This window comes from Melanerpes formicivorus, unplaced genomic scaffold (genome assembly GCF_026170545.1).
Source record: "Melanerpes formicivorus ecotype bairdi unplaced genomic scaffold, bMelFor1.0.p_v2 SCAF_30, whole genome shotgun sequence".
NCBI classification, from domain to species: domain Eukaryota; kingdom Metazoa; phylum Chordata; class Aves; order Piciformes; family Picidae; genus Melanerpes; species Melanerpes formicivorus.
In genome coordinates this window covers 6,626,616-6,681,324 of record NW_027142382.1, presented here as the reverse complement: position 1 = coordinate 6,681,324, position 54,709 = coordinate 6,626,616, and the positions used below count along the sequence as shown (strand labels likewise).

At 44.5% G+C, this 54,709-nt stretch overlaps 1 protein-coding gene across 3 annotated transcripts; it reads right to left on the bottom strand.

The window, feature by feature from the left end:
- Positions 1-10,843: 10,843 nt before the first annotated feature.
- Positions 10,844-28,077, bottom strand: ICOSLG (inducible T cell costimulator ligand). Of its 3 annotated transcripts, none has more exons than XM_068155149.1 (7): positions 27,679-28,077; positions 24,341-24,381; positions 21,081-21,437; positions 19,603-19,884; positions 17,058-17,234; positions 14,409-16,560; positions 10,844-13,958 (listed from the first exon to the last, which is right to left on the bottom strand). In XM_068155149.1, the coding sequence occupies exons 1-6, from the start codon at positions 27,690-27,692 to the stop codon at positions 16,487-16,489; spliced, it is 945 nt and encodes a 314-aa protein (XP_068011250.1). In that variant the 5' UTR covers positions 27,693-28,077; the 3' UTR covers positions 10,844-13,958; positions 14,409-16,486. The 3 variants fall into 3 exon arrangements, with proteins under 3 accessions (XP_068011250.1, XP_068011249.1, XP_068011251.1); XM_068155148.1 differs by lacking the exon at positions 27,679-28,077 and adding an exon at positions 27,581-27,669; XM_068155150.1 differs by lacking the exons at positions 14,409-16,560; positions 27,679-28,077 and adding an exon at positions 27,581-27,668.
- Between the last annotated feature and the right edge of the window lie 26,632 nt (positions 28,078-54,709).

The window sequence follows — 54,709 nt, the reverse complement described above, 5'->3', positions numbered from 1 at the left end:
AGATTGTAGAGAGTGGGCTCTCAGAGACATCTATCACCACCCTTAGCACTCACGGGTGCATTCTGTCAGTGGCCATGGATTTATTTGTCCAACTTTCATAAGGTACTGACTGACCTGATCTTCCTTGACCAAAGGTATATCTTTCCTTTTCTGCTTTCCCTCTGATCTCTGTGGTTCTTGGAGGCTGGTCTTGCAAGTGACGAGTGAGGCATTCAGTACCTCATCTTCTTCTGTTGTGTGTAACAGGTTCCCCATCTCCAGCAGTGGGTCTACAATTTCCCTAGTCTTCCATTCGTCCTCTATGTATGTACAGAAGCCTTTCTTGTTGCCTTTGACATCCTTGACTAGATGCAGTTTTAGGTGGCCTTTAGCTTTCTTAACTGTATTGCTTCATGCCTGGACAGTGTTTTGTTTTCCTTCCAGGTTGCCCAACCTTGTTTTCACTGCCTGTGCTTCCTTTTTGTAATTGAGCTTTGACATCTATGTGTGAATTTTGGCATTTTTCCTGACTTCCTACTTGCTGGGACCAAACACAGAACACATATACATTGAGACAAGCTACCAAGATGATATAAAATCTTAAGCTGTGCTAAAGGCCATTACCTAATGCCTTGCTGATTTTCAGTTTCTGAGGCTGCTTGCTTCAGTGTGTGGCGATGTTTGAATGATCACTTGGTGGGTTGAAGTTGTCCCCCAACATAAAATTGCCAGACCAGATCAGTTGAAAGCAAATGAAGCTGTGTTTCCAAGCAGAACTACAACCTAGAAATACGGAATGCAATGAATATGTACAAAATACACAACATTTACAAATAGTTACAGTTTATAAACAACACAAGAACCCCTCTGGACAAAACCAATGGCTTCCCCCTCCTTGCTCCCTTCCCTCCCCCTATACACAGTAAAAGAAAAAAGCAGAGAGTAGCTGTTGGTACTTAGCCACAACAAAGAAACCCAGCCAAGGTCAGCAAGCCAGCAGAAGCACCAGCTAGAATCTGCTAGAGCAAAGGAACTGAAAAGAGCAGCATTTAGTTTACACAACTAACTTTATATTGGTTTTCAGACCAATGGCATTATTTACACCTTATCATTATTTTCCCTTTTACATCCAGTGGTAATTTATTTACGTTCTACCACTTTTATTCAGGATCTGTGGAAAATTTCCCTAGGCATAGCCTAAAACTACTACAGATCAGTGAATTTTTCATGCTGCTTTTCTTGCTCTCACTTTTTTTCCTTTTCTTTTCCTCCTCTGTTTGCTGTATCCTTTGTATTTGCTAAAAAGCTTCCAACAGAAGCAAAATACAGTCTACTTTTCCACAGAATACAGCAGTCCATTTTAGATAACTTCCTATTTTTGTCACACAACAGCTGCCTACACATCTGCTAATTCACATACTGTTAACTGAATGCTTTCCTAAGCTAGAGCTAGACTATTTTTTGCCACATATAGGTGACCAGATAGAGGAAGTTTACTTTCCAGTGTCTGCAACTAGATGATCTTTAAGGTCCCTTCCAACCTAAACTGTTCTATGAATCTGGAATATAAACTTGGATTCAGCTAAATACTGTTGCAGACAAGACAAGGGTCCTGAGTAATCTTCACTGCTATGTTATCATAGTATCAGTCAGGGTTGGAAGGGGCCACAAGGATCATCTAGTTCCAACCCCCCTGCCATGGGCAGGGACACCTCACACTAGAGAAGGCTGGCCAGAGCCTCATCCAGCCTGGGCTTAAACACCCCCAGGGACGGCACCCCAACCACCTCCCTGGACAACCCATTCCAGGGCTTCACCACTCTCATGGGGAAGAACCTCCTCCTCACCTCCAGCCTGAATCTCCCCACCTCCAGCTTCATTCCATTCCCCCTAGTCCTATCACTACCTGAGATCCTGAGAAGTCCCTCCCCAGCCTTCCTGTAGGCCCCCTTCAGATACTGGAAGGCCACAATGAGGTCACCTCGGAGCCTTCTCTTCTCCAGACTGAACAGCCCCAACTCCTTCAGTCTGTCCTCACAGGAGAGGTGCTCCAGCCCTCTGGTCATCCTCCTGGCCCTTCTCTGGACACCCTCCAGTACCTCCATATCCCTCTTGTAATAGGGGCTCCAGGTGGGGTCTCACCAGAGCTGAATAGCAGATGTTAGCAGATTGTAACCTTGTGATGTTCCTCTTTTAGGTGCATTTTCCCTCCTTTTGTGTTCATATCCAGAATGGCTTTTGACCCTGCTGGCTGGAGACTCCAAAAACCTGAGTCACTTTGTTTTCCTTTTTTGGTTTGTTACTGTTGTGCCTCACTGGCATTGCTGACCTTACCTGGCATTATCAACACAGTCGAAGTTTTTCACTTCCTGCAACTCCTCTTCTGTTATCAGGTGAACCAGATAACGCAGCCTTAATCAGGATCAGTTTTGAAGGAAAATGCAAACTCCATTAGTCATTATGAGCAGAAGATAAAAAGGTCTTTTTTGGGTAAGGCAGTACAGACCAGCTGTAGCTTATCTTCGTTATCGACTTGATTTTGCAAAATCTTATTTCTTTTTCAGTCCATGTGGAAACTAAAAAGCTATTTATATCAGGCTGGTGAACACTTGAGATCCCTGCACTTTAATTGGCATTCTGGGGTTGGCTGTAGACTGAAGCTTTCCAGTCTGAGAGAAGCATTCCCAGTTGTGACTGTTTCACTTGCTTCTGCTCATTTGAAGTTATCTCTCTCCATTCATGTTATATGGCTAGGACTCTTAGCCCAGAATGAGGGCAGATGCAGAGATACAAAGAAATGATGAGTGTTCATTCTGGCTTTTGAACTATTTGAGCAACAGTTGAGCTCCTCTCATGGCACAACTAGAGTAGTGAAAATTGAAGAAGCATGTTCATTTGCAAATGAAGAGGCGACATCCGTCAGCGCTGCCCTCCAAGATGAGAAATGTTCTTTCAGATTCTGGCAATAGGACATACTTGGCAAGAAATGTGCATACATGGCTGAGGCCTAATGACCTGAATGTACAAGCAGAAATGGGAACAAACAATTCAGCTGAACTGTGAGAAAGGAATGAGAGTGGAGCTGATGTTTTGCTAGTTTTGTCAGCCTGATCCCTTAAGTGACAAAGCATCCTGGCTGACTGATTAGGTCCTTGCTCCTCTCTGAAGTCACTTAAGTCACCTTTTTTTCTTTCCTTGTTTTTTTTAACCATATGCCCTGGAATGGGTGGCTGCCCATGTGCTCAGGATTTCAGATGCTCAGGAGAGAGAAGGATTTATGATTTTTCTGCAAAGGTTTTCACATTTGCCACAAGGCTTCCGAGCTTTCCCAGGGAATAGCAACAAGCTAAGGGAGGCTCTGAAGGCATAAATTGCTCCATATGTCTGTTTTCCTCCAAGCATAGAGTAGAATATTTTGCTTGGAAGGGACCTACAATGATCATCTAGTTCAACTCCCTGACCACTTCAGGACTGATCAAAAGTCTCAAAGCATGTTAATGGCATTGTCCAAGTGGCTCTTAAACACTGACAGGCTTAGGGCATCAACCACCTCTTCTAGGAAGCTTGTTCCAGTGTTTGACCACCCACTTGGTAAGGAAATATTCATCTGAACCTCTCCTAGGATCATAGAATACTTTGAGTGGAAAGGACTGAGTCCAGTTCTTCACAGGACTACCTAAAACTAAACTATAAGATTAAGAGTGCTACCCACGTCCTTCTTGAACTCTGACAGGCATAGTGCCATGACCACTTCCCTGGAGAGCCTGTTCTCTGGTACAGTTTTGAACCATTCCCACATGTCCTGTCACACAATGCCAGGGAGATCAGCACCTCCCCCTCCACTTCCCATTCTAACAAAGATGTAGGGAGCAAGGAGGTCATGCCTCAGCCTCCTTTTCTCCAAACCAGACAAAATGATGTGGGCTGGCCTGCCTGGTTAGCTGAGCAGGGCAGGGGCTTGTGTAGGCTGGGCAAGGATACCTGTCTTTAGTTACAGCAAGGGAAGCCTGATTTGTGCTTGGCAGATCCTTGTGGTGAGCAAACTGCCATCACAGGCTTGACTCACCCCTCTCTCCACCACTCCAGAGTTGTATATTGACCTTCCCAGCTTTCATGGTGCTGCCCCATCTCTCCAGCCCTCTGGGTGATTCACTGAAAAGGCATTTTGTTGTCTTTCAATCTTTCTGCATTGGACTCTGGCAAATCTCAAAGGGTATAAATGTCTGTTATCTATCTCTCACAGACACTTTATTTTTTGCATTCCCACATTACAGCCATTGTTACACTGTCCTACCCTGTGCTGGCCAAAACAGGGCTAATGAGACTGCCCAAGGTGGAAAGCTGAATGATGGTGTGGAGTCTGGTCTTGTTCATGGGGCTGACTCAGTAATGGCAGGGAGAGGTCTCTCACCTGTCTAGGTATGCACAGGTGAGCACACCATCTTCTGATAGGTATTTCACATTCCAAACAGCTATCCATCTGTACTTTGGAGGTTCAGCATAGTCACAGCAATGCTGTTTGCAGTCCTTCAGAGATGCAACTGCTCAGACTTTTGCTGTTTATAGGAGTGATCCAGTGATCCTTTCATTCATTCAGGCATGACAAGGAAACCATGAAATCTAAAACCAAAAAGCCTGGCAACTTGATTTATGCAACACTATATATGCTGTGTTGTATCTTGTGCAAGTTTTGCCAAACCTAATACACCTATTTCTAAGTGTGAATAATGAAATGCTTTCACCCAAGAGCACAACTCTCCATGGGTGAGAGAGATCCTCTAGATCCCATTTTTGAGTTTCTAAAGTGCCATTCTCTACCATGGAAGAGGAGTTGCCTAGGGCATTCCTATGGTTCAGGTATTAGGCTGCTTTCCAGGAAAGCTTTCAGCTCTGCTTTCTTCTGAACCCGTTTTCTTGCTTGCCTGATGATCTGTCTGAATGCCAACCTTAAGACATCTGTGTCTAAAGCAAATGCTGCCAGCCACAGCATCTTGAGTATTCTTGAGCCTTGCTTCCTTAGTGCAGGGCATGGCTATATAAATCATCATGCTTTTCTTAAGGCATGCAAGTATTTTTTCCTTTGACACCTGTGACACCTTGACTCACATCCTCTCTGAAGGAGAGATGCCTTCCAGGGTTGACTGAAGCATGTGTTAAGACAAAATGTCTTGCTTTATCTCTTTACACATGTGCAACTCCTGCTCTTGCAGTGGTCATGGCCATGCTGAAAGCATTTTCCTCCTCTGCAGGATGCTCCAGTTCTGGGGGCAAAGGAACTCATGTTTTCCATCTCAATGAAATCTGAATATGCTGAATATGGTGCTACAGCTCCAGCCACTGCTGATGTGTTTGGTTTTTTACACAGAGGCTTCTTGTTTGTGGAAGGCTGTGCTCTGTGAATGCTAGTAGCAATGAAGTGCTATTTTTCCAGGTGCTCTCTGCAGTTCTTTATACCTGAACTATCAGAAATTGATCTAATGGTTGAACAATTCATTTTGGCAACTGCTGCTGTGCTGTGAGTGTCCAAAGGCCCTTATAGCCCAACACACTCTATGTCTGTGGCTCACACAGAGGCCAAAGAGGCAAAGACCTTGTGACTGGGGAAGCATTTGGCAGTACCTCTCCAGATCTCTCCATAGCTTTCACCTAGAAACACACTATTGATGTTTAGCTGAGTTTTATGAGAAGCAGCACACTTTTTTCAAGTGTGAAAGTTCAGATAGATTTTAACAACTGCCAGTATAATGAAGTTGTGCCAGCATGCAGAATGCAGCATCTCAAGAAAGTGAATTGTTGCTATAGAAGTGAACAGTGACACTAGCTTTGGTATACTGGAGTTGGAGGGGAGATAGGATTCCAGTCTTTCCTCCCTGAAGAGTAAATAGTCTTAATGAAAGCATTGAGGTTGGGATTGTTTGCATTCAGATTGGGGCAGTCTTGCTACTCAGATAAGGATGGGTGTGTTTGTGGCTAGAGCCACATGGTTTCTCATTCATCTCCTTGTAAAACCTGACCTGCCTTTGGTGTGCTGCTCCACTGCACTTTGTCTGCTCAAATACGCTTTGGTGCACTCCTCTGTGCAGTTACGCTGCTTGCATGGAGCTTCAAGTCAGCAGAGGTATGTTGCACAGTTGCTTGTATACAGACTGAGTGTTCTAACCCAGCACCCAAGTGTGCAATGATTAAAATTGTAATATGCTTTGTAAAATGTGTAGTGAATGATGTATGAGAATGCTGGGTTGTAAAGCCAGACTTCCACAGGAGGGGATTAGGATCCACTTTCAGCTTCAAAGCATACTTTTAAATCTGGCTTTTGATTAGGTCCATAAATTATGTGGTTTTCTCTTAGCTTCTCTAGAACAGCATTGCCTAGAGGCTAAAACAAAACATAACTCCTTTCCTCATCTTTCTTCAAACCCCACCCCAAAGGCTTCTGAAAATTATGCAGGCGAGGGACACACCCCTATGCCTGGAATGCCACAGGTGTGTGGGGTGCTCAAGCCTGAGTACCTGTGACCTGGGGACAGTTTTAATGGAACAAATGGTTCATGCCACCATATTTAATGTAGAATTCCTATTACCCTTTCCAAGACTTGAAGGCCCAGCAATGCAATAAATGCACCTACAGATATTGATGGATTACTTTGACCAAGTTTTCTGAGGAACCAATTTATCTGACCTTGTTTGTTTAGAAATAATTTTGCATCCACATATGCTGTGATGCAACAGGAATTGCTAAAACGCATTGCAGGAAGCCTGTCAGCAGTCGCTGCATTGCCAAAAGCACTAAGGAAAGGCACTGGCTCACTGTGTACAGCTTGGTAGGTTTTGTGGTTTGGTAATTCTAGCCAGAGCATATGCTTCTTAAGAGGAGCTCATATGAGGAGCCAGGGTGGGTTTTTATTATTATTATTAAAAAAAAAAAGAAATTACCATTTCCCACACAGAGCTTCATCTCCAGAGGGATGGTGAAGTGTCACTGGGCTGGAGCAGATTAAAAGCCCTTTTTTCCCTCCCATCTCTGTTCTTTCTTCTTCCTTCTCTCATCTGGATAAGATTGTTCCATGAGAAATATCTTGAAAGGCAGCCATCTGCCTCGTGGGAATGTAAAATTCAACTTTAAGCAAAATCTGAAGTTAAACAGATGCGGTACACTTTGTGTTTTGTTTAATTCTTTTGCTTTTTGCCACTTGAAGGCACTTCTCAGATCTGAACTATGCCCTGGCACACCAGGACTTCTGACAGAGAGTCTCCTGAGCAAAGACCTGGCATAGTGGCTCACCTGGCTGAGAATCCCTGAAGACCCATCTGTTGCAGCCTGTCTGCTTAGCCTGGAGAAGAGGAGACTCAGGGGTGACCTTATTGCTCTCTACAACTACCTGAAGGGAGGTTGTAGGCAGGCAGAGGTTGGTCTTTTCTCCCAGGCAGCCAGTACCGAACAAGAGGACACAGTCTCAAGCTGTGCCAGGGGAGGTTTAGGCTGGAGGTCAGGAAGAAGTTCTATACAGAGAGAGTGATTGTCCATTGGAATGGGCTGCCCGGGGAGGTGGTGGAGTCACCATCATTGGAGGTGTTCAGGAGGAGACTTGACAGGGTGCTTGGTGCCATGGTTTAGTTGATTAGGTGGGTTGGATTGGTTGATGGGTTGGACACGATGATCTTGAAGGTCTCTTCCAACCTGGTTTGTTCTGGTCTCCACAATCACATTTTCTTCTTCTCCAGCCCTTCAGTTTCTGGGCATGGCTCTTGTGTGAGCTGGTGCTAGAGGCCTAGGTGACCTTCTTAGGATGTGGACTCCCTGCCTTGCCCTGTACAGAAACAGGCAATAAATTTTCCTGCAAAGGACTGTCATTATCTGGCCAGCCCTGCTGCCTGGTTCAGTAGGTCAGGAACCAACACAGGGCTGGACTTTTCTCGTGATTCTGATACAAGAATTCAATAATGTGTCTCAGTTGAGGCACCTCTATGGTGCAGGCAGTGCTAGATAGATATGGAAATAGGTGTGTGCATGTGGAAAAAGAAAGTGGAGGATTTAAAAGCCCAGTTTTATGATAGGAATTTGTGGTACTGTGCTGATTACAGAGTTTAATGTCATTGGCAGTTTATCAAAGTGATTGGAGCTGGTTAATGTTTCCAGTAAGGTGCTGGAGATACCTTGAGTTTGTCTTTTGGTAAAAAAAATAAAAAGGGCAGTTACATTGGTTTGGCAATAGTTCAAACATTTTATACCTTTATCCCTTGACCTCATTTTAGTTACCTCAATAGTGATGGATTTCATAAGTAAGGTAAAATACTAATGGTAAACCTGACTGCAAAAAAGAGGTGAATCAAGGAACAGAATTACCACTAGCCCAGCATGGTGTTATGGAAAAGTTTTTGGAAGCAAACTTGGTTTTGTTTTTAAACTACAAACTCAGCCTCATAAAATATGTGACAGCAGAGATTTCCTGGTGGAAGAAACGAAGAAGGAAATGTTGGCACTCACCTTCTGTCCAGCTGATGGTTCTATTAATGTTGCTTTTTATGGACACATTTCCCAGTCTGAGCTGAATGGCATTTTGTCAGCTTTTTCCTCTTTCACTTTTTTGAAGGGCAGACTTCTTTTTGTTATGCAACACCTATGAAAGTGTAATCTGACAGCTTGGATGCAATCCTATTCAAAAATAGCAAACAGCTTCCATTGGCTTATGACGTCTACTGGAGCCGGTGTTGCAAAGTAGACTTTCCAGTCCAGCAAGTGAAGGGAGAGTAGGTCTCTGCGTGCGGGAGGTGTGAGTTCAAGCACCAAATCAGTTATGGCCTTGTGTAATGGTGAGCATGAGACTTGGGTGTCCGAGTTTCCCTAAGCAGCCCTCCTTGGAATCGCAGGAAAACAAACAGGAGTTTCATTACTAAACTCTTTGGGACCTATTTGGAGCCCGTTGGAAGGGCAGCCTAAGTCTCTGTTGATATGAGAGCATCTGTCTCTACACAACAGTTTTCTGTAACAGACTAAAATGGGAGACAGGCTTTTTCCTAATAAAATACTTGAGTTTGTGATTAATAGTGAGGTCATGAGAAGTTCCTCCAGGTCTTGGGTTTTGCAGCATGGGGCATTGGTTTGGATAAACTACTCATGCTTATTAGTGGTGCTGAAAACTATAGACGACGGAGATTGGAGTCAATACAGCTGACCAATATGATCAAGTATTGTTCCTTTATTATTCCAGTATTGTAGGTCTATAGTGTGAGTATAGCACAGTAAAGTAAAGCAAAGAAGAAGAAGGGAAAGGAAAGGCAGAAGTGCGTAGCAAGGGAACTTCTACAACTTATATGAACTTGGAGAGCCTCGTTGGTATAGCTTCATTGGTTGCCTATGAGTGACCACACAGCACTACTATAGATTATTGGTCCAACTGCTAATGACACGCGAGGTTGTTGATGCAGGTGCATGTCCTGTTGTCCCAAGATAACTCTCTGTGTTTATAGCTACCAGTGTCCTGCTTTAGTTCCATGCTGCAGGCACAGCACTGTTTTGCTCCACTGCTAGCTGGCTCTGCACTTATGCTGAGCATGGCCTACCACCATGTCAGGCTCCAGGCCTGCACTGCCAGATTGCTCACACTGCTCGTTGCTGGCATTGCCACAGATAACAGGAAGTGAAGTGTTGGAAGCATTTTTGTTGTTGTTGTTTTGGAAAGTAGTTGCACAAATTAACATGTCATGTAAATGTCTTGAATGATGAATGAGAGAGGCTACTGGTCTGTGGCATGTAATAACCTGGGCTGAGGAGATCACCTCAAGGAATTTGTGGAGTACCTTTTATAACCCTCAGATGGGGAGCAGTTTACAATTATTTCATCTTGTACCCTCCAATGAATATGGTGGAGGGCCTAATTCCACATCACACATTGAGAGGAAAAGTCCAAAGAGCCTAACCAACTTCTGTAGGGAGGGAATGGGCTCTCTACAGAGCTGGGCTGAACTTCATCATTCTTTAGAGCAGTTTTTCTTGCTCTGGAAAAGAGAGAGGTTAGAGAGATTACCCTCATGGGGTAATGTCAACTTTTGTGCATATTTGCTACAATTAAGAGAAGAATTCAGTTTGCAGTTTGGAAAAGCAGCTAATAACATTCCTGTGACATAGCACAAGGTGCTATTGAGAAAAGTGTTTGGAGTCAGGGCTGTCAAAGTGGAAAAAGGGAAATGCATTTTTGAGCAAATGAGGTGTTTCAGAGCCCACAGGTGAAAGGATTTAAATAATGAATTTGACTATAGGACGGAGCGATTCAGACCACTAAGTAGCAATACATGTGTTCTCTCGGGGCTTTCCATCTGTGGTTTACCAGCCGTGCCACAATGAAGCCTTTCACTTTTCTGTGAAAGTGAGTCTGTTTCTGAGTCTTCCCACAAAGCTGCATCAAGTGGTGCTTTCCTCTGCATATGTTCAAGTTGCCTGGGACATGCAGTTCATCTGAATTCATCTCTGATGAAGGAAGATGAAGTGATGCTGGTGCTTAAATCCAACGGTGACCTAGGACCATGCAATGAGCCAGTGTCTGTTCTGGAAGCAGAAGGGTGTGTTGTACCTTTGCTCTGTTAGAGGTTGTTAAGTTGGGGGAGAAAAGGATATATTAGCCTAGGTTAAGTGCTCCTCCAGTCTGCTATGTGGCTTTCGTTGACTTTGCTCAAGGTATTTTGTTTTGTGAGCCAAAATGGTGCAAAGATTGTCAAGTCCCTGAGCTGTGTCAGTTTCTCTTCATCGGAGAGCTTTGGGAAAAAGCTCTTATGCCCTGAGTGATGTGGCTGAAAGTAAAACTGCTGCTTTGGGGTTAACAGTTTGGAGTGGTTTGTTTTTATGTGATGATAGAGATTCAATCAGAAGTCCAGAGGAGCAAATGGATTTTATTTAAAAATATAACCAGGGTACATGATAAGCTGCTACTACAAATTCTCTAGTAGCTTGAATGGCAACAAACAACTGTCAGCTAGTATTTATTTGCCTCCAAAAGTAGCTGGAAACCTAAACCAGTTGCAAGTATGGATTTTGCAAGAGCAGGCTGTTGCATTTTGATCTATTCACCACCTACCATGAAGTAGCCCAGGAGTAAGAAGTTCCAACCAGTCTAAACTAGTTCAACAACATATTGCAAAGCAACTGCTAGGCCACTTCTTGCATCTCTAGATGATTACAGCTTCTTGCAGTTGCAGAGTTTAAAGGTGGAAAAGCACCTTTAGAAAAGACTTCTGTCAGCTGCAGCAGCACCAAAGACACTGCACTAAACAGCTTTATATGGCAGGTAGTGAGGAAATGTCGGCAGGACTTCTTACTGAAGCACTAGGAAATGGTTACCCTCCACATCTGCACAGATGTTCACACTTTTGAGACATCTGCAAGCTTGCAATTAAGACTAGACATGGACTCAGAAAATGGACATGAGAGAAGACAAGGAAGGGCTGACAGTTAAAGTAATTTAGAGGACCTCAGCAATTTGAACTGACAAGTCCCTATCTGATAGGGTATGTTACAGTTGTAAATTAGAAGGGAAGAGAGGACAAAGTTGAAATTAATAAATAAACCAGTATTTTTTCACAGATGTTGAAAATTATAGCAAATATGCAATGTACTTTTTGTGATGGATAATGTCTCTAGAAAACTACAATTGTATGCAGTTGCTTCCAACCTAAACAGGAGACAGGAGTTTAATTATTTAGTTGTGGCATGGTTTTTGTTTGTTTTTAAACAACTTCCCTATCCTGGTAAAATAGGTGCCTGATCCTAGATAAAAGCATCAAGTGAGAGCTAAACTGCTCCTTCTCTTAAATGCTATGGAGCCTGAGTCTGTGCAGCCCTCCCACAAGATACTGATGCAGCAGTGGTGCACAGCTACCCAACTTGGAGCCTTCTTGGGGTACTACTACCTGTACCATGGCCAAATGGTTCTGGATTCCACGTGATGGAAGAACAAGACAACAAAATTTATTTTCACTTGGCTGGGATTTGAAATGATCTCGGAGTGAAGAATTGCATGTCCTATCTCACAGTTGGCACTGGAGTGCCTTCCCACACAAAAGCTAAGACAAAGCTGTGCTTATTCATGAGAATGGTAGAATTTATTCTAGCAGTCGGTGCAGGAGAAGACAGGTGTTTCCAGGGCTCAGTTTAAAATCATCATCTTCATCCCCACCGTGACAAGATGGGGAAACTGCTGCACCTAGGCAAGAGAGAGTACAGATTCCTTCTCTTTCAAAACCTCACACCAGCAGTAAAGTTCAGAGCTCTGCTGTTTTCAACCAGTTTCTCTTGGGTGTCTTCATCCTGAAACGGCAAGGCACACACACTGACACAAGGAAAGAGCAGTTTTTGGCTTTCTGGACATTTGTGGCAGTTTAAGCTGGGTGCCTCCTCTTACTGCCATATAAATTACACCTTCAGTGTCCTGAGTGTCCAACCCAGTAAGCTGGACACAGGAAAGAGAGTATTTGATACTCACAATATCCTGTGCCCTATAAAACCATCTGCAAAGTCTTTCTCTTCCTCTTTCTTCCCTCTCTGCTCCCAGGGGAGATGTTCCCTGTTGGGTAACAGTGGGGGACTATCTCAAGGCTTCTTAGGCCTAATCCCAAAAGGAGAAGGGTGGGGGGGAGAGAGCAATCTCAGACCTGGCCAGCCTGAAACTAGCCTAGTGGGTGGGGAAAGAGCGAGCCCTGGGGGTGTTGGGTATACCCTCAGGTGGGGAGAAGGGAAGTGTTGGGGGGCTTCTGGGTGTGCTGTAACTAACTCTGTATGCTTTGAGGTATCTTTTTCACTATGCTTTGTAACTTCTGTAAAACACCAATTGCTTTTCCATTTCAAATTTCCATTGCTTCACAATCCATTTTGTCCCTTTCAGGGGCAATAAGAGGATCTGTCCAGCCTCAAACCAGGACAACATTCAAGGATAAAACAGTGATACAGTCGCCCCCCACCACCCCCATCCCCCCACCCCCACTTTTTTTTTTTTCTTTTCTTGAATGGGCTGAGGTGAAGGGAAAGGTTCACTTAAAAAAATATCAGTTTAAAATCCCTCCCAAGATGCTACAGGGGAGTGCTTATATAAAGACTAGCTTTGAGCAGAGGTGGTCCTCCACAGTTTTTGTTCCATCCTGAAAAGGTAAGTCCAAGTAACATAGCAGAAACCACTACTTTTGAATGGGAAGATTTCCACAGCCTGTTCCTATTCACACAGTATATGCTGGCTTCTGTCAAAAGTGGAAGTTGCCTCTTTAGTGGAATATTCAGCCAAATCAATGTCAATCTCAAGCACATTTATAGAACGCACATTCCTTTCTGTTAACATGTCCAGTGCTTAACCCCATCAGAACAACTCCTATTTTTGGAGGACTAGGTCAAAATGTTCTACCTTGTACTGTACACAATAACACACAGCTGGCAAAATCAGACAATGAAAGGATGTGCTGTAGAGAGGGGAAGGTGGAAAAGGTCACAAATCTCCCTCTGCAGTGAGTCCTTCAGTTTTCTTTCTTCCTTTTTTTTTTTTTTTAGCTGCCTTTCTTCACATTCAGTAGTCATTGTCAGGGTAAGGAGCTAGAACCTCCCATGCTTCTGAAATGCAGTTGCTTCTGCTGCTGGGAAAGTCCCAGGAGGCACTCGCTAGCTTTCACTGGTCTGGCACAGAGTAGCTAAGTCCCAGGCTCACTGCTTTCCTCAGTGCAGCAGCTCAAAACACTGACAGACTGTTACAGAGGCCTGTCCAAAGTGGTTAGCTGGTGTGGCAACACGACTTGTGTGGATACTGCCAGTGCCTGGAACAGAAATCCAGCAGATTTTGCTGTCTCTTGTATTGGAGAAGCTTTTTCTTGCCACTGCTCTTGGTACGCTCTGTGGAAATTTGTCGCTTGTATTGCAAGCAATGCTGCCGCTGAGACAGGGAGTGATGCTTCTCTTGACACAGCTCCTGCTGCCCAAATTGTTGGCAGACTTTCCATTTAGATAGATGCTGTAAAAACAAACAAACTTTTCAGAAAATAAACAGACAAAACAGAAAAAATCCCCCAGAAGTAATCATGTCCTAGAGCTGGTTTTCCTATACAACCAGTGGAGCAACCTGCAAATCTACAGAGAAAAAATGATGCTGAGAGAAAATCAGGTGGAGTGAAGCCCTGTCTCTGCCTGGATACCTGGGGCACTGGTAGCCCTCTGCCCTCCTGCCACACATCAGAAGTGCCTTCCTTTGCGCAAAAGCTACCAGCGCTCTCCTGCTAACGTCCCCTGCCTGGTGAAGGGATGTGAGCATCACCTTTGGTACATTTGAAACTATTTCAGGGAATGAGATGCATAAAGTCTATCTGTAGTCAAGGGAAATCAGCTCCCTGAGGCTTCTCTACATGCAGTGAAGATCCTTCCACAAAGCAATTCAGAATTGCTCCAGCTCTGAATTTCTCCTCACCAGAGTATCCTGCCCCAGTGATTGTAATGGATGTCTGGAGAGACTAACCCCTGCAGGATGAAGTTTCTCTTCTTTGCAGCCTGTCTTCCTCAATTTCCAACGCTTTTTTTATTTTTAACACCAATGTTAGTCTCAGGAGGTTCTTTTTCTTTTGCAGTATTTAGGATTCCCATCCCTTGTGAAACAGTATGACTTTCTTCATAAATAGAATAGAGAATAGAATAGAATAAAACAGATTGGAAGAGACCTTCAAGATCGTGTCCAACCTATCATCCAACACCATCCAACCAACTAAACCATGCAACCAAGCACCCCATCAAGTCTCCTCCTGAACACCTCCAATGATGGTGACTCCACCACCTCCTCAGGCAGCCCATTCCAATGGGCAATCACTCTCTCTGTGTAAAACTTCCTCCTGACCTCCAGCCTAAACCTCCCCTGGTGCAGCCTGAGACGGTGTCCTCTTGTTCTGGTACTGGTTGCCTGGGAGAAGAGACCAACCTCTGCCTGTCTACAGCCCCCTTCAGGTAGTTGTAGAGAGCAATAAGGTCACGACTAGAAACAGCAATGTAATTACTGTATTGAAAAGCAAAATGCTGTGGCAGTGTCCCCATGGGTGAACCTCTGCAGTGAATTACTCCCCATCTACCACACACAACTGGCTTGAAAATATCAAACAATGTTTGAACTAGGCTAGAATTCCTCCAAGTGCCCATCTCTTGCCCCAAAGTAGTACCAGCTATTAAAAAAAATAAATGTTAAAACGTGTGACAGATACTGGTTTCCTCTTTCATCAAGAAATAAACCAGAACAACAACAGACCAGGACTTAGGGAGACTTGACAGTCCACACAAACTCGGGTGCAGTGCTCAACTGCCATTACCCTTAGGCATTATTTTCTATCCTCTATCTAGCTTAAATATGGTTTGTTTAAGCCTGCTGTGCTGTTAAGTGCTGTGTCAGCTGGGTCAGGACAATAATTAACTTGTCCGATCTTCTTTAAGGGCTTTCTGAAGAGGGTTGTTGTTGTGACCTTAGTCAGCCTTGCCTTCTCCAGCCTAAACAAACATAACCAGTCTTTCATCAGAGACCATGTTCCCTGGATCGTTCTCATTTCTGTGGTATTGGTCTAAGTGGCTCTCAAATTGGGATGCCCAAAACACACTGCCTTAAGTGGCTCTGTTGGCAGAAAACAGCGGTGGTGTCCCACCCTCACAGGTAGGATGGTTTCTGACAGCAGTGAACCACCAAAGCTGCTCCTCTTCCACAAATGGTGTGGAGACAAGCCAAGGAAAAGATAGTGTCTGGAAGGCAAGTATCTTTGTTTGTTGTTAATGAACAAATTGTGCTACAGCAACCTTCAGTATAAGATAAATATTTATTCCTATTTATGTCACAGAGATTTTTCTACTTATAAACTAAGTCCAGGGATCTCATCAAGTAGAGCCCAGTGTAAGTCCATCCATCTGGAGAAGACAATGATGACATTAGATGAACTGCTTGTGTCATGTTAATGCAGCATGCAGGCATGGAAAGAGTAAATGTCTTCTCATTTTAAGGAGAAAGCCCATCCTCCTTTCTATATTATGCTCTACAGGAAATGGTGTAATGTCTGTTGATGTTTAGGAAATGCAGAAGTGGTGGATGAAGCTGGGGTTGCGTGATGGGTCTGGAAAACAACTGACCCTTAACCCAGTTATTAATTGGGTACATTTGCAGCATCTGCTATGACAAACTGGGCTTTAACTATTACAGTTTGGGTGAAACCACAATATATTCTGCCTGTTCTGCAGAGGCACATATGCAAGTCATTTGCTTCAGCAGAACCTACCAAACATGACATAAAATAGGCAGATACTTTGCCATCTCTGTACTCTTGCAAGTTCCTGTGCTGAGCTTGTTTTTTCAAATTTTGCATTAGATTTTTATTTTGGCCCTGTTTTTACCCCCCCCCCCCCAGCTATACATGATAAATGAGTTTGTAAACCACCCAGCCTGTAATACAGCATTCTTGCTTATAAAAAATATGACCATCTTGAAGGTCTGAACTGCAGAAGCATCAGCAGGCTCAGTCTGGTTCACAATACATCTTTTAGAGCTACATTTTCTTCTGTCATGTTGAGCATTGAAGAGTCCCACACATGGGCAAATGCTGCAATACAAAGATACACATGTATAACATAGACTGACAGTGAGACATGGTTTATTTCTAACTTGTAGAAAGCTGCTTGATTCCAGTGTGATCTTGAACTCCTAATTATCCAGCTAGGGACTCTTAAGAACCAATCACTCTCTGATTTCTGCTCTAGACTGTGCTAAGCTACTGCCCTCAGCCCTGTTCCACGGAGGACCATCCCCTTCATCTGTCCAGAAACAGACTGCAGGGATCACAGCTGAGAAACTGTGGCCTGAATGGATATGAAGTGAGGGTCAAGGTGCAATAGCAGAAAACCATAAAGCATGCAGTGTCCTGGGGTACTACCTGTCCTCCCTGAGGCACTCCAGGTTTTTGATAACAGCAGGGTTTCCTGCTGTTGTGTGGAGGCAGCTCACTCATACCTTTTAGCTATGTGCTGGATGACATGGAATATTTTGGAAAATGGAGAAGAGTTGTTGAGCTTTGGTCATGCAAATGCTGTGTCTCATTACCTGTGTAGGACACTAGTTTAGAGGACCTCCGTCTCCGCAGCCAGCAGGTTAAAGCAACCAGAACGCCCATCAGAATGACAATGGAAATGATGCCAACCGCTTGCGCACCTCGTCCTTTTTTCCCCAGGCTTTCAGGACCTTCTGTGCTAGAATCACTGCTTTGCTTCTGCTGTGTGTCTAGAATAAAATAGAAAAAGGGTGTAGTAAAATGTAAATTTTCACATTTCATACATACAAGTTTCAAGTGAAATTTTCACATTTCATTTGCCAGGTGGGCAGCTATTTGACCACGTTTGTACACACACAGACAAAAGTTCTGAACACTAAATATTTGTGCTATTCATATCACTGTGATTCTGGGGGTGTTCTTTCTGAGCAAGGCCTATCTGCAGCTTGCACTGTCTAACAATACAATGACAGTTTATTCCTTCCTGTCATCATACGGTGTGCAATCCTCTGTTCCTTTTTGTTCTTCTTTCCCACCAGCTTTGGGAGACTGTCTGTTTGAGCTCACAGCTAGGCTCTATTGAAAAAAAACCTGTTGAAAATAAACCAGTTCTGGGCTCCCCAGTTCAAGAGGAACAGGGAACTACTGAGTGTTCAATGGAGAGTTATGAGGATGATAAGGCACTGGAGTGTCTCTCTTAGGAGGTAAGACTCAGAGATCTAGGGCTGTTTAGTCTGGAGAGGAAGAGGCTGAAAGGGGACTTTATCAATGTCTACAAATATCTGAAGGAGGATGGAGCAAGTCTTTTTTCAGTGATATCCAGTGACACGACAAGAGTCAATGGACATGAAGTCAATCACATGATTTTGCATCTCAACATGAGAAAAAACTTTTTTACTTGTGAGGGTGATGGAGCACTAGCACAGGCTGCCCAGAAAGGTTGCGGGGTCTCCTTGCCTAGCAATGTTCAAAACCCTACTGGATGCATTCCTGTGTAACCTGCCTTAAGTGATCCTGCTTTGCATGAGGGTTGGACTTCATGATCTCTGGAGGTCTCTTCCAACCCCTAGCATCCTATGATTCTACATGGAATCTATAATGCAGATCTGATGCTATTCAGAAAAGTGGGTGAAAACCTTTTACCCTGAAGTCAGTGGTGAATTTCCACCAATTCCTGCACAATGAAGGTTTCAAACCACATCTTTTACTATCTCAAGCATGGTAGTGCTTTTAGAAACCAACAAAAATTAGTAAGGTGGAGGCCTTTCTCTCTAGAATACAACATGACAGAATACTGTTGGGAAACTAATAACAAGTTTGGCTAGTTTTCATTTAATGTGGGTATGCTAACATATATATAAACACTCTACTGTGTAACTTTTGTTCATACACAGTTTTTGTTCCCGGAAATAGTTAATATCATTTGGCTGTGTTTGTGGGATCAGTGTCCTTAGCTCAGAGTGTGTGACTTCTTGGTGTGTTCAGGTAAACTAACTGTGGGTATCCAGCTACAGTTATGCAAACAATCAAACCTCCTTGCACTAAAGTGAAGAAACCTGTGCAAAAAAAGGTGTGGTGTGAGGCAGGAACATCAATGAGACTGAACAGCCACCTCCAATAAGCTCTCCCACTCCAGATGGTGTCTCTCCAGAGCTGTTTGGAAACCATAAGATGCACTGCTGGTACCACAGCTAGAACTTATTTTAAAAGATTTTTAAAATAGTTTTCTGGTTTTGTGAAGAGTTGAGTGTCTAAGTTCTTGTTTATACAATTGATCACTCATATCAGCAATAAATAGCTTATTATACTTGTGGGTGAATACGACTTTGTTTGCCATAGATCTACTTTACAGTCATAGAATCACAGAATGGTAGGGGTTGATAGGGACCTCTGGAGATCATTGAGTGCAACCTCTCTGCACAGCAGTGTTTTGTATTCAACTGAGTTTTGGAGGCTAAAATCAAAACCTTGAAACTAGGCAAAGTAAAGAGCAAACTTGAGTGCTACAAAGCAGTCAGGTAGAGGTTCAGGAATTTGGATCTGCTGTCTGATGCCCTTTGACAAATAACAAAACTCCCCAAGTTTTCATGTTAGAATAGAATAGACCAGACCAGGTTGGAAGAGACCTTTGAGATCATCATGTCCAACCCATCATCCAATACTATCTAATCAACTAAACCATGGCACCGAGCATCCCATCAAGTCTCCTCCTAAACACCTCCAGTGATGGTGACTCCACCACCTCCTTGGGCAGCCCATTCCAATGGGCAATCACGCTCTCTATGAAGAATTTCTTCCTAACATCCACTCTAAACCTCCCCTGGCTCCTGAGGAATCAAAAGGTAAAGCCCAATGACTGTCTTGGATGCAAGAGCTTCTCAGTTACATTGTCATAACATGCTAGACTTGAGTATTCACCCAGTGTGAAAGAAGTAAACGAAATCTATAGCTAAGCATAACTAGCTTGAAACAAAACTTGAGCTCTTCTCAGCATTTCTTGGAACTACTGAATTAGTGTGTACCCATCATTAGTGTCTGAGACACACTGGTTGATGTTCCTGCTACCTAGAAAACATGATGTAGTATAAAGGGACTTACAGTTGGCTGATAGATTTTCCTGCAGAATTTTATTTTCTATGGAGCACTCTATTTGCATGTTAGGAGAGGCTTTAACCTTCAGTGTGCTAAAAACACTGTAAGTGCCATCATCATGGAGGGTGATCTCTGGTTCCGATGAAGGCAGACGGCTGTTGTCGGTTTTATTTATCCAATAAACATTTGGTTTTGGGTATCCATTGCCTGACCTGCAGCTGAAAGTCACCTCTTCAGTGCTGTTAGTGTTTCTTATTGGTCCTCTGAGTATTGGTTGGCTATAACTAGCTGGAGAGCAAAAGAGAAAGAAATAGTCATTGACAGGTTGAAAAGTATTGAGAAAACAAAATTGTGACAATGGGTTCTGAGGCAAAAGTTCTGGGCTCTACAAGACCCTCACAACTTTAAAGGGAAACAGCTGCAGGTTTGGTATGTAAGCCAGAAAGCTGAAAGAATTACTAGAAGGGTAGAAAGCTGAAGCTAAACCCAAAGGAAAAAGCAACTTCTTAAGGGCAACAGACCTCATGTTAATAAAACCCAAGATGAGAATAGAATAGAATAGAATAGAATAGACCAGACCAGGTTGGAAGAGACCTTCAAGATCATCATGTCCAACCTATCATCCAACACCACCTAATCAACTAAACCATGCAACCAAGCACCCTATCAAGTCTCACCCTGAACACCTCCAGTGATAGCGACGCCACCCCCTCCTCAGGCAGCCCATTCCAATGGGCAATCACTCTCTCTGTGTAAAACTTCCTCCTAACATCCAGCCTAAACCTCCCCTGATGCAGCCTGAGACTGTGTCCTCTTGTTCTGGTGCTGGTTGCCTGGGAGAAGAGACCAACCTCTGCCTGTCTACAACCTCCCTTCAGGTAGTTGTAGAGAGCAATAAGGTCACCCCTGAGTCTCCTCTTCTCCAGGCTAAGCAACCCCAGCTCCCTCAGCCTCTCCTCATAGGGCTTGTGTTCCAAACCCCTCACCAACTTCGTTGCCCTTCTCTGGACTCGTTTGAGCAAGTCAACCTCCTTCCTAAACTGAGGGGCCCAGAACTGGACACAGTACTCAAGGTGTGGCCTTACCAGTGCAGTGTACAGGGGCAGAATGACCTCCCTGCTCCTGCTGGCCACACTGTTCCTGATGCAGGCCAGGATGCAGTTGGCCCTCCTGGCCACCTGGGCACACTGCAGGCTCATGTTCATCTTACCATCAACCAACACCCCCAGGTCCCTCTCTGTTTGGGAGCTCTCCAGCCACTCTGACCCCAGCCTGTAGCACTGCACTGAATAAACAGCGGTTACAGGTATTTCTCTGCTTTTAGATTCCTTGCCTGTAACATTTAAATTAAGGAGACTTCCTTTCAGCAAAGGGCTGAAGTATGTTTCAAAGTTAAGGGCATGCTTAAATATCACATTGAAATAGCACAGATTTGAAAAGCTATAATGAGAATCTGGGTAAGTGCAAGTGATACGAGATCGTACCTGCTAAACTGAGAACCACCTTTGCCTGGTGAATGACTTCAGTATATTCCTTTTTCTGCATCACTACACATTTGTAGGTATGCTCATCACTGTGGCTGACGTTTAGCAGTAGCAGTGAAAAATTGCCTTCTCCCAATCTATCCCAGAATAAGTGAGTCCTGTTTTTGAAGTGAGCACACTGTGTACTCTCGTCGTTTTTACCGTCGATCAGCGCATGTACAACGGAGCACGCTTCCTGATTAGCTATTTGCCAGTACACACGGAGGCTTTCCAACTGCAGTTCTCTTCCTCGATAGATGCAGCTCAGCATAGCCTTGTCTCCAGGTTTACTGACGATCTTCTCCTCTAGTGCAGTATCTATAAGATAAAAGGAGAGAGAGAGAATAAAAGGGAGGCTAAGTTGTGAAAATGTCATTCTTTTCAAGTGTATTATCACAGTATCACAAAGGTTGGAAGAGACCTCGAGGATCATCGAGTCCAACCTGTCACCACAGACCCCATGACTAGACCATGGCACCAAGTGCCACGTCCAGTCTCCTCTTGAACACCTCCAGGGATGGGGACTCCACCACCTCCCTGGGCAGCACATTCCAATGATGAATGACTCGCTCGATGACGAACTTCCTCCTCACCTCGAGTCTAAACCTCCCCTGGCGCAGCTTGAGACTGTGTCCCCTTGTTCTGGTGCTGGTTGCCTGGGAGAAGAGACCAACCCCTTCCTGGCTACAACCATCTTTCAGGTAGTTGTAGAGGGCAATGAGGTCACCCCTGAGCCTCCTCTTCTCCAGGCTAAACAATCCCAGTTCCCTCAGCCTCTCCTCACAGGGCTGTGCTCAAGGCCTCTCCCCAGCCTTGTTGCCCTTCTCTGGACACGTTCAAGTGTCTTGATGTCCATCTGAAACTGAGAGGCCCTGAACTGGACACAGTACTCAAGGTGTGGCCTAACCAATGCAGAGTACAGGGGCACAATGACTTCCCTGCTCCTGCTGGCCACACTATTCCTAATGCACCTGGCACACGTGTGCCCACCCGGGCACACTGCTGGCTCATGTTTAGGCAGCTGTCAATTATTATACCACATGTGGACTTCAGTATACTATTTATAAGAAGCAGCTCAGGGTGCTCACTTCATAGCCATTCCTAACTCTTGACTTGCTAGTGGCTAATTCTCTCTGTGTCTATTTGTTTCATGTTTTCCAAAGGGATCTTTCACAATCTAAAGCCTTCTGCTTATTTCTTACTCCAAGGACTGAGAGTCTGAGAGTTCTTAGCCCCACAAGTACCTGCATGTTTCACTTTGCCTACAGACTTGGACTGGCTGTATTGCTGTCTACAACTACCTGAAGGGAGGTTGTAGCCAGGTGGGGGTTGGACTCTTCTCCCGGGCAACCAGCAAAAGAACAGGAGGACACAGTCTCAAGCTGTGCAGGGGGAAGTTTAGGCTTTACCTTAGAAAGAGGTTCTTCATGGAAAGAGTGATTGCCCATTGGAATGGGCTGCCCAGGGAGGTGGTGGGATCCCTGGAGGTGTTTAAGAAAAGCCTGGATGAGGCACTTAGTCTAGTTGATTAGTTAGGGTTGAGTGATCAGTTGGACTTGATGATCTTGGAGGTTTCTTCCAACCTGGTTGATTCTGTGATTCTTTTGCTGTAGACACACATTCAGGTACTAAAGCTTTAATGTTTTAAAATTATTAAAGAATAATTCCAAACAACACCAGGTAAATCACAGTAAGTGGAAACAATTAAAAAGAGAGCTACTACTATTTTGAGACCTAAAAAGAAAAAATAAGCAGGAGAAAACCCAGTGTTTCTCAAAGTAGACATGTTATAGCAATCCCATCTTGTCACTACCATTGGTGTCATCCTCCCAATAAACAGACTCAGCTGGCAAACCAGCATGTCCAGTTACCTCCACTGACACATCCATTGGATGTTTACAACCTCTCATGGTCACTTGAGGTAGGCTAGCACAGCATCTGGCTTTCAGGGCACTTTTCCTGGCCTCTCCTCCTTCTGACTAATGAGGAGGCATGAGCTGGCTGACAAGTCATGCAGAAAGCACAGGTCAGCAATCTTGAAAGGGTCAGGGTGGTGCTGACCACAGCCTCCCTTCTCAGGGGTACACATTACCTCTCCTCCCCACCAGCAGCTTTAACCAATTCTGTTTTGAGACCAAAGCATTGTGCAAGTTCTAAATGTTGGACTAGGGGGTGAGGGAGTCAGGTATGCGGTTGGATGGCAGAGATTACAACTGGGGGAAGGGATTATATGGGTGGGTGAATTAGGGGGGAAAAAAAAGATGACAGGAGGGAGGGATCTGACATGTGAAAAGAGTGCATAGTGGAGTGGGGGGGAGACAGCAGTGTTAAAAGGGGACATATCTTTGTGTTGGTGCACTGGACTCAGAAATAGTTCATCTACATGTCCGAGTTGGGCACCCTGCCTTAATACCACTGAAGGAAATCTAGTACTCATAGGGAGGAAGGCAGTAACTTAGTATGTTCTCCAGGCCCTTACACACCGCTAGGCGATACAAGAACAGGCTTGAGCTGTAACAAGGGTACTGCAGCTCTGGCGCTGGGAAACTTCTCGTAATGGAAAACTGAAACTCTGGGAAGCATTGCAGGGAAGAGGGAGGCACTTCCATCACTGGTGTTCTTCAGGAACATGCCAGCTGATATCTCTTGAGGTTGTACCTGGCACAATTTGTCCAGATTGTGAGGTCAAGGAGTTTCCTTGACTATGTTGAGGTCCTTGGTGATTAAGCAGGAAAAAAGGAGACACAAGCCTATATCTCAAACCATTTAAACATCACCAGGTGATGCTATTTAACCATGCCTTCATTTTGAAAGGGTTTTTTTGAACTTTAGTAAAAGACTTATTAATATTGGGTATTTGCTACCCTGATTATAATTCTAGTATTTACTTTATCTATACATGTTAGAGCTGCTTGGCAACAGCCCTAATTACCCCACTGCCTTTTTTTTTTCCCTCTTTGGCAGAGATAAATGTGCAGAGCTATTTGAACAGAGGCATACATAAGGCCCCTTGTTATTCTGTGTACACAAACTGACAGAAATCAGTTTTTAATTCTTTCCCTAATGCATGTCAGAGAATATTTCACTCTGAGGAATCCTTAAGCATCTTGCTGAAAATATGCAGATGTTTACATTGTACATATTACAACTGCTTTGTTTATCTGGCCAAACATCTTAAAGGGAGGGCAGCTTAATTTTAAACTGAAATGTGCTGAACTTACCAGCTCTCATGGTATGCAGGAGCAGCAACAGAAAGCTGTACCTAAACCAGAAAGCAAACGAGTGTTACATGATTGATTTTCAGCATCTCTGTTGTTTAAATAGGCAATAAACTTAGTATTGATTGTTTTAGTATAGGAGAGGAAGTAAGTAAAATAGTGCTGGTATGTAATGTCCCATTAAGTATTTGCATTTTTGACAGCTGCAAAGCTTCTGTCCTAACTCTGTGGGTGGGTGGCCATGGCTACAAATAGCAGTAAAATGCACTAATAATGTAATCAGAGCAGAAGGCATGAAGCTACTGTTGTGCCTGTCTTTCTCATGGAAAAATGAACAATATTGGCTTACTGGACAAATAGGGTCTGGAGGCTATGCTGGATGGCTGCACAGGCCCAAATCCACATCCAAGCACTGCTGAAACTCAATGAGTTTTAACTTTATCAGGTTAAAGGACAACACACAGCTGACTATGCTGCCCACCAATTTGTGCACTCAGAAAAAATGTGTAAACAGGAAACATGCTGATACTATAGAGAGCTGTGCAAAGGTTTTGCTGGAAAGAATTCAGAGTGTTTGATTACTCTGCAGAGGCAAATCTATTCAGGAGTTTCCTAAGAGAATTACCTATGCTGAATGCTGTAGAAAAACCCAGTTCAGCCTGTCTGTAAAGTCAAGGTGATTTAACTCTCATCCTTCAGGGGCTTTAAAAAGGTAAATGTACAGCCCTTTTCTAAGAGTTATTTTAAAACAGCTTCTCACCACCATGCTAGCTATACATTTTGCACTCTTTCCTCCAGACCACTGTGGGAAAGAAGAGGAAAGGCACATGCTGGAAAGGTTTTGGAATGAGAGTTGAGTGGCTGCAGTCATCCACCTTGGCACTGCCATGGGTGCGGTAAGTTTGCAAAGCTGAGCTGATGAGGCAGAAGGGTACAACTATCTGCTTGTTTTGTTTCCCCAGTTCACTTTCACAAGCAAGCAGGACTGTGAGGCCACTCTACCTGGATGCAACTGCTTCCCTTCCTTTGAGGCTCTAAACCCTCAGCCAGGTCCAGCAATTGAGTCATGCAATGGGAAACAGGGAGGGCTACTACCAGCAGCCGTCTCCAGCCTATGTCAAGAGTGAACTCCAGTGTCTCCTGTCCTGGCTGTTTACCACCTTCCCTCCAAACCAACACTGCCCTGCCTGATGCTCCTTTCTCCAAGCCCTAACATAAGTTCAATCTCCCAGCAGCCATTTCTCACCTCACTTCCCCTCACCCCCATCAGCTGTGCTTTACAGCATTCCCTCTCTCTTTCAGGATTCATGCCCTTTCCCCACAGCTCCTGACTCTTTGTTCAGTCAAGTGGCTTTGTCCATCACATCTCAGACACAGCATTGCTTCTGCCCATCTTTAGTCCTACCAGCTGTGTGGGCACAGGTTAGGCCTCCTCTGTTCTGGTGGAAGGTCTCTAATTCCCACATGTTCCCAAGAAAATTACAACTTTCCCAAAAACATATGTCTTCTCATGGAGAAAGCAGAGGACATTGCTGACACAAAATCTACTGCCACTTGAAGTCTCTGTCTCCAGAGAATGAAATGGAGAAAGCTTAGGGAATAACCAGTCCAAGTTGTATTACTTTTATATGAAGAAAACATTTTCTTTTCCTTTTCTCCATCCTTCAAAATGGTTGCATAGATAAGGTTTCAGAGCTTTATGTGGATGCTCAGCATGAAATATTTCTGCTCTAGGGCTAATTACAGACTTAGTTAAATAAGTATTAAAGTCTCCTAAATATGTGTTCCTAAACACTCCAGGGCAACCATTCTGCTCTGTTCTATCTCTGGCAGTGACTTCTGCTGGCTTTTGCATGGGGTCTTGTATTATATTTCTGTGGAGTTTTTATACTGTGCAGGAGCCACTGCTTTTGTGTCAGGCTTGTAGAGGTCTGCCTTGACAAGATCACCTTAATGTACTTCTTCATCCTATGACTATGCTTGTTTTACTCTTCCCTGCCCAAGTTAGAAACTATGAATATAGAAAGTAATTGAATTAAATGACAAACAATAATTGACTAATCTTTATGGGGCTCTTCAGGGGATTTCCCATGGTAGGCATTTGCTGATGCCAACAAACATTTAGATTGGCAGGCAGAGCTGATTCTCTAATGCGTGTATACAAAGCAGGGTTTGTTTTCTTAGTTTAATAAAGAATGCCATAGCCAAGGCTGGATGGATCTAGAGATATTTATCCTCTTGGAGGAGGTGGCAGCTGTGGTAGTGTGGGGTGCAGTGTCATACCACCATGGTCCCCCAGAAAAGCTTTAATGCCAAGGTCCTCTTAGTAAAATGGAGAAATACCTCCCCTTTTGCCCCACATGTGCACAGCCTCTGTGTCCATCACACAGGCAGTGAGCTCCACTAAGTTCAGGTGTAGCTGCATTAGTTTCTTAGGTTCTCTCTCTTGCCTTCATTATCTTTATTTATTGATTTTTTAAAAGTATTTTAATTTTTAAAAGCTATTGGTTTGTTCTTGTTCAGTTCTTTCACAGACCTTCCCCGTCTGTACGGCTCTAACAATGTCATGTGAAACGGGAGAAAGTTTCACTTCCTCTTTCAATACATTCTTGTTCTTCCCACCAGCACCTCACCTCTTTCATGCCCAGTTTTAGAGTCACGGCGTGTTGCTGTTCTTCCACAAACCATCAGGACAAAACAAATCCTGATGCTTGCAATAACACCTACGGCGCTTTTGCTCCACTGCCAAGATTTGCTTCACTACCCTAATTTTATAGCGGCATCACTCCTGCTCGTCTCCTTCCATCGTTCCCATTCGGGCCAAAAGGCTTCTTAAAATGCCAAGTAATGGCTTGCAGCCCTCCATAGCGGAGCACAGACAGACCTCCGAGGGGGCTGCCCCGCTGGGCCGGGTCCCTCCCCCTCCCCGGCCGCGAGGGGTACCTTGCACACCCGGCTCCGGGCTCTCAGAGCCGCTCGCCCCGGCCGGCAGAGGGAAGCAGCGGCCAGGCACCTTTAACGCCGCCAAACCTCTGTCCTGGGGCCGGGGGCCGGGGGCCGGGGAGGGGACTAACCCTAACCCTAACCCTAACCCTAACCCTAACCCTAACCCTAACCCTAACCCTAACCCTAACCCTAACCCTAACCCTAACCCGACACCATTTCAGAAGCCTTCACCCTCCAGAACTTTTCCTGCCCGCTGCACTGCAACGAAACCCAGGTTTTAGTAAGAGGGGTGTGTACCTTTCTGCCACCGAACAAGAAGCCAGCTTGTCCCCGTCGTGCCCCATAGACACACGGGAGGGGCGGTAGCTTCCTCCTCCCGAGGTGTCGATACTCACCTTTGCGGCTCCATCGCGGCGGCGCTGGAGGAGGGCTACTGTCTGAGCCCAGCCGTGCTCTGCCTGCCTCGGTTTAGGCCATTCCCCTTTTTTCCTCTCCTGCGCCTCCTCCCGGCGGGGATTTCCACCTTCATTGAGCGGCCGATCACGCTGCCGTGCGACCCGCCCCGGTCCCGCAAGCCGCTGTCCGAGGGCGCGGGGAGTCTTATATTGCTCTTTCGTTCGTGCTGACTCCTTGCCAAAGCCTGGCGGGGAAACTCTCACCGCGGGCTCTTGGCGCTGCTGAGCACGTCCCGGGGTGTCGGGGCTGGGTACCGGCTTTAGTCATAGCAGGGAGACAGCAGCATCTTGTTGGCCCTTCGAGGCGACAGAGACCAGTCCCACTGCCCGGCTCGACTCGTGCAGGGGTAGTGACCAGGGTACTGCAATCCAGCTGTGGGCAGGGCTCTTTGGGGAGCCTGCCAGGGACCCGGGGTTCTGCTGATAAGCTGTGTTTCAAAATAGGCTTCAAAAGATAGTGGGTTTGCAATTGTGTAATTAGTAAATAACCCTAAACGTGATGTGCCACTGCGTGTGACTGCACCTGGAGACGTGAAGGGTAAAAGTTCTGACAGCCGTGTTGATAAGAGGTGCTGGAACAGGACCCAGCTACATAAAAGCTGCAGTTTGCATTCACCGGCTGTTCTCTTCTGCCTCCAAGTTGGTGGCTTTGTATGGCTTGCTCGCTGCCAGGCATCCCAGCTCAGCTGGGGCTCCTTCACCAACCTGAAAGTTTGTGTCACACACCACAAAGCTGTCCCTGCCATGATGCAAACAAATGCCACAGCAACAGTCATTAAACAAGAAGTTTGCCACATTAGTGTTTTATTTAATCTCCCTTGTGAGTCACCCTGGGATTACCAACTGATTTGTCCATGATGAGTGAGAAACTCCAGGGTTGTGCAAGACTTGCAGGTCTCGATGCCATTTCTGCTGCCAGCCAACAGTTTTGAGTCTAAAACAGTTACTCCAGCCTCTCTGTGTGTCACTGAGAACACTGAAAATTAGTGATCAGTTTGGGAGGATAGACTTGAATTTACATGACATTTAAAGGGTGGCAAACGGAATTAAAGTCGAGCCAGAACGTATTGGTAGCAGCCAATTCACTTCTCTCACTGAAATATTTCCTGATAGAATATCCTAGTTTGGGAACCACTCTTTTGATATTTTGGGTGCTGTTTTAATAACAGACAGTGAAGAGGGATGCACATGGAATCAGTTCTTTGTAGCTAAAAGCTTTCTGGCTTCAAATGCTTGTGGCATAACTGTACAGATGAATTTTCACAGTTCTGGGCATAAATTTGTTCTTCCTCCAATACATAGCTTGAACGCACTCCTCTGACATTCCTTGCCACAGATTCTGTCGTTTTCTTTTCATACATGATGAGCAAGAACTGTGTATAACTATACATGTGTACTGGTTTGGGTGGACAGGAATTTCAAAATAAGTAAGAAGCTGTACATGTCTCCATAGCCAGGAGACTCTGGGGCTTGGAAAGGTCAGGTGTAGACCTCTGCCTGCAGCAGGCTTTTGGCTCTGCACTCTTGGAAATCCCTGGTGATTTTTTAATTTATAAGATAACTTCTTCTTTTATTTCTTTTCCAAATGGTGTTTCATTAAGACCCAGCCTTAGGCAGGTTCTGAGTTGCCCCTACCTGCAGGATTCCCCAGAGGACTTGAAATACAAAGCATATTCTCCTACTAGTGATTCCATTCTTATCGTGCAAACACTGAACATCCTTGTGGTTAATCAAAACAGACTCTTGCTGCCAAATCATGTGCCTTGGGGAGTTCTTATAGAATCATCGAATGCATTGGGTTGGAAGGGACCCTCAAAGGTCTTCTCATCCAAGGTTGTCTTGCAGTAAGCAGGAACATATTTAACTAGATCAGGTTGCTCAGGGCCCCATGAAGTTTGACTTTGAGTGTCTCCAGGGATGGGACCTCACCTACATGTCCAGGGAACCTGTCCAGTATTTCACTACCCTCATTGTGAAGAACATCCTCCTGATGGCCAACCTAAATCCACCTTGCTCTAGTTTAAAACCATTGCCCCTTGTCCTATTGCTAGATGCCCTTGTGAACAGGTCCCTTCTCAGCCTTTCTGAAAGTCCCCTTCAGATACTGAAATGCCACTGTAAGGTATCCCTGGAGCCTTCTCTTCTCCAGTCTGAACAACCCCACCTCTCTCAGACTATCTTCATAGGAGCGGTGCTCCAGCTCTCTCATCACCTTCATGGCCCTCCCCTGGACCCAGTCCAGCAGATCCGTGTCCTTCCAGCATTGAGGATTCCAGAGCTGGGCGCAGCACTCCAGGTGAGATCTCATGAGAGCAGAGTAGAGTGGCAGAATCATCTCCCTGTTTCTGCTGGTGACAATTCTTTCGATGCAGCCCAGGACATAGGACTTGATGATCTTTGAGGTCTCTTCCAACCTTGGTGATTCTGTGATTCCAGGATTCTTCCCTATTTTTTTCCATGCAGCCCAAAAAAGGAGAAGCAGCTGCAGTGGTGGATCATTGCAGCTGACGTCATTCTTTCTATTTACACTGAATAGCAGTATAATTTTATATTTTTAGATATAGATTTGTTAATGTGTCACTTAAAAGCAATAAACCAGGGCATTTGGCTTCAGGTCAAAATGCAGACCTGTTATGTGATCTTTCCCCTACAATTAACACATCAGAGGCAAGATGAATGATAAAAGGAGAGAATGTTTGAAAAGCCAATGTGAAAAATTTTCATCAAAGATGTGGCTCCTTATCTCCACTACTATATGCCTATAGAAAATTTCAGTCAGGAAAACACTCCTAGTTACCTGATGCAACCTTAACCTCAAAGAAGATCCATCTTCAGAGTTATTTAGCAAAACTGCTACTAATGTGTGGTTGAAAGTTACTATTGATGCTCCTGCATGACTCTGAAAGCTATGACAAAACTTCCCTTTTACCAGAGAATACTGTGAATTTTTCTCAGCAGTTGTCTTCATATCCAAAGCTCTGGCTTTAGTAATGCAGAAATGTGTACTCCTTGTTGCTTTGATTTGTTAAAAAAGCTACAATACAGGATAGTCATACAGCAAATCACACGTAAAGGTCTCTGATCAGGCCTCTAAAATGACAATGCTTATGACAGGGAAGATGAATCTTGCCTTCAGAAAATCAAAATGTTTGAGGTTTTTAAAGTGCAAAACTCATTCCAGTTGTAGTACATATTATCATAGTATAGTATCAGTCAGGGTTGGAAGGGACCACAAGGATTATCTAGTTCCAACCCCCCTGCCATGGGCAGGGACACCCCACCCTAGATCAGGCTGGCCAGAGCCTCATCCAGCCTGCTCTTAAACACCTCCAGGGACGGGGCCTCAAACACCTCCCTGGACAACCCATTCCAGGGCTTCACCACTCTCATGGGGAAGAACTTCCTCCTCACCTCCAGCCTGAATCTCCCCACCTCCAGCTTCATTCCATTCCCCCTAGTCCTAGCACTACCTGAGATCCTGAGAAGTCCTTCCCCAGCCTTCCTGTAGACCCCCTTCAGATACTGGAAGGCCACAATGAGGTCACCTCAGAGCCTTCTCTTCTGCAGACGGAACAGCCCCAACTCCTTCAGTCTGTCCTCACAGGAGAGGTGCTCCAGCCCTCTGATCATCCTCGTGGCCCTTCTCTGGACCCGTTCTAGCACCTCCATATCCCTCTTGTAATAGGGGCTCCAGAACTGGACGCAGTACTCCAGGTGGAGTCTCACCAGGGCTGAGTAGAGGGGGAGGATCACCTCCCTTGACCTGCTGGCCACACTTCTCCTGATGCAGCCCAGGATCTGATTGGCTTTGCGGGCTGCAAGTGCACATTGAGAGCTCCTGTTGAGCTTTTTGTCCACCAGCACCCCCAAGTCTCTCTCCTCAGGGCTGCTTTCCAGCCAGTCACTGCCCAGCCTTTATTTGTGCCTGGGATTGCCTCATTGCACATAGGTGCATTATTAGGAAGCTGCAGCATTCTGAGGCATACAAGTGGCTCAAAAATGATGCATTTGGTTATTCTTCTTGTATGTGGATGTGTCTCAGCATAAGAGGAAGACATCTGAGCTCCTGAAGTAGACTATTTGTGGAAAAGCCTAATTGTTGCCAGTTAATGTGTCCTTTGTAATGTGTCTGCACCACTTGGTGCAAATCAATTAAGGTGTTTAAGGCTGTCAGAAGAAGAAACTAACTCTTGTGGCTGTGTGGCAAATGGACTTTGAAACATTGTGAACTGGGCGGGGGGGCGGAAACCAGCATTCTCTCTGAAAAATGGGCGACGTGGCTGTATGTGATGTGGACAGCTTGGACTGGTTTTAGAGTAGGACAGCTGTGAAACAAATGTGCATAAAATTGGTAGCAGAAGATAACTGAATGCTGGAATGTTTTTAGGGTGGCTAAAAGATGTCACTTGTTTGAAATGCAGATGCCTGTGTCATTAGTGGTAGGCACGAGGACATGGTGATGAAACCAAAAGAGAGGTGTGAACACCAGCTGGTCGCCTGCACTCAACCTCTCCCCATTGTGCACAAACACGCCAAGACAAAACAGAAAGCAATAAGATTACGTCCAGACTTAAGAGACAAATATGTGATAAAGGCATAGCAAGTTTTCAGTCGACAGTGGAGAAACAGTTAAAGGAAGCACATTTAAAAGGAGTACCTAGAGTAAGGACTATTTCATTTGCCATGTTCAAAATTGGTACGTTGTCTAGATGAGCAAAGCCATCCAGCTCACTGACTGCATGCATCTGGTGAATAACTTTAACTAGAAAAAACTTGACATAATATTATGTACACACAGAAAAAATAAGATCTGTATTTATTTTCACAGGACTGGATAACCAACAAGACCTTGAGCCTAATTGCTCTTTATCTTCAGTCAGAAACAATAAGTACTATCGTGCTATTAACACTTGTGGCCTTACTAGCATTAGTTAGACAGTGTTCATTCCCTATAAGGAATAATTAGTGATAAATTCAGGTACAATAAAAATGTCAGAGTTTGCAGAACTATGGAATATATGTTTTCATCAAATATTTTTTAGATAGAAACCTCTAAAATAATCCTGATAAAAGTTAGAGTGATGGAAGCAAAATCATACTCAAAATGAAATACACCAAATCCTTATGGAATGGTCTCCACAAATCTCTGGCTTTTGCATTGTGGAGGTTTCAGCACATGACATCAAGGTTGTAAAATAGGAGTTGCAACTGAGACAAAAAAAGTCAAGAAGGAAATCACAGTATCTCTGTCTGATTGTGCAACTTTTGTATAGGTAAAGGGCAAAAGGGGATATGAGCCATAAATTATTTTACAGCAGTTTTCCAACACACTTTCTCTGTCAACAGAGAAGTAGCAAGTGGAAGACAGATACTACACCTTAAAAATAAAGGATGATGGGAGGACAACTTGTACAAAAGCAAATAGTATCCCTGACATATGGAGACATCTGGAGTAAACCAGCAAAGCCAGCTGCTGAGAACAGACTAGTGATGAAGCGAGGGAAATGATGGATTCCAAATAAAATCTTGCAGGATTCTGAGAAGAGCCTTTGGGACAGTGAGTTTGGCCTGGTGCTATGGGAAAGAACTGCCAAAAAATAAACTTGATAGAAGTGAACAGGCTAGGAGAAAACAAGTCTGTCTGTTTGCTCTCTATGCTCTGTCTCACATTTTGTTGTCATACTAGGCACCCAGGCCCAAAATGATCACTTTCAACAACCACATTTCAAGACTGTCCTATGCAAAAGAGGACCCTCATAGCACTGTAAAATGCCAGTTTTGAGCAAGACATGCTCAGTGTGCATGGCAGCAATGGCTACCCATTTATTTAAACCCAGAAAATGAAAGAACTATGAACTACTGAATTACTTTGTTAGAAAGGAGTGCTGGAACACAGGGTTCTTTATTTGTGCATAATGAGATTGCTGATTTCCTGCTGGTTTAGGAAAAGCAAAGGAATAACTTGGCAGTACTTTTCACCTGCTTGCTCTTCATGTGGGAGTGTTGAGAACAGTCTTTAATTGCCAAAGATGTCTCTTGAGCCTCTCCTAATTAGCATACACTGTCCTTTGTGGATCTTTTGTGCTGTGAGTGAGTGATCCCCAGAAAAGGAGTGCTCTTGCTGTCTGAATTACCTTCTGCTTCTTTACTCATCTTCATTTCTCCCAGATGTCACAGAATGACAGAATGGTAGGGGTTGGAAGGGATCTCTGGAGATCCTCCAGTCCAGCAGGTTCACGTAGAATCAGGCTTCACAGGAACGTGTTGAGGCAGGTTTTGAAAGTCTCCAGAGAAGTAGAATCTACAACTTCTCTGGGCAGCATTTCCAATGCTGTCACCCTCAAAGTAGAGAAGTTTTCCTTATTTTTAGGTGGCACCTACTGTGTTCTAGTTTGTGCCCATTGCTCCTTATGCTGTCACTGGGCATTGACACAGAGAATCTGGCCCTATCCTCTTGACAGGCACCCTTTAGATATGGATAAGCACGGAGAAGATCTCCTCTCAGTCTTCTCTTTCCCAGACTGAGGTACCCCAGGTGTATCCTCCTCTGTTAGTAAGAAAGATGCTCCAGTCCTCTTATCAATCTTTGTAGCCCTCCATTGGACTCTCTACAGTAGTTTCCTGTTTCTCATGAACTGGGGATCCCAGAACTGGACACAGTACTCCAGATGTGGTCTCACTAGTGCAGAATAGAGGAGGAGGAAAACCTCCTTCAACCTGCTGGTCACATTCTTCTTAATTCACCCCAGGATACTATTTGCCTTCTTGGCCACAAGTGCACATTGCTGGTTCATATTTAACTTCTTGTCCAACAGGAGTCCAGGTCCTTCTCCACAGAACTGCTTTCCATCAGTCCCTGACATGTACTGGTGCATGGGGCTATTCCTTCCTAAGAGCAGGACTCTGCAGTTGTTCCTGGTGAACTTCATTAGGTTCTCCTCCAACCAACTCACCAGCCTGTTTGGGTCTCACTGAATGGGAGCACCACTCCTCCCAGTTTTGTATCATTAGCAAACTTGCTTAAAGTACTCTCCATCCCTTCCTCCAGGTCATTTATAAAGTTGTCAAACAATCCTGGACCCACTATTGACCCCTGGGGAATGCTGCTTGCTACAGGCCTCCAACTAGACACTGCACTGCTGATTACAACCCTCTGAGCTCTGTGTTTTAGCCAGTTCTCAATCCACCTCACTTTGCTCTGCTTACAAGTGGCAAGAGGTCATTTGCTAGATAAGATAGATAGGGTGCTAGGTAAGACATGAAAGAAACAGATGTAGAAATAAAGTTCCCAGTTTTGGAGTGTGAAATATCATCTGGATAAAGATTTGTTTTCTTTTGCCTAGATTTAACACATCAACCATAAGAATGACAGGAGAGTAGGCAAAAGTGAAGAACAAGCTCAGATGCAGGTGCTTTTAGCTAAGGAAGAGAAGGATCACATTTGTCTGAGACCATCCATCTGAAGTTTTCCTTCTCCAGAAGACAGATGCTTCTTTCCAGGACAACTTCTTCAGTATGCCATTTCTTAGCCCACATAGCACACAGCGCACTGCAAATCCTCCAAATGCTTGAAAAAGATTCATCACTGTTAAGCCTAGATCTCAATCACTGCTAAACTGTCTACAGGAGCATGAAAAGGGAATTCATGATGCAGAGTGACAAATATCTTGTTAGAACTAAAACATTGAAGTATATGGGACCTGCAAAAGCTAATTTTCAACCTTAGCGTTCCCAAACTACAGTAAGATTGGAGTCATACAATGTCATACAGTGAAGATCTCTCTGCTTCTGATCACTGTGTTCTTCTGGGAAGAGAGCTAATGAAATGTCCAGAGAAAATACTTAAGAGCCATCTTGGCAAAGGCAGAACAAGTGAAGTGTTTTCAAATGCAAATATGTAAAAACTTAGGACTGAAATGTTCTCTGAGGACATCAATATAAAATGCAGCACAGGTATTTGTTATACCCATTAAGAATTTGGGGGTTATGTTTCACTGGACATCAGGAATTTTAAGAAGAAGCTTAAAAGAAAATAATATTGTTAGTAATTTTAATAGATCTAGTTGTAACTTGCCTAAGTTTTTGATTGTGCCAATATTACATTGTTAAAATGAATGGGCTCCAATGTGAGATCCCCCCCGCCAGGGATCAGTGCTGGGCCCCATCCTCTTTAATAACTTCATTGATGATCTGGATGAGGGGATTGAGTCAGTCATCAGCAAATTTGCAGATGACACCAAGTTAGGAGCAGATGTTGGTCAGTTAGAGGACAGAAAGGCTCTGCAGAGGGACCTCGACCGACTGGACAGATGGGCGGACTCCAACGGGATGGCATTCAACAAGTCCAAGTGCCAGATGCTGCACTTTGGCCACAGCAACCCCATGCAGAGCTACAGGCTGGGGTCAGAGTGGCTGGGGAGCTCCCAGACAGAGAGGGACCTGGGGGTGCTGATTGACAGCCACCTAAACATGAGTCAGCAGCATGCCCAGGTGGCCAAGAGGGCCAATGGCATCCTGGCCTGCATTAGGAATAGTGTGGCCAGCAGGAGCAGGGAGGTCATTGTGCCCCTGTACTCTGCACTGGTTAGGCCACACCTTGAGTCCTGTGTCCAGTTCTGGGCCCCTCAGTTTAAGATGGACATCGAGACACTTGAATGTGTCCAGAGAAGGGCAACAAGGCTGGGGAGAGGCCTTGAGCACAAGCCTTAAGACCTTTGAGGAGAGGCTGAGAAGCTGGGATTGTTTAGCCTGGAGAAGAGGAGGCTCAGGGGTGACCTCATTGCCCTCTACAACTACCTGAAGGGTGGTTGTAGCCAGGAAGGGGTTGGTCTCTTCTCCCAGGCAACCAGCACCAGAACAAGAGGACACAGTCTTAAGCTGCACCAGGGGAAGTTTAGGCTGGAGGTGAGGAGAAAGTTCTTCACTGAGCGAGTCATTGGTCATTGGAATGGTCTGCCCAGGGAGGTGGTGGAGTCCCCATCCCTGGAGGTGTTCAAGAGGAGATTGGATGTGGCACTTGATGCCATGGTCTAGTCATGAGGTCTGTGGTGACAGGTTGGACTTGATCTTTGAGGTCTCTTCCAACCTTAGTGATACTGTGATAATGAAGCACAGTCAAAGGACCATATAGAAAGTTATTTTAAGAACTTGCCTAGTAAACAATATTCTTGGTTCTATGGTAGGAATCAAACATGCTTGTGTTCTGTTCTAAGTCATTGCCACGAACTAAGGAATCTAGCACATTTTTGGAACATAATCTATGACATAAGAATATTTCCCCTTGGAGAAAAGCATGACTGTAGTCCTGGATGTGCTAGTTTCCAGACCAAAACAATGACCATCACATACCTATTATTTTTTTTTAAATGTTGTCTTTAGAATTAGAAATGAGAAAATTTAGAAGAAGATTTACTTCTCCTCATTGCAGAGTACGATAGGAAACTGTGTAGCACAACAGGATGTGATACGGGTGCCAAGTAGTGAAGAACGGGAACTGAAATCTCTGCCTCTTATGTTGTTTATTAAATTATTTGATCAAAAATATTGCTGCTACTAGGAGTGGGTTTGATGAGAACTGTCATTTTGTTTTGTTCTGAAAAGCTGTTCTGACTCTTAAATGAGTAAAAAAATTCCCTCTGATACTTCTTGCCATACAAAGTGCAGATACAGCATGGTGTGGCATATGGGCTTCTGAAAATGTGATTGTAAGACAGATGAGCATTTTGGCTGAATTCCCCTAAAAGCCCCATCTTCCAGGGGATGTGGTGGTCATTTTTAAAGACTGACTCTGTAATTGGTACAACAAATACTGTTACAATTAGGTACATGTCATTAGCTGTCAGTCCTCCAATGAGTACAGGTGGAGATCTACCTCTGAGTACTGTCTGCTTTCATGTGTGTGTGTATACTGTTGTGCCATAAAATACAGCCATGGTTGTACAGCCTTTCTTCTGTCCACACCAGGGCAAGGCTTTCCCCAGAAAGTAAACAAGATGCCATGCTGCATGGCTCATCAATTCTCAGCTCTCCAGTATCTTCCTTTGGCTCCCAGTGTTGAACTTACTGCATGTTGCACCACTTATTGCATATATGCAATATAACATTTTAATTTTAGCTCTCTTGACCTCTTCTTTTTTCTTGCACTTGTCTAGCTAATACTGCAATATGGTCTCTTTGTCCTTTTCCCATCACTGATGCTGGTATGATGTAATGCAGGCAAACCAGGTGGCCAAGAGGGCCAATGGCATCCTGGCCTGCATTAGGAATGGTGTGGCCAGCAGGAGCAGGGAAGTCATTGTGCCCCTGTACTCTGCATTGGTTAGGCCACACCTTGAGTCCTGTGTCCAGTTCTGGGCTCCTCAGTTTAAGAAGGACATCGAAACACTTGAACGTGTCCAGAGAAGGGCAATGAAGTTGGTGAGAGGTTTGGAACACAAGCCCTATGAGGAGAGGCTGAGGGAGCTGGGGTTGCTTAGCCTGGAGAAGAGGAGGCTCAGGGGTGACCTCATTGCCCTCTACAACTACCTGAAAGGTGGTTGTAGCCAGGAAGGTGTTGGTCTCTTCTCCCAGGCAACCAGCACCAGAACAAGGGGACACAATCTCAAGCTGCACCAGGGGAAGTTTAGGCTGGAGGTGAGGAGGAAGTTCTTCACCAAGCGAGTCATTGGTCATTGGAATGTGCTGCCCAGGGAGGTGGTAGAGTCACCATCCCTGGAGGCATTCAGGAGGAGATTGGACGTGGCACTTGGTGCCATGGTCTAGTCCTGAGGTCTGTGTTGATAGGTTGGACTCGATGATCCTTGAGGTCCTTTCCAACCTAAGTTATACTGTGATACTGTGATACTGTGATACTATAACTTTGGTGGAACAATGTAGACTGCTATACCAGTTACAGCTCAGATTGAGTGAAGTGACTTTTTATTTCTCAATTTTGTTGTTTTTTGTCTCATCAGTTACAACTTTAATTTCCCCTTTGAGGTCATCTAATGTATTTGTTAATAGTGAAGGCTTAGTAGAAAATAATGAAAGAGAAAGAATAAAAAGAAAAGATTTGGGAAAGGAAATTTGCATAATGGAGAGCTGGTAAGTGCTTCCATGACAGGTCAAGACAATAAAGTGATCTTTGTCTAGACAAATCTCAGAGATAAATCACTCTGACTTTTGTTTCCAAATGAGAGATTTTGAAGGCTCTGCTCTTTTCTATTAAATGAAGTCATTACCTGCCATAATTTGATCACATTTAAGATGAATTTTTGTCTTTAATGACACAGAAGTCATATTTCCTGGGCTAATGCAGGATGTGAACTGCCACAGTGTCAGCTGCTCTGTGGACACTACCCATTTCCATGAAACTTCCCCAATATCCCCTGGAAAGCAGTGAAAAGGAGAGGAGCTTTGCCACATGGCAACATGCTCACAGGTGATTCTTGCCAAGCAGCTGGTGCACCAGAAATTCACACATCAGCTTTCCCCAGAGTAAATTTCTCATTTTCTCAAACCATAGTGAGGCAGTTCCTCTGGTACCAAGTGCCATGCATTGAGCAGGGACAGGCAAGGGAGAAATGGTGTGGACTTCTTCAGGGGGTTGTGCTCCCCTCGAGCTTTTGGAGCCAGCCTGAGCCCTCAGTGAGGCACTACAGCCACCTTCAGATATGAGTAGCTCTGAGCCCAGGGGCTCTGTTCAAACCTGGTCACAATCTGTACTAGAGCTTGATTCCAGAGGAGGCTGGAACTCTGCTGTGTTGGACAACACAGGAACATGAGATAAAACCTCACCTGTTAATAAGAGGCAAAGAGTGAATGTATTAATGTTGGGTAGTCACGCTGAATAGCTAGCATAGTAAAGCAAATACACTGTGACAATGAAAGAACCCTTGAGCAGAGTGCTGGCTATAGTTCCCCTTGCTTTGCCACCTGACTTCAGCTTTTCAGCTTCCCCAGCCATCAGCACCTTTGGGACCTGGCATAACCACAGCTCCTGGAGCACTGGTTTCAACCACAAAATTGCCTTTGCTGCAAAGAGCAGTGAAAGCCTCCTGAAATGGTTGCTGATTATGCTGCACCACAGCAATAAGAAAGCATGCCAGTCCCCATGCCGGACATACTTCCCGCCAACTCCACCCAAGTTTCCTTTGGACACCATTATTCTGATCCCAAAGGCAGTAGCAAAGACAACAGCAGCTGGGAGACTCTGGCATATTTGCCTTCACGGGTACCCCACTCATTCCCTGTCTTGGTAGGGATCTGTATTTGACATGGTGACTTTGCAGAGGCCAAAAGGACCATTAAATCTGCTATTTTGACTATGAGCAAGCAGAGTTAAAGGGCACTGATCTCCCTGCAAATGTTTGGCTAGAGCATTACCCCCAGAAAGATCTTCAGGTTTAACCCTGAGAAGAAGATGACAAAACAGGATGTTTTATGCTAGTGGGTGATTAATTCCTACATACCTATGAGCACTTCTATCACTTCTTAGCAAGGCACTGAAAATGCTGTGTTCATTGAACTAATACTAACAGACTCCATCTTCCCAAAATGTTATGTGGAAAACATATAAAGAACAGCAGAAAATCAGGCAGGCAGATATGCAAAACTCTGGTAAACTCATTTTTAAGACCAGATGACTTGCATAAATAAAACCAAATTAAGCTCCAAGTTAAACTTTGTAGGAGCTCATCTTGTGAGCAGAAAGCTGGGCTAGAGTTCATGCCTTCCTCCATAATTTTTACATTTGTACTTTGCCTCAGGAAACAAATCCTGCTGTGGTTGTACTTGTGGAGGTTCCTAGTTTTCTTGTTAAAAAAATGCAAATTGATCTCTTGACTAGCAGATTGTTTCTAAAGAGTCTTAAGTACCTACATTTGAAGTGTTCTTAGCTGCACAGGAAGGGTTTTTTAAAGTGTGCTAGTTCATGGTACTTAGCTTGAAGTGGACACAAGGAAATTGCCTTTGTAAAGACAAATATTTATTTAATTATCGAGATTGCTATGCAATCATTCAGCCTTTAAGGTCTGGGATTGCTAAGAGACAACAGACAGCAGATGATTTAAGATCCTAGTCTGAATATTTAAGAGATTGCAGGCTTAGTTTTTGACAGAACTTGAAAAGAGTTATTTCTCCCTAGTGTGAGTGAGGACTTGTGATCCCTTTAAATCTCCCTTATGTTTACAGTAACAGGACGTGTCTAGTCTGGCCTTCTGCAACAAATAGGATCAACATGCCAACTGCTCCTGCTCTACCTCAGTGAAAGTACAGAAATGTGCTTTCCTCTTTCCCTAAGTGCATGTTTTGAACATGTGTGTGCTTGACATGCAGTAAGACTGCAAGGACTGCTGATGTGTGTGCAGCTGTATCCCTTGTTCATCCTCCCTCTCAAAAGCTTGGGAGTTTTATTAGGAGAAAAAAAGCTGCTATGCAATGTTTAGACCTTCTCTGACTGACATCTCCGCTCAGCAGTGGTCATTTTCTTTCTTTCAGTCAGTTCTACTTCATTTCCAAAAGTAGGAGAACTAAGGGTTTGTGCTCTTCATCTCCCTTAGGAGTCCTTGTGTTTGTTTAGTCTTTTGCTGGAATTTGGTTTGGCTGTGGGAGGGAGGACAACAGATGGTTGAAGAATTCCTGGGAGAAGGGCAACTAGGGTTGAGGTTAATTTTCTTGCCACAGTGTTCTTCACCCACGCTTGGGATATAACACATCATTCTTGGTTAAAAGGAGTATTGGCCTTTAGACCACTCTAGAGAAAGTGGTTTGGGTTTTTTAAAGTTCTATTTATTTTTGCTTTTCAAATGCACCAGGTTCTGCATTTCAGGGAAGGTGATGGAATCCCAGGTCTCCTGCATGTTACTCATATTATCTATGCAGCCGATGCAGTCCACATTGTGCTTTGCTTTCAGAATATCAGGACTATGGCAAGGGAGTCATGCATATGTAGGTATGTGTGCATGAGGCCAGGGTAGATCCACCAAACAGGTAAGATGGCTTTTTGTTAAAATGCTGTATCTTTCCTTTGACCGCTGCTTTTATGAGATCTTCCACATGTGAGCATAGGAGCTTGGGAAAGAAAGCAGTGGGAATGAAAACCACACAAATATGTCGGCAACACAACACACATCACTGAGGCAACCTGAACTTCAGTAGACACTTATCTTTTGCTTGGGTCTCTGCATGCAACACAGATTTTCAGTCAGATTTTAATTTGCTGAAATAAGTGTGAGAGGATATGCAGCAGCAGTGTCCACTTTCCCTATTCTCACTGATGTTGCTGTCTAAACACCTGTTTTTCCACCCGGGGCCATGCAAAGTTCTCCTGGAATCACAGTTGGAAGGGTCTCAGTCGAGCATGCATGCACAGCTACTTCCTCTGCCTGTGCTCACACACATATGAGGCCTTTGACGCAGCTCACATGTACTGCCCATGCCTGTCCACCCACACAACCGCAAAAGCAGAAGAGGCTGAGAAAACGCAGACGAAAGTGGTGTAGTAGCTACGCTATGACACAACGGAAAAGGTTGTGCGGAAGGTTGCGCACTTCTAAATAAGTACAATGCTATCCGCGAGGAGCTGTGGAAGCAGCCACGCACCCACATCATTCATTGTAAGACTGATGGGCAGCATCTGCTTCGAGGGGGAATTTTGCTAATTTCCTCAGCAGTGGAAATCATGGAAGAGTGAAAGTTCTGCTATTTATACTAGAGTATAAGGTATACATCTGACAAGCATTGCACATGTTTTCAACTTTACTACCTCCTTGGTGTTAATCAAGACATTGCTCTCTTCATTTCTAAATAACACTCTGTACCAGTAACATTTTTTTTCCAGCCAACCACAAGCCTTGGTGAGTGTTCTGGGCTGTTTATATCCCTGTGGCTCCTAGAGGTGTTTGTTTCTGTATTATCCCCTAACAGAGTGTTTTAATTTTTACTGAGAATCTCTGACAGCTGTTTGGTGTGGAGCCAGTCCAGTATGGTCTTGCCCAGGCAGAAGATACCCATTTGCCATTCCTCTGGTTGCTTTTTGGATAGTCATTAAAAGGAAAGTGGGTTCTGTAGGGTAGGATACCTTCTGCCTTAGTATCATGACCCTGAGTGTTTTCTAAGTCATATTTTACAGAAAAGATTTAACTTTCTGCAGGTTACTGAAAAACTGAGAAAGTGTTAAAAAAGCTTTTTTTGAGGGTCCTATAGAAACTGGTGGTGTTTCTCTAGGTTGGTGCAGTATGCTGATGTCCAGCTGCTGAATAGATGGTTGTCTATATGGCTAGGCTCTCTTTGAAACTGCATTCAGAGACACACAGAGTTATTACTCTGCTGAAGGGATGCAGCATGCTCAGTAGAGTGAGATCTGGTGATGCTCATCACTGTCTATGCTTATCCCTCAGCAGAAAGATTTGCCAAAAAGGTGAGGGATTATGAGCCAGGGCCAAGACTACAAGGTGAGTTAGTCTGTGGCCATCATCTAGAAGGTGTCAGCAGCAATGGTACATGCTTTGAGAAAGATCCGTGTGGCCTGTCCTCAAGTGATGGATGCACTATCTCTTATCCAATAAAATAAGAATGTGGTTATAATTTACTGTGGTTGTTTTGGTCCTGCATCCTGCTGTCAGAGGGAATGTGAACTGAGGTTTCCAGAGCAGGAGAGTAGGGTACAGATGGGATTGTACTGCTTACATTGACTGACTTTCTGCTTTCCTGTCAGTTCTCTGGAGATTTTGTTTTCTGATTATTATCTGATTTCTATTCAGATGTGAAAAACCTTTCAGACACACCTTTATGAACAAGGTAAAATGCTTTCAGTAAATTTACAGCAGAATTTTCCCCTTAATTTGCCAAGACTCAGAACTTGCAGACTGAGAAATCCTGCCCCTCTCCCACATTCAGAGTGCTGTCCTTTATGTTTCTTTCAAAATAAGAAACATTGAGTTATTCTGAGGTGTACATAAACATTGTTTAGATAAGTGTGTTAAAATACTAAAAAGAAAAATAAGTCTATATTCTAGTGTTTATGTAAATGACCTGATGGGTACTGCTGGAGGTTTCCATTCTCTGATCAAGTGGATCTTACAACTGAGTACATTCAGGGTTCAGTGGGGCTACCCCAACAAGATATTTACAGAATTAAGACCTTGGTAGTCTACTGAAACACCACAAAGAGCAGCATACACATTATTTCTCTGTAGCTGATAAAATAGCATAAAAGCAATCTCAGCCTCACAGCACAAATAGACAAAGATGTGGCTATGGAAGGAAGAAAAGGTGGATTTTTATACGGCACCATGGAAGAAAAATGAATAAACAAAGCTGCAGCCTAGACCTGAGTCAAGGCTATCAAGTCAACAAGAAAATCTTATTTACTTCAGAGAGCTCTGAACCAGGACTCAACACTGAAATGCCTCAGAAATCTCATGAATTTTGTATAGCCTCTGATATGGGGAGTCTTTTAACCAGTGATGGCTACAGTCTTTGTGTATCTACCATGCAACTGACAGCTTATGTATACTACATGTATCTAATATATATGTGTGTGTATGTGTGTGTGTGTACACACAGATATATCTTAAGTATCTAACATATAACTTCCAGTTAATTGAGCAGTTGCCATAGTGCTGGGAGGATTAGTAGTCCAAGCAAGGAAGGCTTAGATCTGTAACTCAAGCATGCCAGAAGACAATGTTATCAAATACAACTCTACTGTATTTGGAAAGTTTACAGTGTTCTTAAATGTGCAAAGTTGTTTTTATAGTGACTGTGGTGGAAACAGATACAGAAGCCTAGTCATGACTGTGCCCAAACCGGCACTATCTGCTTGTGACTTACCTAAATAGAAATGTGACCTTATTGTCTTTTGTCAGCTTTGAACAATGAAATCATAACATTTTGTTTGTTTATTTTCACTGTATACCAAGCTAAAGACAGGGAGAAATATCCTCTTTTGCAGTTTATGTGTTAATTTAATTCATGGAAAAATGTGGTTCTGGGAAGAGACTTGTTGTCAAGGAAAAAAAATTCTGGGAATTCAGGAAGTCTGAGGCAATCCTGTCTGGTGGCTTTGTTTCTCCTAGAGGCGTTATGTGTAATTGGAAAGTACATGCTTAAAATATCTGGTATCTTATTATTGAATGGAGATGGCAGAGATGTCTTTGGCTCTTTTAACCTGAGATCTTTGGCTCTTTTAACCTGAGGACAATAGTATGAAGTTTCAGTTCAGATGGGAAAAATTTTAAAAGCCCTAAATCAAGTTAAAGGACCTGGTCTAGCTGAGAATCAGATCCTAGTGTGGTGCTGAGGGACATACATGCAACAGGGTAAACGTTATTCTTCAACAGTAACACTAAGAGGATTATAATAGCTGGTTGTTTAAAAAAAAAAACTAGGGCCAGAAGTGTGACATAGTCATATCTTTTGGCTCTAAACCCTTAGCCCATATGGCTGAGCAGCTGCCTAGTTGCTGTCATACAAGGGAAACTTTGAACTAAACCATTGAAGTGAAGGCAAACCGTTTTATCCACATCTAAACTGCTCCTTAGAAATGCCAAACTCTAAATCCAAGTTTGTCCTCAAATATGTGACAGCTATGTATACAATAATAGGTGAGTTGGTGTCTGAATGACTCTGAAACACACATAAAGCCCCTGACTGGTCAGCTCTGAACAGATGATGTCACTATCATGTTCTGGATGCTATCTTCATGACCCCTTTGGATGGCCAAGGCCATTGCCTTTTACAAGAGAAAAAAACACTTTCGGCTACAATTATTAGTCTACAACGTCAGCCAGATTTTAGAATTTATTTATTTAGAATAAACCAAGTTGGAAGAGACCCCCAAGATCATCGCTTGCAACCCATCAACCAATCCAACCCACCTAAACAACTAACTCATGGCACCAAGCACCCCATCAAGTCTCCTCCTGAACACCTCCAGTGATGGTGACTCCACCACCTCCCCGGGCAGCCCATTCCAATGGGCAATCACTCTCTCTGTATAGAACTTCTTCCTAACCTCCAACCTAAACCTCCCCTGGTCCGGCCTGAGACTGTGTCCTCTTGTTCTGGTGCTGGCTGCCTGGGAGAAGAGACCAACCTCTGCCTGACTACAACAGTATCACAGTATCACAGTATAACTTAGGCTGGAAAGGACCTCGAGGATCATCGAGTCCAACCTATCAACACCGACCCCATGACTAGACCATGGCACCAAGTGCCACGTCCAATCTCCTCTTGAACGCCTCCAGGGATGGCGACTCAACCACCTCCCTGGGCTACCCGTTCCAATGACGAATGACTCGCTCGGTGAAGAACTTCCTCCTCACCTCGAGTCTAAACCTCCCCTGGCGCAGCTTGAGACTGTGTCCCCTTGTTCTGGTGCTGGCAGCCCAGTGTAAAATAAGGGGAGCAGGGTGGCTCAGCTTGGTAGTGCATCAGACCCTTAATGGGAAGGTCGTGAGTTCAAGCCTGCAGTGGGCAGTAGTGTCTTCCCTACTCTAGTCATGAGGTCTGTGGTGACAGGTTGGACTCGATGATCTTTGAGGTCCCTTCCAACCTTAGGAATACTGGTTTCCTGGGAGAAGAGACCAACCCCCTTCCTGGCAACAACCTCCACTCAGGTAGTTGTAGAGGGCAATGAGGTCAACCCTGAGCCTCCTCTTCTCCAGGCTAAACAATCCCAGCTCCGTCAGCCTCTCCTCACAGGGCTGTGCTCAAGGCCTCTCCCCAGCCTTGTTGCCCTTCTCTGGACACATTCAAGTGTCTCAATGTCCTTCCTAAACTGAGGGGCCCAGAACTGGACACAGGACTCAAGGTGTGGCCTAACCAATGCAGAGTACAGGGGCACAATGACTTCCCTGCTCCTGCTGGCCACACTATTCCTAATGCAGGCCAGGATGCCATTGGCCCTCTTGGCCGCGTGGGCACACTGCTGGCTCATATTCAGGTGGCTGTCAATCAGCACCCCCAGGTCCCTCTCTGTTTGGGAGATCTCCAGCCACTCTGACCCCAGCCTGTAGCTCTGCATGGGATTGCCGTAGCCAAAGTGCAGCACCTGGCACTTGGACTTGTTGAATGCCATCCTGTTGGACTCTGCCCATCTGTCCAGTCGGTCGAGGTCCCTCTGCAGAGCCTTTCTGTCCTCTAACTGACCAACATCTGCCCCTAACTTGGTGTCATCTGCAAACTTGCTGATGACTGACTCGACCCCCTCATCCAGATCATCAGTGAAGATGTTAAAGAGCACAGGGCCCAGCACTGATCCCTGGGGGATGCCACTGGTGACTGGCCACCAGCTGGATGTGGCACCGTTCACTACCACTCTCTGGGCCCGGCCCTCCAGCCAGTTCCTAACCCAGCACAGAGTGTAGTGGTCCAAGCCATGAGCTGACAGCAGTTTGCCGTGGGGGACGGTGTCAAAGGCCTTGCTGAAGTCCTAGTAGACCACATCCACAGGCCTCCCCACGTCCACCAGACGGGTCACCTGATCATAGAAGGAGATCAGGTTGGTCAGGCAGGACCTGCCCTTCCTAAGTCCATGTTGGCTGGACCCGAGCCCTTGGCCATCCTTCAGGTGCGCAGTTATTGCTGCCAGGATAATCTGCTCCGTCACTTTCCCTGGCACTGAGGTCAGGCTGACTGGCCTGGAGTTTCCAGGTTCCTCCATCCGACCTTTTTTATGGATGGGGACCTCATTGGCCAGTTTCCAGTCACCTGGGACCTCACTGGTGAGCCAGGACTGGAGGAAAATGATGGAGAGTGGCCTGGCCTTCAGATAGTTGTAGAGAGTGATAAGGTCACCCCTGAGTCTCCTCTTCTCCAGGCTAAGCAATCCCAGCTCCCCCAGCCTCTTATCATAGGGCTTGTGTTCCAAACCCTTCACCAACTTCATTGCCCTTCTCTGGACTCATTCCAGCAAGTCAACCTCCTTCCTAAACTGAGGGGCCCAGAACTGGACACAGGACTCGAGGTGCAGCCGTGTGGGACAGTGAAGTCTTCTTATTGTGGACTAAATAGGACAGCCACCTTCTCTCAATTTGGGAAATGAGGGAGGGTCAACATTCTTTTGCAATTTGGCATTTCTGGAACATTTATCATTTGAAACAAATTATAACTGAGAATCCTGTGAAAACCTGAAAGCCCTGTGTGATAAAGAAGATAGCGGTTTGGACATTACTGAGTTGACTGATCTCTTTTAAACAAATGGCTTTAAAAGATAGCTTTTTCTTTCTCCTTTGCCCCCTAAATCTAGCAAGTATCTGCTGCATCACTGGGCCATTTGCCTTCTCTTCTGTCCCTTTCACTCCCTGATTCTTTGTAAGGAAAGCAAGACTTTGTAATCTTATCCTCCAAGCACATCCTAGCATGAAAAGAAGCACTGGTGTTTCATATGAAAATCTTTACCAATACTTTACAGGAAAAAGCAAGCACACAGAGTCAGGGAGGCAAAAGGAATGTGGCTGTGGTTCTTCATTAACACATGCTTAAGTATCTAACAACACGAAAACTGTATCATAGTAATTGAAAAAATATTTGATGCTGTTCTTCAAAATTAGCCTTCAGACATGTCTTCTCTCCAGTTAGTAACCTCTCTTCCTGTCATTTTGAGCCCAGCTGTCCCAGGCTACTCCTGAAATAGTGTTTATCTGTTTCTCAATCCAATGACCAAGCATCAGTAAGCTCTGCTGAAGTCACTGGGGCTCATGCTAAGGATCACCCTCCCAGCTCGGTGGGGATAGGCTTCTCCAGCAATAAATACTGCAATGGCAGTAAAAAATTATAGTGCTGTTATGTGCAGGGATGATTTATAGTCCTTTAAACATCAGATACAGAGCTGTTTCTAGTTTTGAGGAACTGTTGTTAGATCACCTATTACTCCAGAAAGAATTTAAATTCTTGAAGAAATAGCTCCTGTAAAGTGGCAAAGACAAGGCATACTAAAGGCTGAATGGTTTCACTGCATTAGTTTGTATGTAATGATTAGTGTGCCAACATCAGAAATACTGTCAGATGCCTGTGGCATGCACAAACTCTGTGGTTGCCATTTTAAAGTCAGTTGGCATTGATCCTTGAGAGAATTAGGCTAAGCACTCTGTCTAGGATTTCCCACAGCTACAAGGAAGTTCAGATCTGGATCTTAGTGTAGTATTTTGGGCTTAATTTGTGCAAGGTGGATTCCAACCTTCTAACTTTAGCCTTACTCTCTCTCATCTCCATAGGTCCTCTGCTTCAGACTTTGAGTTGAGCTCAGACACACACTTCAACCTTAATCTAATGAGTGGTTGCTGTTGTGGCTGGACAGAGGCATTGCGGAGGCTGCTGCCCTTACCAAGGCCAAGAGCTGAGAGGCTTAAAGTAAAGGGAAATAAATTTCATCTGCCTTTTGAAAGACAGAAATTGAAATTTATTGTTGGTCCTAAAGGGCAAAATGGACTTCAGCTGGGAAGGACCTACCCATCAAACTGAATAGAATAGAATAGAATAGACCAGACCAGACCAGGTTGGAAGAGACCTTCAAGATCATCATGTCCAACCTATCATCCAACACCACCTAATCAACTAAACCATGGCACCAAGCACCCCAGCAAGTCTCCTCCTGAACACCTCCAGTGATGGTGACTCCACCACCTCCCTGGGCAGCCCATTCCAATAGGCAATCACTCTCTCTGTATAGAACTTCTTCCTAACATCCAATCTAAACCTCCCCTGGTGCAGCCTGAGACTGTGTCCTCTTGTACAGGGAAGCAGTAGATTTTCTGAGTACTTTGAACAGGCAAGAAACTTCTTGTTGTTGTCCATGAAAACTGGACTATCCACAAACACCCAGAGGAGTGGCCTCCCTCTAGCACTGCCAGGACACTGGTAGCACTGGTGGGCATGTCAGAACATGGGGCAGTGAGGGAAGGAGACTGGACCTCTCTGGTCAAGGGCCAGTGGGTAAAAACTGGAACCCAGGGAGTTCCACCTCAACATGGGGAAAAGTTTCTTTCCTGTAAGGGTGATGGAACCCTGGAACAGGCTGCCCAGAGAAATTGTGGAGTCTCCTTTTCTGCAGACTTTCAAGACACACCGGGTGCTTTTGTGTGTGGCCTGGCCCCTTCTTTGGCAGGGGAGTTGGACTCAATGATCTGCAGAGGTCCCTTCCAACCCCTGACATTCTGTGACTCTATGAGATGGGAAGGGCACAGGGTGCACAAGGGCTCTCTGTCTCCAGGCTCATGGAAAAAGGCTCTCAAATCCTCTCTTCTGGGTACAGAAAGATACAGCAATGGAAGTTTGAGGTCAAATATGCCACTTCTAACATGTATTTTTGCAACTTTGGCTTAGGGAGCAGCCACTTCCACTAGGTGTCTTTCAGGTCCTGGGTCTGGGTGAGATCAGGGGACAAACTGAGATTAATACGCAGATGTACTTGGTATTTGTAAGTGATTCAGGGTCCCTGGTATGAGGCAGTATGGGCAGATGCCACACTGTTTCTTGAAACCTAGTGGTGTCTGCAGTGTTCACTGGTGTTCACAAGTGCATTAAAAAAATAATCAAAATACATGTACAAAAGAATGTACAAGCTAAAAATGGCACAGAACTAATCAAGTTCATACATAAATCACTCCAGAGAGACCCTGCAAAGTAAAGAAAGGGCAAGGGAGGACTGTGTGTTGTAGCTCTGGTGCCATTCTAACACATGCCAGCCCCAAACCAGGTTTTGCTGTGTGCAGGTATTTAAGACCCCAATGTTGAGAAATATGTATATTTGAAGGGTTAATGTGTTTGGCATCACAAATCTAGTCTTTCCATCCTTTTGTTGATGTGACCAGGAAAGGGATAGGCTTTTTATGCCAGTAGAATGACTGGCATAAAAAAAATTCTATTACCTAAATTTCTATTACCTGTGCTGGACAGCTGACGGTAAAGGCATCCCTCATGGGATGTAGCCTATTCTTCAGATCTGCCATACTTCCTTTCACTTGGGTCTTAGAGCAGGTTGGAACACCACTCACCAGCATTGCTGTGGCAGGAGAGACACTACTAACTGCAGCTTTTCCTGCTTGTTGCAGCACTGCAAAGATGTTGGCTTCTTCCTCAGCTAGGCCAGTTCTCTTTGTGTGCAATCTGTCCATATTATGGCCTCAAGCTGCATCAGGGGAGGTTTAGGTTGGACATTGGGAAGAATTTCTTCACTGCAAGAGTGGCCAGGCATTGGAACAGGCTGCCCAGGGAGCTGGTGGAGTCCCCATCCTGGAGGTGTTCAAGAAACCTGTGGACATGGTATAGTGGCCATGGTAGTTTTGGGTTGGTGGTTGGACATGGTGATCTTAGAGGTCTTTTACAACCTTCATGATTCTGTGAGTCTATTCTGTGAGTATAAAGGCTCAGATTTTTAATTACCCTGTCCCAGAACCAAATATACAACATTTACACCACAGGGCTGGTACTGGCATTGTCACTGGTGCTGACAAGGAAATGAGCATGCACGCAATCAGACACTAAATGGCACAATGCTTACATAGTTTCCATATGGGGAAGGATTTTTCAAACAGGAATAATTGAAAAGTAGTCTAACAGAATAATTTTTGTTCATTGAATTGTGCTAATGTGAAAGTAAATATTCAGCAGTTCCTGGTGGGAAACAATGGGATGGGTGGGATGGCATTTAACAAGTCCAAGTGCCAGATGTTGCACTTTAGCCATGGAAACCCCATGCAGAGCTACAGGCTGGGGTCCGAGTGGCTGAGAGCTCCCAAACAGAGAGGGACCTGGGGGTGCTGATCGACAGCTGCCTAAACATGAGCCAGCAGTGTGCCCAGGTGGCCAAGAGGGCCAATGGCATCCTGGCCTGCATTAGGAATAGTGTGGCCAGCAGGAGCAGGGAGGTCATTGTGCCCCTGTACTCTGCATTGGTTAGGCCACACCTTGAGTCCTGTGTCCAGTTCTGGGCCCCTCAGTTTAAGAAGGACATTGAGACACTTGAATGTGTCCAGAGAAGGGCAACAAGGCTGGGGAGAGGCCTTGAGCACAGCCCTGTGAGGAGAGGCTGAGGAAGCTGTGATTGTTTAGGCTGGAGAAGAGGAGGCTCAGGGGTGACCTTATTGCTCTCTACAACTACCTGAAGGGTGGTTGTAGATAGGCGGAGGCTGGTCTCTTCTCCCAGGCAACCAGCACCAGGACAAGAGGACACAGTCTCAGGCTGCACCAGGGGAGGTTCAGGCTGGAGGTCAGGAGGAAGTTTTACACAGAGAGAGTGATTGCCCACTGGAATGGGCTGCCCAGGGAGGTGGTGGAATCGCCATCACTGGAGGTGTTCAGGAGGAGACTTGACAGGGTGCTTGGTGCCATGGTTTAGTTGATTAGGTGGTGTTGGATGATAGGTTGGACACGATGATCTTGAAGGTCTCTTCCAACCTGGTCTATTCTATTCTATTCTATTCTATTCTATTCTATTCTATTCTATTCTATTCTATTCTATATACTGCTTGCATCCTGGCATTTCCTGCAAGAACTAAAAAGCTGAGCGCTGCAAAAATATGCAAAAAGGCACAGCAGGCAACTAGAATGCAAAAAATCTTTTGTATAATAAGGTTTTTATAAAACCCTTCTTTTGCTTTGTTTGCTTTTAGAGGAAGGCTGGAAAGTATGATGAATAAAAAACATCGGAGTTAATATGCCAGGGAAAATGAGAGACACTGTATTGTGGGAAAACCTTGACATGTTTTGCTAAATAGTTGTTTATTTAAAAATCTTTTATGTTTAGGCTAGCTGTAGTGCCCTAGAAGGGGGGCAGCTTTTTGTGCATGTCACACTGTGGCAAGAGTAAGGTGTGTTCTTCCACTGTGTATGCTGTCTCCTTATTAAACCCAGAGAGGAAGAATTTGCTCACTCAGTCAATAATTTCATACCATGTTTGCTTGCTGACCCTGAGGCTCATCAGGTGTGCTCACCTTTTGCATTATCATCAAACAGGAAAGGGCTGTGGTTTTTGCCCTCAGTCTGATGAAGGCACATCTTCCTCAGGATGATTCTGCTCTGAATTAAAAAATTGCTTTTCATAATTGTTTAAATGCTTCAAGTTGTCTGTTGAGGATAACAAGATGTACTTGATCAGATTTATTTGGCATGGGCTTTTGATTTAAATTCCACAAGAGGACAGTCTGAAGTGGTGCTAGCTGTGTAGGTTGTGTTAGTGCTTGGCAGCAGGGCTGGATCTTCTGCATAGAGGAATTGCTCCCTGTATACAGGCAGCCTGCTCTTCCTTAATTAAATGATCCACCCAACACATATTGCCCTGTGTTTCTCAGAGCTCCTCATGGCCTGAGAAGCTCATAAAACTGTTACAAAGGGTTTGTATTCTTGGAGCAGATGATGTGCTCCAATGTATTCAGAAACACTGTTTTTACTTGGTGGAGATAAACACACCACCACCACTTCATTGTGGTTACTTCACAAAATGGTTTCGTGTTCTAAGCCAAACCTCACGCTTCACACTGCAGCCTGTGTGACACTTACACTTGTCCTGCCATGGGAGGTGGACAGGAAGCATGTCCAAGTGGAGGATTTGGCTACCCAAAGATGGGCATCAGTACCAGGGTGGATGCTCTTGGGTGTCTGAGACAGGTCTAGGGGTATGAAGTGGGCCTATGGTAAGTCTGTTCCTGCTTAGAGACCCAGATGTCTCTGATGAAAATATTTGGGCAAAAGGAATCATTCTTTTTTGTTCCCAGTAATTAAAATGGCTTTATCTGAAAGCTTGATTGTCTTGGGTATGAAGAAGAGTCACTCCAGACAAGCTGTTGGTCCTGCATAACAGGGACAACAATTTCTTGTTGATTTAAAATGTCGCTTGGGCTCAGGACTCCTCATGAAGGCTCTGAACAGCATTTGTGTGGGTGAGAAGATGGCCAGAAAGACAGTGTGATTCATATCAGCTGGATCCTCCTATTGCTCAAGAGGAAAATTGCTTAGGGAAAAAAAGTCCTCTCAGACCCAAAATTTAGAGCATTATTAGTGGGCTTAGAAAGATGCTCGACTGCAGTGGAAGTCCCTGGTAAAAGCCACTAGGAGTGTTTTAACTCCATGATTGGGAGCAAGCATAAGAATAAGTGCTGTTACAGAAAAAAGTCCCCCCCGACAGTTCACTTTAATCACTGCAACTTCAATTCTGCAACTGACAGTGCTCGGCTTCCCCCTCCTGGAGCAGGGTGAATAGGCAGGAACAGGCAGATGCATCCACTCTTTTTGCTCCACTTTGAAACTGTTTTTTAACTGCTGACTGTGGACACCTCTGGCTTTGTATTCCTAAGCCGCTTGTGAAGAGCAAGATGACTTGAAAAAGCAAGCCTATTCCAGCAGCATGAAATCTACTGTAGTAATGTTTTGGGGTTTTTTAATCTGTGTTAAAAATAAGATAAAATAAAATATCATATCATGATCTAGTTATCAAAACACACATTTTCTGCTTTATAAGAGTCACTGGTGATAATTTGCAGTTTTACTCCTATATATGGAAGACCTGTGTACACCTAAGACGGAACCTATGTTCTGGGTCACAGGAAAATGCCATTGCTTTCTCTAACTTAAGAATCTCACAAATGATATGATTGAAAGTTCAAGGCTAATCTGTCTTGGTTCTCTTTTTTGGAAGAATCACAGAACATATTTGGTTGGAAGAGACCTTCAAGATCATCTTGTCCAACCTTCAACCCAGCGCTGCAAGGTCAACACTAAATTATACCCCTAAGTACCAGATCCACATGTAGTTTAAACATGTCCAAGGATGGTGACTCCACCACTGCTCTAAGCAGACTATTCCAATGTTTGATAACCCTTTCAGTGAAGAAATATTTCCTAAAGAGTGCAAGATCTGTTTTGAAAATGAAAACACACCTTATTACAAAGGTACAGACAAAGGAAGATGGCGCAGAATTGATCTGGCTCAGTATTAACATTTGCCCCTTTCAGTTAATTTACCAAAACACAGCGGAGCTTTCTTGCAGACCCC

Coding starts and splice junctions, on each gene's coding strand:
- ICOSLG (XM_068155148.1), bottom strand. CDS start 27,627: ATGGGGCACGACGGGGACAAGCTGGCTTCTTGTTCGGTGGCAGAAAG. Junction 24,382..27,580: donor TCTTGTTCGGTGGCAGAAAG/GTACACACCCCT, acceptor TTTCTGGTTTAG/GTACAGCTTTCTGTTGCTGC. Junction 19,885..21,080: donor GGTGGTTCTCAGTTTAGCAG/GTACGATCTCGT, acceptor TTTGCTCTCCAG/CTAGTTATAGCCAACCAATA.